The sequence below is a fragment of the Pelodiscus sinensis genome, chromosome 6 (genome assembly GCF_052426305.1).
Source record: "Pelodiscus sinensis isolate ZL-2025 chromosome 6, ASM5242630v1, whole genome shotgun sequence".
Classification (NCBI taxonomy): Eukaryota; Metazoa; Chordata; order Testudines; family Trionychidae; genus Pelodiscus; species Pelodiscus sinensis.
Window position 1 is genome coordinate 67,464,589 of NC_143057.1, and position 72,089 is coordinate 67,536,677.

A 72,089-nucleotide genomic window follows, 5' to 3' on the forward strand; every position below is an offset into this window, starting at 1 on the left:
TTTTTTAAGTTAACTAAATTGTCTCCACAGGAAGCAGAGCCATAGAAATGGGATAGGAAGAGACAGGTGTGAGGTGCTCCAAATTTTCCGGTGTCCTATGTTATTACATATTCTACATATGGGTAAGGATGGCCTGTGAGCCGCACACCACAACCATGCAGGATAGACATGCCCATTGTTTTTGAGGTTTGAGGCTTGGTTGGATAATCTCTCTCTTTATCTTTTATTGGCTCATTTTAGCCTGCAGCTGAAACTGGCTGTTTTCAGAAGCTCTTCCTCTAATGAAGAGATGTTTCAAAGTATACATGATACTCTATCCAAGCAAGGGCATCATAGTTAGTGAAGCCCCGAAGCACGCCAAATTCAAACTAAGTTCCACAGTATGCTACTATTAAAAGATAAACCCCACAATGAAAAAAAATTATTCTACTGCACTGAACTGTGTAATCGGTGAATTACAGTGGTATTTGTACATGAGCATAGTTTCAAGAAAAGCCACAAAAAAGACCTCCTTGTTTTAAAAAGTTAAATTTGACTTTCAGAATAAGATTAATGTACATGGTCTACCCAAATTAGTCCTGTCTCAGTCATGGACTTGTTCTTTCCCATGTAAAAGAAACAATATTGGTATTGGCAGATATGCAAACACACTTTCACATACGCAGGCTGCGGGTTCAGTTTGAATTTTTAATCCAAATTAGGACCTGCATTAATTGTGTTTCCCTAATTAAGATTAATGATGGTGGCTCACAGAGTCTAAACCAACACAATGGCATTAATGCAGATCATATTTTGGTGCAAATTTCTCCATACAATTCCAAATGCTATTTTTAGGGAGGGATGGGTGTGTGTGTGTGTGTGTGTGTGTGTGTGTGTGTGTGTGTGTGTGTGTGTGCAAGAATGCTGTAAACCATGGATTGTACATTTTACAGTTATCAAGCTTACAACCAGAACTCTGCTCCACGAAGCATATTATACCAGACTCATGTAATTGTCCTTAAAAAAAATTCACTGGTTTCCATTTAAGGAAGTCTATTTCTGTGAATGAGGGTCTATTAAACTGTTATAAATTACTGCGAACAAATCAATTAGAATGTACTTGGATGTAAGCTGGTCCTTACTGAAATGATTTAAACATAGAGCACATTCTGAGCATAAACACACCATCTGGAATTACTAACCATGAAACCCATAAAATTATCAATGTCTTACATGTCTTACTGTCAGGTCTTTGCAGAATAAGAATCTTCATATTCTAAAGCTTGGGTTTTAGGCCTCTTCAATTCTCCTGCACTGAACATTTTTCATTTTTTAAAAAAGTGCCACTTTTAATTGTGTTGTGGATGCAGTTAAAAAGAATTCCTCTGAGGGTGATGAAAGAAAAAGGAAAGAAATAAAAACAAGACTGCTATTACATTTTTCCTCCCACAGCTGCTTTGTCAGTTTTAGACAACTGGAGAAATTATCTGGCAGATTTTGTTCCATACTTGGTAACATGTGTCATGCTTGAAAATATACACCATTTGGGGTAAAATGATTACCTGGTTCCCATGGGTTTCCTTTTTTTCTTTTAACAATCACATGAACACAAAAGATTCCTTTATATTCCAAGACATACATGTTCCTCATACAAACAGAAGTGGAAAATTTAGCACAGTCTGTTAATAGAACTAGAATTTAATTTACCTATGAGTTCTATTTATGAACAGTATTATTTATACAGCTGTGAATTATATTAAAACACCATAATGATTATAAAAACAAAATTACAGACTAACCCAACTGAGCTAATTGTTATTTGAACAGCAAGTCTCAGCTATTTCTTGCTTTTGCACTGAATTCCTTTTAGGAAACTAATACTGAAAATAAATATCTGTTTTTAAATTGCTGCTTTTCAAAATTCATACTAATTGGCTTGTGACGTGTAGAAATTAAATCTAGTTAAAAATCTGGATTTCATTTGTTAATACATTCTCTGTTAAAAAAGCACCAAAATGCAGGATCTAAGGTCCATACAATGTAACTTATGCCATAGTGTTAAAAATGGTATTTTTAAAAGTACATGTGCCAATTTCATCATTATCTGCCTGAAGTATTAATATTTCCAAATAAATCTAACACCTACGCTTGATTTTTCATGCTGATGTTGCGACAAGGTGTGGTTATTGAAAACGTGGTGTGCTGATTATGCCACTGACACCTGCCTTCTTGCTCTCTGGGGTTCCCCCACCAACTTGTGCTGCTGAGCCAAAACTTCTGGTCTCTCCCCAGACAAGGCACAGAGTTGGAGTTACCATCCTCCTTAAGAGCAATGCAGTCACTGAACCACTTCAGCTCTAGGAGAATTCACTTCCAGGGCTCTGCACCCAGGAAACCTACCCCAAAGGGGATCAAAAAACCCCAATTAAATCTGTCTTTGTGTAAAAGTTTTATGTGGTAAAAGTTCATTTAGGTAAGCTCCCTTAACAACAAAAGAAAAAATTCACAATGGTTGCACCCCCCCCCCCCCCCCCCACACACACACACACACCCGCCCCAGGTAAGAGTGATTTACTGGGACTGAGAGTAAACAAAATTGGTTTTATTAAGTACAAACAGTAGACTGTAAGTGGTTGCAAGTGAAAATAGAAAGACCAAAGTAAGTTTCAAATTTAAAATGAAAAGAAAATGAATAGCTAATTCTAATTCACGAAAACTTATTGTAAACAGACAAGCTGTTCTTGTCTTAGCCATAATCTTCAGGTCAGAGACTCTTTTATTCTGACATGGGTCCTCTGTTCTTTTTTTGGATGTGCCACATCAGCCAAAGACAAAAACCTGATAACTTCTCATTGCTTAAATAGTCCTTCCTGTGGGGCAGCAATCCTCTGTTCTCCATTTCCCTTTCATAGACAACTACCTGGTCAAAATGAAATTCCAGTACCAAGTGATATGGCTACACGTTTTACTAGTCAAAACACTTTTGGACATACAGGACAAAGCAGGCTCTTTACAAGTCATTAATTTGATCACCCATACGTTAAGGCTGGGCGTGGAAGAGGCATACACTACTAATGGCTCTCATTAGCATATTTAAAACTATAAACAGTGCCATAATTCATATTTTTCACTTTACACGCAAAAATGATACATGCAAGAAAATAGAATACACAGATCCAGCAGACTGTAACATAAACATTGATAGGTTACATGAGGTGTTTTGTCCAAATCACTTTCAAGTTATGCATATTTATATATATAACATATATGCCAAATTTCATAACTTATGGAGAAGACTGTTGCAGATATAACAAGAAGTCTTCTTCACTGCTTATGTAGCCCTTTTGCCAGGTAACGCCAACAACAGCCAGTGTTGTGTTCAATATCTAGGGGTTCCTTTGCATCCATCCAACAAAGAATAGGCTTGAGCCCCCACCCAGTAAGCTGGAAAATTCACAGAATGCCCCTGGAAAGCAATGCTTCCCTACTCACAAGCACAGAGTTTGGGTATGTCTAGATTATATGGCTCCATCAATGGAGCCAAGTAGATGAGTTTACTAGACATAGGAAATGAAGTGGTGACTTAAATAATCGTTGTGAAATTAGGTTTACCGGAGCGGTTGACAAAGGCTTCCCTTGTCAACCATGGCACATCCAGACTGCCCCGCTGTGCCGCCAAACAGTTGATCGGCACAGTGCGGCGGCCATTTTGATGTAAATGAAGCGGCAATTATTTAAATCACTGCTTCCTTTTCCTATATCTAGTAAACTCATCTACATGGCTCCATCGACAGAGCTATGTAGTTTAGAAAAGCGACGAGGAGTCCTGTGGCACCTTATACACTAACCGAAGTGTTGACGCATAAGCTTTCTTGGGCAAAGACCCACTTCGTCAGATGCATGTAGTGCAAATTTCCAGAGGCAGGTATAAATATGCAGGCCAGAATCAGGCTAGAGATGACGAGGTGGAATCAAACAGGGAGGATTAGGCCCACTTCTAGTAGCTGATCTGGAGGTGTGACTACCAAGAGAGGAGAAGCTGCTTTTGTAGTTAGCTAGCCACTTACAGTCTTCGTTTAATCCTGAGTTGATTGTGTCAAACTTGAAGATGAAATGTAGCTCAGCAGTTTCTCTTTGAATTCTGGTCCTGAAGTTTTTTTGCTACAGGATGGCTACCTTTAGATCTGAAATTGTATGTCCAGAGAGATTGAAGTGTTCCCCTACAGGTTTTTGTATGTTGCCATTCCTAATATCTGATTTGTGTCCATTTATTCTTTTAAGTAGGGACTGTCCAGTTTGGCCGATGTATATAGCAGAGGGGCATTGTTGGCACATGATGGCATATATTACGTTAGTAGATGAGCAGGTGAATGAACCAGTGATGGTATGGCTGATCTGGTTAGGTCCTGTGATGGTGTTGCTGGTGTATATATGTGGGCAGAATTGGCACCAAGGTTTGTTGCATGGATTGGTTCCTGAATTAGAGTTATTATGGTGTGGTGTATAGTTGCTGGTGGGAATATGCTTCAGGTTGGAGGGTTGTCTATGGGCGACAACTGGCCTGCCTCCCAAGGCCTGTGAAAGTGAGGGATCATTGTCCAGGATGGTTTGTAGATCACTAATGCTGCATTGGAGAGGTTTTAGCTGAGGACTGTAGGTGATGGCCAGTGGTGTTCTGTTGGTTTCTTTCTTGGGCTTGTCCTGTAGCAGGAGGCTTCTGGGTACATGTCTGGCTCTGTCAATTTGTCTCCTCACTTCTTTGTGTGGGTATCGTAGTTTACAGAATGTTTGTTGAAGGTCTTGTAGGTGTAGGTCTCTGTCTGAGGAGTTGGAGAATATGCGGTTGTACCTCAGTGCTTGGCTGTAAACAATGGATCGTGTGGTGTGTCCAGGATGGAAGCTGCAGGCATGCAGATAAGCATAGTGGTCAGTAGGCTTTCGGTATAGGATGATGTTTATGTGACCGTCACTTATTTGCACCATGGAAATGGACCTCCCGTGTAGACTGGTCCATGCTGAGGTTGATGGTGGGATGGAAGCTGTTGAAATCATGGAGAAATTCTTCCAGTCTCCTTCCCATGGGTCCAGATGATGAAGATGTCACCGATGTAGTCTAGGTAGAGAAGGGGCGTAAGTGGATGGGAGTTGAGGAAGTGTTGTTCCAGGTCAGCCATAAAAATGTTGGCGTATTGTGGGGCCATGTGGGAGCCCATAGCAGTGCCACTGGTCTGGAGGTATATAGTGTCACCAAATCTGAAATAGTTGTGTGTGAGGATAGTCACAGAGCTCAGACACCAGTTGTGCTGTGGCATCATCAGGGATACTGTTCCTGACAGCTTATATTCCATCTACATGTAGGATGTTAGTGTAGAGAGCCTCTACATCCATGGTAGCTAGGATGGGTTTTATGGAAGATCACCAATGCATTGTAGTTTTCTCAGGAAATCAGTAGTGTCACAGAGGTAACTGGGAGTGCTGGTGGCGTAGGGTCTGAGTAAAGAGTCCACATATCCAGACAGTCCTTCAGTGAGAGTGCCAATGCCCGAGATGATGGGACGTCCGGGATTTTCAGGTTTGTGGATCTTGGGTAATAGATAGAACAGCCCTGGTTGGGGCTCTAAGGGTGTGTTGATTTGTTCCTGTGCTTGTGTGGGGCGTGTCCTGAGCAGATGGTGCAGTTTCTTAGTGTATTCCTTAGTGGGATCTGAGGAAAGTGGTCTGTAGAATTTGGTATTGGAGAGTTGTCTGGCAGCCTCCTTTAGGTAGTCAGGCCTGTTCATGATGACAACAGCACCTCCTTTGTCAGCCTCTTTGATTATAATGTCAGAGTTGTTCTGGAGGCTGTGGATGGCAATGCGTTTTGCATGACTGAGGTTACAAGGCAAGTGATGCTGTTTTTCCACAATTTCTGCCTGTGCATGTTGGCGGAAGCAGGGGCGGCCCGTGAGCCTAGGCGAGCTAGGCAGCTGCCTAGGGCACTGCTGGCCTGGGCACCCGATGATGACATCACGGAGCACTGGGATGCCCTGTGATGATGTCATGGCCATTGATGGCCGTGCAGGCAGGGGCGCCAATTGCGCCACCCCGCTTAGGGCGCCAGCTGCTGCAGCCGGCCTCGGGCCGCTTCTGGGTAGAAGCATTCTATGTAGAGGTCCAGACTGTCATTTTGACCCTCAGGAGGACTCCATGTGGAGTTCTTCTTCTTGTGCTGTTGGTGGGAAGGTATCTGTGTGTCAGTGCACTGTTCAATGTCGTGTTGGAAGTATTCCTTGAGATGGAGACGGTGAAAGTAGGCTTCCAGATCACCACAGAACTGTATCATGTTAGTGGGGGTTGTGGGGCAAAAAGAGAGTCCCTGAGATAGAACAGACTCTTCTGCCCGGCTGAGTGTGCAGTTGGAAAAATTGACGATATTTCTGAGTGAGTTAGGGGTACCACTGTTGTGGCCCCATGTGGCAGGTAGGATTTTAGACAGCTTACAGTCCTTTTTCCTCTGTAGAGAAGTGAAGTGTGTAATGTAGATCTCCTGTCTTATTTTAGTAAAGTCCATTTATGGGGAAGTCCATAGACAACCCACCAACCTGAAGCATATTCTCACCGGCAACTATGGGTAGAGATATTTTATTTCATGTGCTTTACCACTAATGAGAAATACAGCCATTCCATACTCATGATACATAAACTTTATATCACATCAGCAACATCATGAATATGACAGATACAGATAGATCTGGATAGATGTATTTAAAGAGTGACTCAACTGATAAGGAATTATTTTATATAAATTACAGGCTGTACAGATAGCAAACCTATAGTTAAAGCTGCCTGACATTGTTCTTTATAAGATCCTGTTTTCAGTTCCTTATAACTTTTTCAAAAGTAAACTATTTGAGCTGAAAATTTTCATAGTGGTTGTTTGTGTCTGACAGACTTTTAAAGAGAGATAAAGTGGTTCCGCTGTTTCCAAGAACCCAAATACATTGTTTTGGCCATGTGAAAAAAATAATTATAATTGTTTCATTGAATAGCTCTACCACCCAAAAGTTTTGAAGAATCTGAAATTAGGCACAGGAGTGGTCACCCCGTTGTCAGAAATGTTCCTTTTGCTGTTTCCGTGAACACACACATTTGATCCAGTTATAAGCCTCTGAAAAACTGGAGACTTCATGGGTTAGACACAGGCTACCTTACTCCAGGTATTACCTAACTCCATAAAGGTTGATTTTGCAACCTTCATCTTTTGGGATGTGTTGAGAGAAAGAGAGAGAGATTGAATTACTTGATGCACCATTGAAATGCAACAACTTCTGAAGTGAACTTGCATCTAACCTTTGTGTCATGTTTGCCAGCTGCATTCTACAGCTATTCATCATTTTCACAGTTCGAGTGAACCTTAATTCCTTTGTTTTAACACTCTAAAATGTGAAGTAGAACAGCTGGTCAGACTGTTCTCTATGTTTACACAGAGGTCAAAAGAAATGTGAACATTTTCAAATATTGTTAATATGCCTAAAAGGTAAGACAATTTCTGCTCTAGTTAAGTGCAGTATTGGCTTCTCACTCTTTCCCAACATTCTATTCCTTCTCCAAAATGTGTTCAATATTCTTTCTTATGACCTCTGACCTTGGTGCTCAAGTATCTCCCTTACCTTTTCCCCCCTCATTTTTTCCCTTTCCCTCTTAGTGCCATCAATTCAACCTCTAGTTCCGTCTGTTCTCAGCAACTCATGTATCCAACAATCTATCCATACTCTCCCTTGATCCATTCTCTTCTTCCCCCAGTTCGACACAAGCACACTTCAATCAAATCTCTGCTAGCAATCCATCCTGCGCTTTCCGCCTGGTTTCCCAATCAGTTTTCTGGTCCCTGAATATTTCTCTGCCTAAGTCAATCTCCTGTATCCTACTACCCTAAATAAATTCTCTTCACAGACCCCCTAATCAATTCTCTACTCCATCGTCAGTTCAGCCTTCAGTGTATCCTCCAGTTCAGTCAGTCCCATTAGCTCACCCTCTCCTCAGATAAACATTTGCATAATTATTGTTAGTGATAAAAAAATCCAAATAACATTTGGCAACATTTTCCAAATGGTTGAAAAAAACCCCACTCCCTATTCAAGCTAGAGAAAATGCAGTGCAACACCACACAGTATTTTAAATTCATTTAGCAGCTATCAAAGCACTAAATAAATAATAAAGAAGGCATTCGATAAATTCTCAGATACTTTGACATGGGGGCAATACATCATCTGGCCTCAGGTATATGCTGACAGGGACTTGTGGGTCCTGCAATCCTGGGAGTCATTTGCTGCTCTCTAGGCCTATAAAACAAGAGGTATCTTATTCCAAAGGACAGTGATAATAACTCACTTGCTGTTTGTTATAGTTCTCGAGGTACCAAGGACTGTGAATCACTTTGTTACTTCCTGCTTTTAGATAGAGGAAATTTGGTCTATGGTAGTTGGGTTCCTTACATCACCATCCTGCTAGCTAGCCACACACTCTCCTCAGGGCTATGCCAGACTTTTGCATACCTTGCAGGTTAATAAAAGGTGAGCCCCACTCCACAGGTCCCTTTGAAGTGTTCCTCTGTGATATTCAGCCCCAGGCTACATACAGAAATCCAAGATCCTCTGCCTGCATAGATGTAGTGCACATGAGTTTACCAGTTTTTCCTTAATTCACTGCTCCTATGTAACACACGGCACTTACATTGAAACAGAAGTTCATTCAAGAAAGATAAGAGTTTCCACTAGAAACAACAGAGAGTGATGGAAACAGATTTTTTGTAATACAAAACAAAATCCTAAAATAAACTAGACCCTACACTTTTACTTTCCAATCTAAGGGTACGTCTACACTTGCTCCCTAGTTCAAGCTAGGGATGCAAATGTAGCTGATTGAAATTGCTAATGAAGCGGGGATTTTTTGAGGAGTAACATTAGTTCGAACCAAGGGGTTTGATTCGAACTAACGCGTCACAGAGCACACTTTCTGGTTCGAATCAGCTGTTGAGAGGAATAATGTGTGGGTGAGATTATGCTAATGAAGTGCAGGATATTTAAATCCCCGCTTCATTAGCAATTTCAGTTGACTACATTTGCATCCCTAGCTCGAACTAGGAAGCAAGTATAGACTTACCCTAATTTATTAGATTCTCTACCCAATCTCCAGCCCTGATTCAGTCTGTTGCAGCCTGGATTCTGAGGAACTAGGACCAAACCTTTATGAAACACCCCTGATCAGCAAGGTGTCTCCTTGGTGAATGGATTCAGAGTGTCTTCACCCTGTGATGCACTGAGTCATTCTTTGTCTTTATTCACAATCCCTTCACTGTCATATTATTCCTTCTTACATCCAAGTGTTTCCAATGTTTCACGTTTATCCTTGATGTTTTTCCATTGACTTTTCTAGATTGTTAAAAGATAGACAATTGAGCAATACATTACATAATTAGCTAGCCAGTGAAGGGTGACAGCTCCCTCCCATTTGAATGGGTCATCACCAAGACATATGATTCCCTGGTGACTCACTTTCACTTCAAGACCATAAGGCATAGTTTTCAATATAGTTACATTATTCCTCAGATATTACCCATACAGACATCTCACAATGACGATGAGTACTGATCAGTTACAAACTTTCAGTAGAGCCCTACACACTACCCTTCATGGACAAATATCATTAGGTGTAATGAGTTTATTTGGTCCAGCAAACCCCTTTGCCACTGGCACTAGGGACTCTCTGTGTCACACTGTTTTGTTTATTGTTTAGGCTAAAGAAAGATCATCCATCTTGTAACATTATTTGTCCATTTATATTCGGACAACAGCAGACAAGAGGTCTGACTAATAGAAATACCTTTTAAAGAGATCCTTTCTAAAAAAAAATTGTGGCAGATTTGATAATTTGGGCAGCTATAAAAAGTACAGTACAAATATCTGTCCATGAAGGCAAAGGTCACCATTAAATTGTACAGATTTTTTTCTTATGGCCAGTGGCCATTACTGTACTGTATTCAGTGTTCCCTTTGCTTTTATACACTGAGTTTAGGGAATACCTGAGGTAGCAGTTGTCAATCTGTGATCTAGCAATCACTGGAGGCCCAGAAAACTGGCTGGTCACATATTGCTGGTTCTTCGCTTTACTATCAGCAGCCAAATCACATTAAAGGAGTTAAAAATTAATTCTTAATACAGTATTGCTTTCCATATAAGCAAGTGTTGTGATTCCCACAGAGATGGTCACTAATGGGATAGGAGGTGATCTGCACAATTGTGAATAGAAGGAGAGAGAGGTCAATAACACTACCTCTCTATTAAAATATGCCTATAACTTACATTTGAAAAATCCTGACATAGGAATACTGCAAATACTAGATGATGATGTCTAGTTAAAAGGTGAATGAGATATTTTAAGGGCAACCATAATACAAACTATATTCATTTTTTATTTTTGGAATATATGTTCCCCACTATTCTTAGGCAAGCAATCTTATGGTGTATAGCGATGAAATCCATGGAGCTATGACAATTAATACCAGCTGAGGTAATATCAGCCTTATGTGATCTGTTATAATCTATGATTTGTTTAAAAAAAAAACCTCTTGATTAAAGCAAAGTTAAAATGAAATATTAACATGATACATTACTTAGAGCAGAGGTGGGAAACCTAGGACCCTGGGGTTGAATCCATCCCCTGGCTTGCCTGGCTCTGACCCCTGAGGCTCAGGGCTCCCCCTCAGCATTGGGGAGCCTAGACTGGAGCACACAAAATCTACCAGCTTGAGTCCCCCAGGCTCTGGTGTGCAAGGGACATGTGGGGAGTGTTTTTCTCCTTCTCAGTAAGGGGCCACTTCAGGGAGAGGTTTTTTGGTTGGTTTGTGTGTTTGTTTTTGTTTTGTATCTTGTTTTCTTCTCACTTATGTGAAGCTTGTGACTGATTTTTTGTGGGTTAGTAACCCCCCGATCCAAAAATGGTTCCCCACCCCTGACTTTGCGTATCTTATCACAAATCTATTTTGATATAGCTTATTTTGAAATTTGGCGAATCTACACAGCACCACATTTTGAAATAACACACTATTTCGAGCCATTCCTTATCCCTCATGAAAAAAGACTTACCAGGATGACAAAATAGCGAGCCCGTTATTTCAAAAAATATTTCAAAATAACGGGTGACTTGTGTAGATGTGGGGTAGCTATTTTGGAATACCAGATGCAGTGTAGACGTACCCCTACAGTCTGGGGAGCCCTTCTCTTCTTAAAAGCACCAAATACCAGCCATCTTTCTAGTGTTTCTCTTGTGTAAATATCTGGTGTGAAAGCTTTTTCATTACAAGAACCATCCATATTTTGCAGTTTGCTTAAAATATCTTTTTGTAAAGAATATACAGACATCACAACAGAAGTTCTCTACATCATGCATTGAAATCTACAGATGTGTACATATAGATTTACATAAGAAGATTCCATTTATAAGCAGTTAATTAGGAGTCAGTGAGCTGTAAACTAGCAAGAGGACTAGCTTTGCAACATCAGCTTGAAAAAAGTATTTTTGAAGTAGTCAAGAATATTTTGTTTTCTTCGTATATTTGAAAAATCAAATCCCACTTGAAGCTATTTTCCCAGTAAAGCCCTTAGTGACTTCTGTATTCATCTGGAGTTCTAAAGGGAGCCAGGCAGTCAATCAAAGGTATGAAAGAAAAAAGAGTGATTTTTAAAGTAGATTTAAAACAATTGACCTAGACAAAACTATATACTCTAGACTACAGTATTATTGTGTATGCTTCTTGTAGATACTAGCACTTTTAAAAGAACCATTTATACAAGTATTTACAAAATAATGATAGGATGCCAATCATTCTGAATGTTATTTAGTTTTAGGAGTCCCAGAACAAAAGTAAAGGTCAATTTTGGCACATCATCTGAAAGCCATAGAGGTTTTACATTCAATTTTGTTTCTAAAGTTATTAATTACTATTCATTTTAAAGCATAAAAGATCACTCTATTCATTTCCAGAAATTGAAAATGTATTCAAATTAACCTTGCAACTGTTATCTATATCTATTTATCTAGCAAAAAAAAGCCCAATTCTCTGAGGCTACCTGATTTTCATGTTGGTGGGTAGATTTATATTGCTGACCCAAAACCCATTTGACACATAGTTCAACACTACACTATCATGGCACCATATATAGGGCATCTGAAGCCATTTTAGAACTTCTTTTCTCCATCTGTTCCTGCTATGCACCCCCGTACATTTCTAATTTCACTTCTGAGCTGGCTATTGGAATATTCAGGTAAACATATTTCTGATACAGACAGGTTGGGAACTTATTGAGAAAGGACATTACTGGTATTATGGATTTCTTCAATATCAGCGAGTATCCATATATACATGTTTCTTTCAGCAGCGGAAATCCCAGAAGTATGATTTCATCTTAATAATTTGTACTGTGGTAGTATGTGTACATACAGTAGGACCTGATTCTGTTGTGAGACCAGAATCAAGAACTTCATGTAATGAATGCTCCCTGACAATAGTAGTTCTAATTGTAATATAGGAAATGCCTGTTGGACTACACTAGTCAGAATCTAAGATCGATGATTAGTTGCAGTATAACTCAAGGTCTCTGTCTTATCTTACCAAAATTATTCCCACATGTATGCCATATCCTATGCTTGTTTCAATACTCTGCTTCCCCGCTTGCTCTTTTTCAACTCATCCAAAAAAGCTGCTGTCAAAGTTTTATTCTTCTTCTGCCACTGACTGAATTAATCCCTCCTTTAAATCCATTCTCTGGTTTCCATTAGCCTGTTTGCATTACAATTTTAGGTCCTTGGTCTCACTTTCAAGGCCCATAACAACTCTGCTTCTTCCCATTTCAGTTCTCATCTTCTCCTATAATTCTTTAAGATGACAGCCCCTTTTCCAAGCTACCTGGCTTAATGCCTCTTTTGTTTTCTTCTCTCATCCTGTTCTCCAAACTTTTTTCCATGCAGCCCTTATGTTTGTAAGGTGAAACTCTCTTCATCTCCTTCTTCATTCAGAAATGCTGCGCTCTTTAACTCTATTTCTTCCTATAATTTCCTTTGAGTAGGGAAAGTACTTGGTACATTCTCAGTGGCATTGTGCACTCCCATGGCACTTAACAATTAATAATGTAGGTGTGTATAACATTTGATGTGCCTTGTATGTCAATACACCCTTCGGGCTAACAGCTATATTTTCAGCTGGTATGACCATTTCACTGAATCTAATGGGCTTCACACCAGGCACTACAACTCTGGGGAAACCTACAGAGTAGTGCTTTAAAAGTTCAGACCAACAGTCAGTATAACACTTGAAATTGATTTACCCATTGAGAATATTGAACTTCATTGCTATGGTGATTAAAGCTTAATTTACATTTTTAAAAGCATTTAAAACATTTTTAAGTGTGACTTCAAGCTGATTGTCCAGCTCTTCTAAGTTTACTTTAATAGGAATGGAATTTTTCTGCTGTGTTGCAAGTGATTATGTAGACAAAGGAATCGTTAAAATGCTTTTTGCTGTGATAAAATTGATTGAGCAAGTACAGAGGTTCTAACTCTCCCCTGTTACGCTCTGAAATTGTTTTTTTCATTCTTTTTGAAACCAAAGGGAATTCCTCTTGAAATGAACAAATATTTCACATGGTTAAGTATTCATAAAATGAACAAGAGGGAGAAAGTACAGTATCCAATATTTGGATGAAAACTATAGAACAAAAAGGATAAGTAAATAAGAGAGAGAGAGAGGTTTTTCTTTGGTTTTGGCAGCCTGGATGAATATTCACCTGTTGCTCTTGTAATTATGGGAGTTAGTCAAGTTGCTGTTTATTTTATTCACAGGCATTTGAATAAAAATGGTCATGCATATTCTTTCACATGAGAGGCATTCAGGGATGGAGTTTTTTTGATGTAAAAATGTAAACAAAAAGTAATCTAATCTGTTTATCTAACACAGTCATTTTGAATATGTTTGCCAAATATATATAAATATATATATATCCTTCTCCCATTACAGACAATGGGAGGTCAGGCATTGATTTCAAGGGGATAAAAACTGGGATCTAAATGATCTTGTTTGAACTCAAGTGTGCATTGTAGAAAATTTTCCAGGCAAGATAAACTACACTCTCTTTCTCTTTCTAATTAGACAGGTTAAAAGTAGAATAGCAGGGAAAAAACCCAACAAAATTAAAAAAACAGAAAACAGCATTTCTGCAGGGAGCTGTAAGTGAAAAATAATTTTACATTTTGCATAGAAATTCTGTACATAGCTACAATTTATTTTCCATTAGCTTTATATTTATGAAGTAATAAAAATATAATAAATATGTTTATCCACATTTTCTCCTGCATTCTTGCATATTTAGGAAAAACTACAATTAGTATGGGATACCAACTAGCAGTTTTTAATTGTTTAATTCTCAAGTGGAGGACTATTATATGCAGTATAAGAAGAAAATACATTATTACTATAGAGTATGATTACATTACATTGCTATATAACTAATTAAGTTTACTGTTAAAGTTAGAGGCTGTCACAATTGTTATTCAACTTGCTAGAGCAATGATCTAGAAAACCTGATATTCCTTCCATCTTGAGAAGAACAGTACAACTCAGAGTTTATCTTTTCTGATACTTTTTAATAATCAGTGCTCCATATACTCTTTGACAGTTTCTCCTCCTTAGAGCTATATGCATTGATCACAATACTCACATTTTATTACTTTTGCCTTTGCTGAAATTGACAAGAGCCAAGACATCTGATTTCTATGAATAACTTTGTGATGGAAAAACTATCAAGATTCACACGCCACAGCTCTTTGCTCTACCCCTGAAACAGGTTGCACTTTGGGGCAGCTAAAAAAAGAATCAATCCCATCTCTAGTAATTATTTTCTATTCATACAGTTGGTCTGAGCTGATTACAGTGCCTCACTGTACAAAATAAGTATGTTCAGCACCCCACTGACTCACTCAGTTCCAGGATGCTACATGAGTGCATATTGTGAAGACACAATGGTTTTTTATTCTCAAAATTCTCTTAATATAAAACTTACTTTTCATAATTTTTTTGTTGTTGTTTTCATTTAATTGGTACTTTCTTCACTTCCTTTCCCATATTGGTTCCCATGAGTTTGTTTGGCTAGAGACTGGTAGAAAGAGACAGCTGTAAAATGCTAACCCTGAAACTCAAAGAGCAGGTGGCTGGGACTAAGGGACTTATTCTTGGGGGGTTTAAATAGTGGAGGATGGTGGGAAAAAGGAAGCGAATATTAGCAGCTGTGTCCCACACCAAAAAAAGAACAACTGCTAGGCGTTTGTGCCATAACACCTGTTGAAGGCTGGCAAACTAATGTCTACTGTGCTCTCTTTATTATTTATTATACAGAAGAAAAAAACAACTGCTGATGGAAAAGAGAAAAAAAGAACATGTTTCTCCAGAGGGCAAACCTCTGACTCCTAAAATGATGTTTCTTTACATTCTGATTTTTCTTTAAAGACCAGCTTCATCTCCTCTTAAATTACTATTACTCAGTTTATTATGGCACGATTTAACGCTGCATATCATCCTAAGGACTCCCATTCTTTGATGTCTGTTTTGAATTACAGCAGATGAAATGACAGTTTTAAAAGGGAAGGAAAATATAAAAATAGTTTCTCTGATACCCTCTTAGCCCTATGTAAAGACATATGATATGAATGAGGTTGGTGCTGTTAATGAATTTGAATTATTGTGAATGTTTGGATTTCATATGAGTTTGTGTTGAGTGTTGGGTCACTTCATAATTCCTTTCCCAAATCTCTATCTCTTATTTAATAGCTTTTATAGAATTTGATATGATTGAATACTGGAATTTGAAGGATTTGAATTGACCAACAGCTTGAATTGCTTTTTATGCAGGTGTAGGAGAGGCAGAAAGCTCTTAAAGAAAAGTAGGAGAAATAATCAGCCCATGATAACCAAGTAAGTGATTATATGTCATATATGTGTTCGAGTTCTAAGATCAAGAGTTTATTAAGCTGTTTTCACTCATTATTTGCGTTTCAGAAAGACCCTCATTCTTTTGCAGTGGCAGTGAGACCAATTCCAGAGGTCATTTGGAACCCCTCAATTAAAGTGAGAAGCAGGTGAGATTGAGTACAGTTCTGAGATAATAGTTTTATAGATAATACAGTACTATCGGAGCAGTCCCATTGAAATGAATGAGTCTAGGAGTAGGATCAGGAAGGATATCAGAATCCTCCCATTGAAAATGCAGTGGGGATAATGAGAGATGTAACAGTAATTCTGTATGCCATCTTACATCTAAAATAGCAATGTTGTTTAATTCAAACATTTCACATGAAAAACACCAACAGTTTACAGTAGAATTGTTCATGTCTCAGGATGTGGAAGAAAACTTTTCTTTTCTTACAAATATAACACTTTTACTCATATATTTCAATGAGCTCCATAATAAACTATATCTAAGGGTATGGCTACACTACAGCACTAATTCGAACTAACTTAATTCAAATTAGTTAATTCGAACTAAGCTAATTCGAATTAGTGCATCCAGACCTAAAAACTAATTCGAATTAGTGTTTTGCTAATTCGAACTAGCATGTCCACATTGAGTGAACCCTGAACCCAAGTTGAGGCTGGCCGGAACCAGGACTTAGAGGGTACGTCTAGACTACCGGGTTTTGTCGACAGAAGTTTTGTCGACAGATACTGTCGACAAAACTTCTGTCGACATAGAGCGTCCAGACACATTGAGTTCTGTCGACAAAGCAAGCTGCTTTGTCGACAGAACCCTGTAGTCTAGACGCAACCTTACAGGCAATAACACCTTCTGTCGACAGAACTCTGTCGACAGAAGGTGTTATGCCTCATAAAATGAGGTATACCAGCGTCGACAAAACTGCTGAGTTCAGTAGTCCAGACACACCCAGAGTGTGGAGCTAGCTGAGGGCTGTTCCTAAAGTGACCCGAACCCTACCCCAGACAGACAGTTCTCAGGGTTCCCCGCTTGCTTGTCTACCTCAATGAGGGACAGCTAAGCAGTCCTGACTTGGAGTGCCCTGCATGCCCACACTCGGCACATCACAGCACTCGGCCATCAGCCCGGCTGCACTTGCCGCACGCTGCCATCCGGAGGGGGGGTCAATCGGGGAGCTGCAGGAGAGCTTCCACCCCGAGGAGCCCGCAGAGCCACCCCAGTCTTCCCCATCGGGGGTCGGGGGCTTTTGCCGCATTCCTTCCTCACCTCCTTCCACTTACCCCTCCCTAGCCCTCCTTCCTGATGTAAAAAATAAAGGACACGGGTGGTCAAAAATAGAAACTCTCTTTATTTAACAAAACTGGGAGTGGGAGGGGATGAATCTCTGGGGAGTATGGGAAAAGGAGGTGGGAGAGGGGAAGAGAGAGGGTGGGAGAGGGGAGGGGGAAACCTGGGAGGAGGGAGCTGGAAGGGGAAAGCCACGGGAAGAAGGAGGAGGGGAAGTATAAAACTATGGTACGCCATATCTTCAGTACTGTGTACAGATGTGGTCTCCTCACCTCAAAAAAGATGTTTTGGCCTTGGAAAGGGTTCAGAAAAGGGCAACTAAAATGATTAGGGGTTTGGAACAGGTCCCATATGAAGAGAGGCTAAAGAGACTGGGATTTTTCAGCTTAGAAAAGAGGAGACTGAGGGGGGATATGATAGAGGTCAATAAAATCATGAGTGGTGTGGACAGGGTGAATAAAGAAAAGTTCTTCATTAGTGCCCATAATAGAAGGACTAGAGGACTCTAGATGAAATGAATGGGTAGCAGGCTTCAAACTAATAAAAGAAAGTTCTTCTTCACAAAGCAAATAGTCAACCTGTGGAACTCCTTGCCACAGGAGGCTGTGAAGGCTAGAACTATAAAAGAGTTTAAAGAGAAGCTAGATAAAATCATGGAAGTTGGGTCCATGGAGAGCCAGATGGTAGGAATGGTGTCCCTGGCCTCTGTGGAAAGCTGGAGATGGATGGCACGAGACAAATCACTTGGTCATTGTCTTTTGTCCATCCCTTCCGGGGTACCTGGTGTTGGCCACTGTCGGCAGACAGGCTACTGGGCTAGATGGACCTTTAGTCTAACCTAGTATGGACATTCTTATGTTCTAAGCTCAGGGCTCATGGTCGGGGGTCTCACTGGACCAATTTGATTTTCGTGCAAACCTGCTCCTGGGTTCACATGTAGCCTTTGGTGGCCAGGCTGGCAGCTATCCTGTGCTAGATGGACACTTTCCTGTGCCTAGTGCGGAGATTGTGGATGTTGGAGGCCTCCCCCCAAATCTGGATAAGGTCCACGATCTCCGCACTAGACCAGGCGGGTGCCTGCCTCTTGTGGCCCCGGGCAGGCTCCTGGGAGCCGCCAGCCTGGTCCTGGGAAGAGGGGGAGGGCTGGGTGGCAGCAGGTGGCTGGCTCATGCCATGCCAGGTGCTGGGTCTGCTGGCTGGGTGCTGGCAGGCTTGCACCTGGCATGGGCACTCTAGCCAGACTATGCCCCTTTAAGGGCTCCGGGGCCGGAAGCGGGGCAGAAGAGTTTCCCTGGTTGTACCCAGAGTGGCCACCAGGGCAAGCTGGGGAGGGCTAGCCTCCACTAGTTCGAATTAAGTGGCTACACAGCCCTTAATTCGAACTGCTTAATTCAAACTAGGCATTAGTCCTTGTAGAATGAGGTTTACCTAGTTCGAATTAATTGCTCCACTAGTTCGAATTAAGTTCAAACTAGCGGTTTGCATGTGTAGCGCCTATTAAAGTTAATTCGAACTAATGGCTGTTAGTTCAAATTAACTTTGTAGTGAGACATACCCTAAGAGATTTGTTAGAGTGTTACAAGTGTCAAATGATAAAATAATAAAATGTTTAATGGAAAGAGAGGGTTTAAGTTTTATTGTTATTCTTGTGATTACATGTCTATATAGGTCTCAGGTTTTGTTAAAGACTGATGGTGCAATATTAGGGTATGTCTACACTACCCCGCTAGTTCGAACTAGCGGGGTAATGTAGGCATACCGCACTTGCAAATGAAGCCCGGGATTTGAATTTCCCGGGCTTCATTTGCATAAGCGGGGCTCCGCCATTTTTAAATCCCCGCTCGTTCGAACCCTGTGCCGTGCGGCTACATGCGGCACGAACTAGGTAGTTCGAACTAGGCTTCCTAGTTCGAACTACCGTTACTCCTCATTCCACGAGTGCGGTATGCCTACATTACCCTACTAGTTCGAACTAGGAGGATAGTGCAGACATGCCCTCAGAGATTCGCCTTTTTCCTATTTATGAAGTCTTCCATAAACAAGCTGTTAATATATTTTGTAACACATAAAATTAATATATGCCATAAAGGTTATGTACAAATGTTAATGACAGTGAGCAGGATTTTTATTGTGCAGTTCATCTTGAGAGTGTTCCTACCACAATAGCTTTAATTTCCATCCTGTGCCTCAGACTCAGAAGATAGGACTGCTTATAAAAAGGAGCTAAAAGATCAGATATCATTCTAAAATAAAAAAATAAAATGTATGATGTTAAAATCCAATCTGAGAGATTAAAAATTCCATTGGCTTTCATTTCAAGGGCATGATCTAGTTTGTGATCTCTTCTTTCTGATCCTAAGAGAAGATGCTGTGGTGCAATCTTATAACATCCATCATCCTCCCAAAGCCCCACACTCAACTTTGCCCATGCATGTAGATGGAACCAGAACTATAAAATAGCTTCTTCTGTTTTAATATTTGAACTCAATCATCTCATTTGTGGCTGTCACTTCTGTGTACTTGTCATATATTCCCTGAGGGGATCACGTTATATACCTCACTTACCTCTGATCAGCAGAAATGGCCATCCTAATCAGACACATAAGGACATTGGCACTGTGAAATATGAAAGCAATAGGCCTCTTGGAAATAAAATCTCAGGCTCACATCCTACTTTATTATCAATCTTACAATCTGAAAGTCACATTCAGAAAATTATTTATTACACCTTTCTGTGGACTTTAACAATCTAAGCAGAAGGTGAACTGTAGTGCTCTCTTGCTCTCCAAGGTGGGGACGGGAGGCTGCTTTGCCTCCTTGCTTTGGGGTTTAGTCTTCGGCCTTGGGTCGCACCCATGGGACTGAGCCATAAGCAGTCTAGAGCTCTGGGCCGCTCTGACAGATGCAAACACAGAAGAGGCCCTTGTCCCTGCCCCTGGGAAGGGCAGCACCCTGTGGAGTCTCCAGCTTGTGGCTCTACAATAGGGCTGACAGCTATGAACAGTTTAGAGCCCTACCCTATGGGCAGGACTGGACTAGTAGCAGTCAGCAGCCTAAGTGTCCCAGCAGAGAACTTATGGGCTTATGGGCTCAGGAGGACAGCAAATATACACACTCTCAAGTTTCAGACTCACACTCTCTATAGGGCTCCAGAGAGTTTGAGCACCCAGCAGGTAGTCTAGGGTGCTAGCAGGGCTATTCAAATGTCACAGGTCTCCTGGCCTTAGGTTGAGAGATTCAGCCTTTCCCATTGCAAAATCCACCTACAATCTAGAAGTGATTGGCCCTGTAGCTGCCCAGATGTCAGCTGCCCCTTGGCTACTTCCTACCTCCCCTGGGGTTTGGTACCTTGGGCTCCTCTGCTTAGAGGCTGATGATAATCTCGGCAACTCTCTGTCTGTGTCTGTCTACTCCAGGAGTAGGGTGTGGCAAAGCATAGATTCTGCTCCTGGGCACTGCGGTAGAGCAGAGGTGTCTGTTGCCTCTGCTTGCTTCACCCCTACCCAAACGGAGCTGCATGACCATCTCTTTATACTTCCTGCCCCATATCACCCCAGTACTTCCAGCAAGCAGGGCAGGGTGGATTCAGCTCTATCCACTCATGAGGGACGTAGTGCTCCCTTATTCTCCATTCTGGATGGAGGCCACTCTGCTTTGGTGCAAGAAGTGAAAGACTTTTAATCTTTTAAATCCTCAGTTCACTGTTGTTTTACCTTATAGCCATTAAAGAACATTATCAGAACAGAGACTCCTAAACCACTAATATTTGCAAGAAAAACAACTCATTGCTAATTGTGTCCCCTCTGAAAGAAACTATTTTACCTTGTCAGCAGTAACAGCTAATCCATTTTCAAACACTGGCATTCACTCACTTTCTCTCATGCACACACATACACAGAGAAAGAAAGTAAAGTATCTTTTCGCCTGTCTACATTATGAAAATGATTTGGTTCATGTTGGCAACCAGTCCTTACTGGCTTTCTATAAACTGTGGTTTAAAATTATTTAACTGATCGTGTAAATGGAACAAAACTGTTTTCCACATAGATACCAAGACCTACTAGATCTGTTACAATTTCTATATTGGTGTTGAAAATAACCTTATCCTAACTCCTTTACTAACTAAGCTGATTTCAGCAGCAGTTGAGGCAGTCTGGGGATGGGAATGTGTCACTAAAAACAGCAAATGGTCATTTCGGCAGCATAGCCATCATAGCCATCACCGTAGGGACAACTTCAGATCTTGATGGGTGGTACTAGGCAGAAAGGAATAGAGAATGGACGGACCATGGAGAAATGAGAGGAGCCATTAATTCCTTAGTTTATAGAGGAGTCAATGATCTGAAGAAGCCTCCATTAATTGGCAACAGACAAATATGGGATGAAGACTTCTTTAGTTAGCAAAGGACAGAGAATTTGGTCATATTTCAGAAACTGGGTCCACACTTCAGCAACTATGAAATGGCTTCATGGGTGAGGGAGTATGCCACAAAACAAAATATACAACGTGCATATAATAGAGCAACTCCAGTATGTGCATTATTTAACTATTGGGGCAATTCTTGGGAATTTGAAGGCACTCGCGTTTCAATAACAATGAACTCCCAGTATATACTAATAGCTGACTAAAGTATACCCTGTGATGTCTATTAGAGCATGACTTATTAATTTATATTTTAAAACAACTTTTTAAAGGGCAGTTTAGAAAAGGTTGTGCAATCTATCCCTCTACAGTGAAAAGTAACTCTTACTAAGAGACTTAGAGACAGTTCAAAGTTTTATACACATTTTCTCTACTACGTTTATTATATTTATGGTTATGTTTTTGTTTTCCCTAAAGCTTTCTCACCTTTTTAGAAAATATTTATAACCTTGATTTCCCTCCATAACTCTGAGAAACTTAGCTGCCCTTTCAGTAGAGGTTTATGGCATAAGAGCTGCTTTCAATTCACTTTCTTTTATTAAATATAATTTGGAATATCAAACAAGCTCACAGCATGGTTTTCACATTAGGAAGCCAGCTGAAAGTGGCTGAAAGGGCTACAAAACTCTGCTAAAAGGTCGGGTTGCACTTTAGGAGAGGAAGCAGATTAAACTGTCAGTTTTACCTTCAGCCTCTTGCTCCTTCCTCTCTTATCTTCCTGTCCACTTCTTATCCCATCTGGTAACTTTGTACTCTCTGGTAATGTTGCTCTTTAGTCATAATAACTATAGAGATATTTTTGTGAGTGTTTAATGGAGTTCCCTTGTATGTATTATTTGGAATTGATGCATCAAATCAGATGGAGAATGAAGAGTCCTGGATGTATGCACTCTGGTCCTTTCATCAGAAATAAAAAGGGAACTTGTACTGGATCCTGCATTCACCAGCAGAAGTGACGTGTTACCTCAAACTTCAATTTTGAACAGATGTTTTTAAACTAATTAATCTAGTGACTGGCAGCACAACAACTTTTTTAGGGTATATCAGCAGATAAGTCATCAGGTTTCCCGTTAGGATCCCACCAGTGTACTCACACTATAGGCAGTGTTCTGCCCAGCATAAGTGGGAGAGATATTGCTTGAGAACACAGCCGTGGCTTTGAGATACCAGTGCACAAGGACGCCATGAATCCAGAAGCAGGGGTAGTAAACACCCCAAAGTGAACAGGGAGAGAAAGAGACCAAGACCATCTCTGACTTAAACATGCACAGCTGACCCTAAGTAGTATGTGAAAGGCAGGTGTCATGATGTGACTGGGGCCCCAGGGGAGCCACTCAACTACCAATGTATCCACCAATCTTAATCTTAATGTATCGTAATTGCCTGGCCAATCTTACTTGATGTTCTCTTCTTGTAGGGAAGGGCCAGTGGCCTACTATGCTCCCTTTAGCATCTTTCATAGAATAATAGGACTGGAAGGGACCTCAAGAGGTCATCGAGTCCAGCCCCCCGCCCTCAAGGCAGGACCAAGCTCCACCTACACCATCCCTGTCAGATGTCTAGCTAACCTGTTCTTAAATATCTCCAGAGAGGGAGATTCCACCACCTCCCTTGGCAATTTATTCCAATATTTGACCACCCTGACAGTTAGGAATTTTTTCCTAATGTCCAATCTAAACCTCCCCTGCTGCACTTTAAGCCCATTACTCCTTGTCCTGTCCTCAGAAACCAAGAGGAACAAATTTTCTCCTTCCTCCTTGTGACACCCTTTTAGATATTTGAAAACCGCTATCATGTCCCCCCTTAATCTTCTTTTTTCCAAACTAAACAAGCCCAGTTCATGAAGCCTGGCTTCATAGGTCATGTTCTCTAGACCTTTAATCATTCTTGTCGCTCTTCTCTGTACCCTTTCCAATTTCTCCACATCTTTCTTGAAATGTGGCGCCCAGAACTGGACACAGTACTCCAGCTGAGGCCTAACTAGTGCAGAGTAGAGCGGCAGAATGACTTCACGAGTTTTGCTTACAACACACCTGTTGATACAACCTAGAATCATATTTGCTTTTTTTGCAACTGTTGACTCATATTCAACTCGTGGTCCACTATGACCCCTAGATCCCTTTCTGCCATGCTCCTTCCTAGACAGTCGCTTCCCATCTTGTATGTATGGAACTGATTGTCCCTTCCTAATTGGAGCACTTTTCATTTCTCTTTATTAAACCTCATCCTGTTTACCTCTGACCATTTCTCTAACTTGCTAAGGTCATTTTGAATTATGTCCCTATCCTCCAAAGAAGTTGCAACCCCACCCAGTTTGGTATCATCTGCAAACTTAATAAGCGTACTCTCTATCCCAATATCTACATCATTGATGAAGATATTGAACAGTACGGGTCCCAAAACAGATCCTTGAGGAACTCCACTTGTTATCCCTTTCCAGCAGGATTTAGAACCGTTAACAACTCTCTGACTACGGTTATCCAGCCAATTATGCACCCACCTTATCGTGGCCCTATCTAAGTTATATTTGCCTAGTTTATCAATAAGAATATCATGCGAGACCGTATCAAATGGCTTACTAAAGTCTAGGTATATGACATCCACCGCTTCTCCCTTATCCACAAGGCTCGTTATCTTATCAAAGAAAGCTATCAGATTAGTTTGGCATGACTTGTTCTTCACAAACCCATGCTGGCTATTCCCTATCACTTTATTACCTTCCAAGTGTTTGCATATGATTTCCTTAATTACCTGCTCCATTATCTTCCCTGGGACAGACGTTAAACTGACCGGTCTATAGTTTCCTGGGTTGTTCTTATTCCCCTTTTTATAGATGGGCACAATATTTGCCCTTTTCCAGGCTTCTGGAATCTCCCCTGTCTGCCATGATTTTTCAAAGATCATAGCTAAAGGCTCAGATACCTCCTCTATCAGCATCTTGAGTATCCTGGGATGCATTTCATCAGGACCTGGTGACTTGCTGACATCTAACTTTCCTAAGTGATTTTTAACTTTTTCTTTGTGTATCCTATCTTCTAAACTTACCCTCTCTCTGCTTGTATTCACTACGTTAGGCATACCTCCAGACTTCTCGGTGAAGACCGAAACAAAGAAGTCATTGAGCATCTCCACCATTTCCAAGTTTCCTGTTACTGCTTCTCCCTCCTCACTAAGCAGTGGGCCTACCCTGTCCTTGGTCTTCCTCTTGCTTTTAATGTATTTATAAAAGGTCTTCTTGTTTCCCTTTATGCCTGTAGCTAGTTTGATCTCATTTTGTGCCTTTGCCTTTCTAATCTTGCCCCTGCATTCCCGTGTTGCTTGCCTATATTCATCCTTTGTTAGTTGTCCTAGTTTCCATTTTTTATATGACTCCTTTTTTATTTTGAGATCGTGCAAGATCTCCTTGTTAAGCCAAGCTGGTCTTTTGCCATATTTTCTATCTTTCCTACACAGCGGAATTGTTTGCTTTTGGGCCCTTAACAATGTCCCTTTGAAATACTTCCAACTCTCCTCAGTTGTTTTTTCCCTTCAGTCTTGCTTCCCATGGGACCTTACCTACAAGTTCTCTGAGCTTATCAAAATCTGCCTTCCTGAAATCCATTACCTCAATTGTGCTGGTCTCCCTTCTACCTTTCCTTAAGATCATGAACTCTATTATTTCGTGATCACTGTCCCCTCTACTGTCTTCCACTTTCAAGTTCTCAACTAGTTCCTCCCTATTTGTTAAAACCAAATCCAGAACAGCTTCTCCTCTGGTAGCTTTTTCAACCTTCTGAAACAGAAAGTTGTCTCCAATGCAGTCCAGAAACTTATTGGATAGCCTGTGCCTCACTGTGTTAGTTTCTTTGATGGATAGATTGCTCTCCTGTGATTTTGGGGCTTCCCAGTAAGCCCACTATCCCTCTAAAAGTCAATAAGGTATTTGGGGGCCCTCCTACACACAGCTACAACAGAGAGCAGCCCTTAGAGAACTGCCACCCTTTGTGAACAAGTGAGTCAATATGTCCATATGGAGTCAGCTCAGTTAATTGAATACCAAAACCAACTCTGGCCATACTAGGCAGATCAATGGTACATCAAGCCCAGTATCTTGTCTTCATATACTGGACAATACCAGGTGCTTCAGAGGGAATGAACAGAACTAGGTAAATCATCAAGTGATACATCCCCTGTCACCCATTCCCAGCCCTGACAAACAGAGGCTAGAGTCCCCATTCTGGTCTCCCCATTCTGGCTAATAGCCATTGATAAACTTCTCCTCCTGAATTTATCTAGTTCTTTTTTCAGCCCTGTTAAAGTTCTGGCCCTCACAACATCATCTTGCAGGGAGTTCCACAGGCTGCCTGTGCATTCTGTGAAGAAAAACTTCATTTTCTTTGCTTTAAGCCTGTTGCCTATTAATTTCATTTGGTGACTCCTAGTTCTTGTGTTAGGGGAAAGAATAAACAACTTCTCCTTATTTACTTTCTCCTCACCAGTCATGATTTTATAGATCCCTATCATATCCCCCGTTAGTCATCTCTTCTCCAAGCTTAAAAATCTATTTTATTAATTTCATTTCATATTGAAGCCGTTCTATACCCCTTATAATTTTGTTGCCCTTTTCCGAATCTTTTCCATATCCAATGTATCTTTTTTCAAATGAGATGATCACATCTGCACACAGTTTCAAGATGCTGGCGTACCATGGATTTATATAGAGGAAATATATTTTCTGTCTTATTATGCATCACTTTTTTAATGATTCCCAACATACTGTTTACTTGTTTGACTGACACTGCCCATTGTATGGATGTTTTCATAGTACTATCCACTATGAAAGGTTTCTCTCTAATTTAGATCCCATCATTTTATTTGCACAGTTGGGACTCTGTTTTCCAATATGCATTATTTTGCATTTATCAACATTGAATTTCATCTGCCATATTGCTTACTCACCAAGTTTTGTGAGATCCTTTTGAAGTCTGTTGTAGACTTCACTATCTTGAGCAATTGGGCATCATCGGCAAATTTTGCCACCTCAGTGATTACCCCTTTCTCCAGACCATTTCTGAATATATTGAATAGAATTGGTCCAAGGAAAAAACCTTAAGAGACACCACTAGGTACCTCTTTCCATTCTGAAAACAGACCATTTGTTCCTACCCTTTGTTTTCTATCTTTTAACCGGTAGGCAGTCCATGAGAGAACCTTCCCTCTTATCCCATCTCTTATCTTTACTTAAGAGCTTTTGGTAAGGGATCTTGTCAAAGCCTTTCTAGAAATCTAAGTACTTCAGAATTTCTTCTCTTTTGCAAAAATGTTTGCAAATGTAAGTCAAGCTATTTAGTTGGGAAAACTCCCACCCTTGTCTGAAGTGAATATCAGCCAGTGATAGAATCATTTCACATCATTATTAGACAGTCTGATAAAATTCTGCACAACACATTTTTAGAAAATATTTTTCATTAAATTATCCATATCTGATTTCCATTTTCTCCCTGAAAATTCTGTGAAAGTGAGTAATATTATTTTTTCATATATACTCTGAATCAACAGGTGGCTCAGTATTCACACATCTCTCAGTTTCTCCACTTATTACCAGTTGAGATAATTTGTGATAATGATTTCTAGAGGAAAAGTAACACCCAATCTAAAATGAAGGTTTTGAAGTACTCTGCTTAATTATATTCAGATGAATTAAATGTAACCTTAATCTAGCAGATGATGTGATTCTCACAAATATAGTATATATTTCTTTCTGGATGTCCAAAGGCATCATATAAATTTCAGGTAGATTATATATTTAGGAACTCTTAGCTTTGAATAACTAATTTAGAGAGCGGAATTGTCATTTCTGTGAGAAAATATTTCTTAATCAATACAGCATAGTTCAAAAAATGTATTTTATTCTCTTGTCAGAAGTCATTGATGCATGACCAATGTAAAGTGAGTCTTCTTTCCTTTGTATTGTATGGTTTCCTTGGTTACAGCAGTAATAGAATACTTAAGATCAATGAGTCTTTATTCTTTTGTCTCATCAGCAGCTCTTTACATGGTGGTTTAACTTGTTCTTTGGGGCATTTAAATTCAAACTTGAAATATTTTTTCTGAAAACATATGAGTAATGCTGAGCTAGGAAGTAACCGTGAATAATACTTGATTTATACTTAATCCTTTTTCTCTTCACAAACTAATTCTGATTTCTTCACATATTTCATTATTAGTAAGAAGTCATAGAATCATAGAATCATAGGACTGGAAGGGACCTCGAGAGATCATCGAGTCCAGCCCCCCGCCCTCAAGGCAGGATCAAGCTCTGTCTACACCATCCCTGACAGATGTCTATCTAAGTCACTGAATATTTCTTTGTGCCTAAATTTTAAGTTAGAGATCGTCCACAAAATTTTGACTTCAGCTATTTTATATCTGCTAATAGTTATTAGAGGTATGTGACTTATGACTAAATCACTTGGTATAATTTCTGCTCCCTGATTGGATGGCTGAAACTTTTCAAGGAAAATAACAAAATGAATAACACACATCAGATGTGGATTATCAAGCGAATAATCATTTCTACTAACACTCATGAAGCTTTTGGGATTCAGCCATTTTCACAAATATTTAGTAGCTGTCTGAATGCTGAGGAACAACAAATAATATGATCTCGCAAAAATTATATTTTTCTTCCTAATTTTTTATAATTATTAAACAATCTCTAAATGAAAGCAGTGTCTTAATATATGTAGGTATTGAGAGGCATTCTAGCTCTAAATACTTCACTCCTTAATAATGTTTCGTTAACTAAACAATGAAAGGCTATGAATTGCAACTTATTACCATTTACTTAATGGAAATATAAAAATGCAAGGTGATATAAATAGTATGTATGCAAGAAAAACTTAAGAAGGACAAGGCCTGACTTAGGCAATGCTTCTATATTACCCAAACATTTGCCATTCTAACTGTTTAAGTGGGCACTTCATGCTATCTCCATGCTATAATTTAACTGTTTTTAATAAGTATGTACTTACTTACAGTAAATACAATCCTACTGTGCTCAGCATGATTACTGTTCTGTTTAGATTTGCTGCTAGGCCCCCTTTTAAAAATAAATTATACTCTGTCAGCTAATTTTTAAAGGTACCTTGATATTGAACAGGTTTCCTCTTTGAGGAATGTAAACTCCAGGGACAGACATCACCATGCTAAATATGAAGACATGGGCTGCCTAAACTTTCTGAATATGCTCCAGCTCAGTATTCACTAATTACCTAGTTATATCATTACAAAAGTCTCTAAATTATTTGTTGGCTGAAATTCTTATGGATTCAGAGTGGTATTTATGCTCATTACACAGAGTTCTGTCATAAGTATGAAACCTTGGTCTGTGCTGGGTATGCCCCAGGATGCAGAAGCAATGTGATAAATATATTCTCCCACCTCCATGTTAGTTCCATGGGTGCAGAGGGAGTGTTGGAGCCATACTCACAACTGGCAGTGCACTTTATGGCAATGTATACTCAGGTAGTACCCAGAATGAGCAGAATCTGGCAGTCAGGAATTTTTACAGACCCTTTTGCAGAGCATATATGTGATTCATATAATGTGTGCTACACAAGAAGACTCCAGGTTTCTAAAGCTAAACAGGCTCTTATTCAGAAAACTATTTAGAGAGAGCAGCTAGTATTCCAGCCATGTGCACACAGACTGATTTCTTTTGCCATCTCCAAACTCTTCCCGCTTGCAACTTGTGTTTCTCCCTCTGAGTTTGATGAAGGGTTGCCAGAATACAGGTAGAGGATTGACCCATATATTACTATACATTTGTAATTATCTAATCTATTTGGATGATTGATGAGATTTAATTTTGAAATTGTTTTAGTATTCAGAGTGGAAACCATGAAGGGTTAGAAGAATGTTTGGAGACTAGTTTTTTGGACTGCAATGTAATTAAATTAATGCATTTTAAAACTGTAAGCAAAGTTGTTATTGAGGTATTATTACCTAAATATTAACCACATTCCAATGTCATAATAGCAGAAATATGATTTGTATAATAGAAGCAAACCCTCCTGTGCACTTCATGTCAAGTCTTCCTGTGTACTCACATGAGGGGGCTCTTAGAATCTATCCCACAGTGATTCTGGTTGCATAATACTTTCATGATAGCAACATACTAACCCCAGATAAAAAGTTTGACATGAAAAATGTTAATGAAAATCATGAGAATGTGGTGGCTTAGTTTTTAAAGTAATCACAGGCAGTGGAGAAAGACACATGGGAGGGAGGGACATATCCAAAACAGCCTTAAATTGGCATATTTAATTTACACCAGCTGAGGATATGGCCTGGTTTATTTTGTTTTTCTTCAAGGTAGCAATAAAATCTCAATTTGTGCATAGAGCACATCTTCATATTCTACTTCATACCAATAACAGGATAAATTATGATTCTGAAATATTTCCTGCAAATATTACCAACCAGATTATAGTATGGTAGCTGTAACACAAACGGCATTTAGGAAATAGTACTGCATTCTCTTGCCTCGATCATATGCATCATATATCTGCTATTATGAAATCAAAATCTAGTTCATATTTTGTAACACTTCAATAACAACATTACTTACAGTTTCAAAATTCATTAATTCAGTTACTTTGCAATCCAATAAACTAGTCTCCAAATGTTCTTCTAGCCTTTTGTGTTTTCTGCTCTTAATATTGAAACAATTACAAGATTAAATTGCACCACTCTTCCAAATACATTGGTGACTCACAAATTTATAGTAAAATAAATCTACTTATGTTTAATACATATTTTTGGTTTGCATCAAATGTGCATTTTCACTCCTTTATGAGACAATTTTGCATTGAAACAACTCACTTGAAATTACACCATTGTTCTAAAAACTGTATTCAAAGAACTGCTTCAAATGCTCTCTCTTCTGCAGTGTCCAGCCCCTTTAAATGTATGGGGGGGGGGAGCTGTTTGCACTTGCTCTGCTCTAAAGAAGTACAAAGTCTTACTTTTGTGTAAGTTTCAGTTTTGCAGCCAAAAGAAAAATAAAGCTGCCACAATCCACACCTATATGTCCCTCAGCTCTGTCTGTGTCTGTCTCTGCTGGGTTCCAGAAATATAACACCTTCAATAGGATATTAGCCAGCACAAAATGTCTCTGTCAAGTTGATGAGTTGGGCTTGATGATATGCTTGCTGTTCCCTTGCACTGCTCAAAAAATGTTTTTGATGTTTTACAGTCTGTCCACTTAGCCTTTCATTTTCTTCTATTTAACATTTACTCATTTGTGTTCAAATGCCTGGAACAACTTAGGTTCCAAATCACCAACAAAAAAGGACATTTGGAACCAATCAGCAGTCTTACTGGAATTTGCATTATGCTCTAGGATTACTGTACATGGAATGAATATTAATCTGTCTCAAGCCTCTTGATGCTGTTCTCCTTAAGTCATAGTTAAGGCACTTAGGCAGATTTTGAAGGAATATTGTACCTCTCATGCCCTTGTTATGTGGGTAGATTATTGCATCCTACCCAAGTCCAGAAATCAGTAAGATGTATAACCAGTCCCACCACCAGCTCTTGTCCTTTCTCTTTCAGCTTCTCCTGATGGGTACGTCTACACTATAGAGTTTTTTCAGAAAAACGGCAGTTTTTCCAAAAAAACTTGAATTACGTCACAATTAAATTCTTCCAAAAGAAAATCAAAAGAATAGAGGAGTTTTTCTGACATTGGTGATCGTCATTCTACGAGGAAGAAGCCTTTTTCCGAAAGAGCTCTTTCGGAAAAAGGCGTGTGTGGACGGGGAAGAGGAAGTTCGAAATAAGAGTAAAGAGGTAAAAGCACAAGTGCCCTGGTGGCCACTCCATCCATAGTAATCACAGCTGAAATGTGAGATAGCATCCATTCAGTGTGGACACTATCTTTCAAAAAAGCAGATTACTTTTTTGATGCACTTTTGCAGTTGGATGCTCTGTTTTGGAAGAGGTTTTTCCAGAAAATCTCTTCCAAGAAAGCTTCTTCCGGAAAAGCTTCTTCTGAAAGAAGCCTGCAGTCTACACATAGCCTGTGGCTGTCTACATTGGCATCCCTTTCCGGAAAAGGGATGCTAATGAGACACTTCGGAATTGCAAATCCGCGGGGAATTTAAATATCCCCCGCAGCATTTCCATTTACATGGCTGCCGCTTTTTTCCGGCTCGGGGTTTTTGCCGGAGAAAAGTGCCAGTGTAGTCGCGATTCTCTGGAAAATAAGCCCTTTTCCGGAGGATCCCTTATTCCTACTTAAGGGATCCTCCGGAAAAGGGCTTATTTTCCAGATAATCGCAACTACACTGGCGCTTTTCTCCGGCAAAAACCCCGAGCCGGAAAAAAGCGGAAGCCATGTAAATGCAAATGCCACAGGGGATATTTAAATCCCCCGCGGATTTGCAATTCCGAAGTGTCTCATTAGCATCCCTTTTCCGGAAAGGGATGCCAATATATACACAGCCTTTGTGTTTGCCTGCCACAGTCAAATGGCAACACAACACACTGGGCCAGATCACTTTTGCTCATACTTCATAACCACAACTGAGTGGTGGTTCCAGAAACTTGCTTCTGCTCCTCTTCTGAGCAGTTATAGGATTTTCTTTTCTTTGAGGGAGGACTGCATGAAGTCATCCATAGAACAGTGATCATAACAAAAAATATTTAAAAAAGAAGAATTGGATGTGAAAATAAGAGTTTGCTTAACTTTTCTAGATATACACTTCTCATAAGCTCATTAAGATGAAGCACTTCACATTATATAGAGGAAAAATAAAGATCTTTAACCTCTAAAAAGTATGTCCCTTCTCCAATGACATATGCTGCCTGACACCCAACTAACCAATTAAACTGTGTGTCTTGGTCAGTTTGTATGTCTTAGTGACCCAGGGCAGTTATCCACTGCTTTGCAAACCAGTTTTCTCCTGTAACCTGCACAAAAAATGGGTCTGGGGATCAAGCTCCATTCACTAAGGGATGAGCATTACAATGATTAATAGCTACCTTTCAAAGCCGTAATGACCTATTTTAGGTACCATAGCTCACCAGTCAGTCTACATGTCTCCACACCAGCCAATTTCTGGGTTTATCTTTCAAATAGGCAGATAGGCATTTTCTTCAGGTCAATACTTAGTTTTCCTTGGCCCATGAGCATTTTCTATTATGAACTAGGGACAGAGACTCAGAACCTCTGACACAAGCAGCTTGACTAAAGTCCAGTGATTATATCTGTAACATCAATTGCCCTGACTGGAATGTCAGTAGAAGGGATCACACCTGAGACTTATCGTTCTTAATGCATGATCCTCCACAGGCTGAGCAAAAATATCAGTTTTTGTTGACCAAGGCTGTAGCAGGTTCATCAGTCTGTACTTGACCTAGCTTTCAGTGGAGGATGACAGAGCATCACTCAGGACAGAAATGACTTACACTTCTATAAAGGTATGTCTACACTACCACCCTAGTTCGAACTAGGGTGGTTAATGTAGGCAACCGAATTTTCAAATGAAGCCTGGGATTTAAATATCCTGGGCTTCATTTGCATCTTACTGGGCACCGACATTTTTAAAGCCCTGGTAGTTCGGACTCCGTGCCCGCGGCTACACGCGGCATGGAGTAGGTAGTTCGGATTAGTCTCTCTAATCTGAACTACCATTACTCCTTGTGGCTGTGTCCAGACTCCATGCCTCCGTCGACGGAGGCATGTAGATTAGCCAGATCGGAAGAGGGAAATGAAGCCGCGATTAAAATAATCGCGGCTTCATTTAAATTTAAATGGCTGCCCCGATCTGCCGATCAGCTGTTTGTCGGCAGATCGGGAGAGTCTGGACGCGATGCCCCGACAAAGAAGCCTTTCTTCATCGACACAGGTAAACCTGGTTTCACGAGGCTTACCTGTGTCGATGAAGAAAGGCTTCTTTGTCGGGGCATCGCGTCCAGACTCTCCCGATCTGCCGACAAACAGCTGGTCGGCAGATCGGGGCAGCCATTTAAATTTAAATGAAGCCGCGATTATTTTAATCGCGGCTTCATTTCCCTCTTCCGATCTGGCTAATCTACATGCCTCCGTCGACGGAGGCATGGAGTCTGGACACAGCCTGTGTCTGTCCGGGGTGGGGGTCTGGTCCCTTTAAGCACAGCCCTCGGCTAGCCTGAAACAGCAGCTCCACACTTTAAGTCCTAATCTGATGCCCTGATGGCACTGCTTCCGGCCATTCTTAACCCCGGTTCAGGGTGCACTCAATGTGGACATGGTAGGTCGAATTAGCAAAATGCTAATTCGAACTAGTTTTTAGGTCTAGATGCACTAGTTCGAATTAGCTTAGTTCGAATTAACTAGTTCGAATTAAGTTAGTTCGAATTAGTGCTATAGTGTAGACATACCCTGAACTCCGTGCTTAAAGGAATCCTACCCCCACCTTGGACAGGCAGTTCTCACGGTTCTCCACTTGCTTTTCTACCTCGATGAGGGACAGCAAAGCAGTCCTGTCTTGGAGTGCCCTGAGTGCCCGAACGTGGGACACCACAGCACTCGGCCACATGGAGCCAGAGATGCCCCGGGCACGCCGTGGGGTCGTTGCCATCAGCCCGGCTGCACTTGCTGCAGGCTGCCATCTGGGGGGGTCTATCGGGGGGCTGTCAGGATCCAGGAGGCCCTGAGGGACAGCGTCCACCTCTCAGAGCCCTCAGAGCCTCCACGGTCATCCCCACCGGGGGCTCGTGCCCCATTCCTCCCTCACGTCCTTCCACTTACCCCTCCCTAGCCCCCCTTCCTGATGTCAAATAAAAGACACGTATGTTCAAAAATAGAAACCGGGTTAATGAACAAAACAGGGGGGATGGACCTCTGGGGAGACTGGGAAAAGGAGGTGGGAGAGGGGAAGAGAAAGGGTGGAAGAGGGTAAACCTGGGAGGAGGGAGCTGGAAGGGGGAAGCAAAGGGAAGAAGAGGGGAGGGGAAGCTTGGGGGTCTCACCGGACCAACCTGACTTTCATGCAAACCTGCTCCTGGGTTTGCATGTGGCCTTTGGTGGCCAGGCTGACAGCTATTCTGCCATAGACGGATGTGTTCCTCCATCTAGGGCTGAGATCATGGAAGTTGGGGGCATCCCCCCAAATCTGAATAAGGTCCATGATCTCCATACTAGACCAGGAAGGCACCTGCCTTCTTCAGCCCCTGTCAGGCTCCTGGGAGCTGGCACACTGCTCCTGGGGAGCGGTGGAGGGCTGGCTGACAGTGGCTTGCTGGATCATGTTTTGGGGCCACTGGGTCAGGGGCCACTGCTGGCTCTGGGCTGGCAGGCTTGGAGCTGGCACAGGCACTGTGGCCCGGGTCTACCCCTTTAATGTCTCTGGGTCTGGGGGAGAGGAGAGTAAACTTTCCTGGTTGTGCCCAGAGTGGCCACCAGGGCTCTCTGGGAAGGGCTGGAGGCCCCCTATTTCGAATTAAGTGTCTACACAGCACTTAATTCAAAATAGCTATTTTGAATTTGGCATTACTCCTTGTAGAATGAGGTTTACCAAATTCAAAATAAGGGCTCCACTATTTTGAATTTATTTTGAAATAGCGGTTTGCCTGTGTAGATGCTATTAAAGTTAATTCAAAATAACTGCTGTTATTTTGAATTAATTTTGTAGTGTAGACTTACCCTCTGATTGTTCCAAACTTTGCCTCTGGCAGTGGAAATCGAATGTCATGCAGGTTCCGATTCCCTTTCTGGGGGAAGAATTGCATCCATAACCTGAGTTGCTCTCTGAGGCTCCACAAATTGCAAATGTGGCCAGGAGATACCTGTATGGATTTACAGCTCCATGTCCTAGATCTCCTTTCCCTGCTCACCAGCAACAGAGACAGGATTTTGAGGAATATTTTATTTTCACTCTTTCTTCTTATTTCTTCCTATCGCTGTCATCGGATAGATTTTATTTATTTTGTCGTGCTTATGCATCGATTTTAATATCTTACTTCCACACTGAATTCATTTTCACTCTCATTCTCTAACACCCTCATGCTTGTTTCTCTGAATTGTACATTCAGCCAAACACTTTCCCTACGTGAATAAAGCATTTCAGCCACAAAAGGCAACAATTTTAGAACTCCCTCTGACTCAAAGAGGCCTCTACATGAGATTAACAGGTGAAGCAAGACGTGGCCTGGCATTTTTTAAAGAGTACCAGGTGGGACCCATTCACCAAAGTCTGAATTTAGTTTCAGTAACTGCTTTCTTTCAGCTAGTGGGGCTTCAATGAAATGTTTTGAGTCAGATCATAAATTAGCTGCATATAAACCACACATACCAGATATGGTCTGGAAATTTTTTTCTGCAGAAATATCCATATTACTGTAGATTTACCCAATTCTCAGTGGGCAATGCTCCATTTTCAGACCCATACAAGAGAAGAATAATATCAATATGGAAAACTGGACTGAAGTCAGTAGTTAAAGTTGGATTATAATCTTTTAACTTTAGAGGTAGTAATGCAGCCCTTGTATTTTATTTCCATTGCCAGATCAACACCCCAGAGTCATTTTGGCATTTTTTTCAATTCCCAGTTACATACTCTACTCTAGATTGGCAAAGCAAAAGCAACCTGTGATTTTTTAAGAGACAGTTTGCACTTGGGATAGATTTTTGAAAGACGTATCAGCCTTCTGTTTAAGTACTAATAACCGTAAATTTTCACGTTCGGTTTAGACCAGGCAGAGTACGGCACTTCAGCATGAACCATATTGCTTTTTAAAATGCATGAATAACCTATACAGCTAACAGGAATGTGAAAAGCACTGTTTGGAGTTATGGGCTGGCAGCACACAATTTTAACTGCCAAAGGAAAATAACTGTGAGGAAAAGAAATACATTTTCCATGCACAAAAGGTGTAAACTTAACAGTGAAAGAGTAAATTGAGTATCCCTTCTTTTACTGCTTACTAACTTTTCTTTGTTTTTCTTTTCATGCAGAAGGTTAACAGCTCAACCTAATTCCCCATGCAGAAGGGACTTTATAGCCTTTCCTTTGGTTAAGATCTAAGGGGCCATCAGGGAGTTGCTAGCTGAATGACTCTGAATATTGCAGGAAGCTGCTCAGTTGGGACCGGAAAGGAATGTTTGAATTGGAGAAAAAAGTACTGTTGCTGACTTGCCTCTCCATGTGCAAAAACGGAGCTTATAGGAACAGTAGCCATGTTGCCTTCGTAGCCTTGTTTACAATAAGTATTTTGATCTAAGACCTTCCACCATTGCTATAATTGGTGCAGCTTCACAGATGGTAGTAACATGGAGAACACTGGTATAAACAAGGTGCCATCCAGCATTTTACCACTTTGCCATCCTAACTTGTTCTGGGGAGGAATACACATATGGATGAAATTTTGGCCCCAGTGAAGTAGGTAGAGCCCAGATTTCATACCTGGTGGTTAAAAGAACTTTGCCTACACTAGCACTCTCATTGCTTCTACCCACCAGATGGGCAGATGCTCCCTATGAATTCAAAGGCCGTGTCCAGACTCAGGGTTTTTTTTGGGAAAAATAGCCTTTTCCCGAAAAAACTTCCCCTGCGTCCAGACTCAAGCCGCGTTCATTCGAAATTATTTCGAAAGAACGCGGCTTTTCTTTCGATGGCGGTAAACCTCAATTTACGAGGAAGAACGCCTTCTTTCGAAAGTTCCTCTTTCGAAAGAAGGCGTTCTTCAATGTAAAGAGGCCGTCTTCGAAAGAGAGCATCCAGACTCGCTGGGTGCTCTCTTTCGAAAAAGCGGATTTCTCTTTCGAAAGATCCGCCTGCAGTCTAGACATAGCCAAGGAGTGGAGAACAGAGGAATAGTAAGGAGAAAGACAAGAGCTACCGAGACTTTTGGGGGTCAGCCAGTTCCAGGGTGGGAAAGGATATCCTGGTAGTTCCTAGTGCTGTTCCTACTTCAGATCCTCAGAGCACAGCAACCTGCGTGGCCTGCCCCATCCCCAAACCCATCCTATTCTGCAACTGGTACTCATGTTTATGCCCCTCCTCAGAGCCAACTGTTTCCTCAGGGACTTTCAGTAACTGGAAGGCAAGACTAAGCTGGGCCAAAGAATTCTACATGCAAGGATTCTGAGTACCTACCATAGCCAGATTCGTCTCTCACCTCCATGTAATTTTTTAGAGAAAAAACATAATTCTGCTTCCCCCCTCCCTATATATCTATGGCAAGGTCACTAGCACCTCCCACCCTACCCCACTCTGTTTCTGCTCTCCCTGGTTATCAAGGGCAAAGCTACAAAGACGAAGAAAAGTCTCATAGGCGTCATAGATTTCACACAACCATAGATTTTAAAGCAAGAATGGATAATTATGAGGATAGCTCAGTGGCTTGAGCATTGGCCTGCTAAACCTAAGGTTGGGAGCTCCTTCCTTGAGGGTGTGGGCCAGCTGGGGCAAATCTGTCAGGAATGGTACTTGGTCTTGCTGTGAGGGCAGGGGACTAGACTCAATGATCTCTCAAGGTCCTGTCCAGCCCTGAGATAAGTATATCTCCATATATTAACCATGTTATAGTAATCAACTTTATTGATTGTAAAGTACTTTTCTGGTATCTTACTATTTCTGACCAGATTAATTTTGGCTTCACTTTCTTCTGTGCACGCTATTCCTCTTCTTCATCAATGGTTTTCAGTGTATGAGTGACTCTTTTGAAATATCAGAAAACACTGGAGCTAAGTGAATGCTGGAAAATAATTTACTTCCTTTTTTTCCTTCAAATTCCAAATACATTCTCTGACGCTATGACCTTTTGGATGTGTGACTATTTGTATGAGCATATTTTTGTTTGCATAAAAGTTCTTGGAAGGTCAAAGTCTCACAGACACATATTTATGCTTTATTCACTTAGACCCACTTATGCGGCCCTTCTGAAAGATCGCTGTGAGTTTGGGATAGAAGAGAAGTTCAGATGTTTTAGGAGAGGAACAAGAGATAGACATTTCAGTAATAAATAATTAAAGGACCACATGGCGAGAGGGATTTTGGTTGGGTGAACACATAACGTGGTAGCAGGAGGGAAACATGGAAGGAACCTCTCTATGTAACCTTATGTGGCCCATATAAGGGTCTATCATACCTGAAGCCCTTGTATTCAGAAGTATACAGGAGGTGCAGCTTCAGTGTATATCTGCTGTACCCCTCCTCTCATACCCCAATGCTAATGCAAGTGCTAATGCAATCTTTAGATATACAAACAAGGGAGTAATGAGTAGAAGGGGGGAGGTGATTTCACTGCTACATTTGGCATTGTGAGATCAATACTGGAATATTGCATTCAGCTCTGCTGTCCACATTCTAAGAAAGCATATTGAAAAATTGAAAATATGAGATAACAACAGGAAACACCCAGCAGCATCTCAGACTGCTGAATCTCATCTCTCTCTCTCTCTCTGTCTCTACAGTGTTTATATAGCTACCATTACCATGTATCTGAGCACTTCGCAAGTTTTATTGTATTTATCCTCACAACACTCCTGTGAGAAAAGGAAGTACTAGTCTCCCCAGATGGGAGATTATAGATGGGAGTTCAGTGATTTAACACCATTAGGAATCTGGCCCTAAGTGATTTTCCAAGCATCACACAGACAGTCTACGGTGAAGCAGAAAATTGAACCTGTTTTTCTTATATCCTTAACCACTGGTCATCCTTCCCCTCTCTGGATTAGGGAACATTACTGCCCTCTTTATGGAAGGCTCTGATCTATATGAGGGCGAGGGAACAAGGACAAGATAAAAGTTATTCACTGTGGCATGGGCAGGTGCCAAAGACAGCCTGCAATAATCAGGGATTCCATCTGTAGAGAACTCTATTTAAAACTGCACCGTCCACAAGAAATCAGCCAATTCACAGAGAGATTTGGACATTGAAATAATGATAAGAAAGAATGTCATCCTCAGTTATACTAGTAAGGATAAAAATGTGCAAGGGGTATCAGCTTTCATGTGTCAGGCACAAGCCAACTATATACTGCCCCAAGTTAAAGAGAAAAAATTCTTCCATGGGCATGTTGTTATATAATTGTCAATTATGGAAGATTTACATCTTCCTCTGAAACTTCTGGTATTAGCCACTTTTGGAGACAGGAAACTAGATTAACTAAATCACTCATCTGGTCTATAATGGCAATTCCTACCTCTTCTATAAGCTTATGTCCCTAGTGATTTAGCAGTTGATTTCAGAGATGTTGAACACACAGCTTCCACTGATTTAAGTTTGAACATTTTGGCCTTACCAGCTTGTACTGGGTTATACAATGAACACAGGTCTCCTGATAATCATTCCCTTGCGTTGACATGAGAACCTAGTCTGTTTTACATCATATTTTTTTAAATGTAATTTCCATTGTCTAAGGTAGATTATAGTTCCATGTTAGAAAAAGAGCCTCATGTGTTTTAATCCTGTTGATATTAATGGAAGATTTGAAGTGCCAATTTAAGATAACCTCAACAATATGTACTAATGCGCTGATGTGAGAGGACACCTAGTATTAAGATGAAATTTACAGTTTTGGATACTCTCTTTGTAAGGAATGCTAATTTTAAGGAGTATAGCTGCTGCTTATTATGTAATGGACTAGCCTTGCTTTCACTTTCTCCGGATTACCTACAGTGCTAATCCATTGACTGAAATGGCATTATTCCAATTTACATCAGGGTAAGTGAGATTGGAATTAGAGTTTAAGAAATCTGTATAAAACATGTAATATATACTGCAGGTTCTAGTCTTTGGCCCAGCTGCTTTGTGGTGCTCTGTCTTTGTATTGTGGCAATACAAAGCAACCAGACAAAAGGATACTGGAGGGTTCTCATATACAGAATGATCACTGGTGAAAACCTCCCACACTGCTCTTCTCCTGGCCCCTGGTGTAGAGAATGAGATTGTGGAAAGGGGGGAATGACTGGAGAGCTGCCTGAATGTAGTTGTGACCTCTGACTACTGAAATGGCTTCTTGGAGTCAGAGGCAACTGAGAAGCAATAATTATGCCGGGCTTGACTCATTCATCAGCCATGCCCAAGAATAAGGGGCTTTAAGGCTGTCTTTACTCCCCTGAAACCTAACTCTGAATTTGTGTGCAATTTTCTCTACACCAGAGAACCTGGCTCAATGATTGCAAGTGCAACTGCCATACTCTATGTACAGTTATACTTCACTCACTCCATGTATCCCTCCTACCACATGAGCCAGTGAGAGGAAAGTACATGCCTATGTCAGTAAATAAAACAGTCTCTCTGCATATATTTAGATAACTATAGACAGAGAAAATACATTATGGTGTGTTCATGAAGGTTTTATCTAAACAAGTTTGGTTTGGGTGCATTACTCACAAGTGAGCCAGGCAGGTCATCCTAAATGACTGCCAATAAACTCTGATGCCTCATTACATCATCATGCATTTTATACATGCCAAATCACCTGCAGAAAAATGGTTTGAGACATGATTCAGAGAATTGTAATGGTACTGTCTTCCATATCTTTCCAGACCTAGGAAGGTAGGCTGCCTTGGTTACCATGGGCTATTGCTCATGCTAGAAAGCATTCACTGACTGAAGTAATACTATTGAAATCAGACTGCTTCTCTGAGTCTAGCTGTACAAATCTCAGAAACAGAGAAAAGTATAAATTAAAACATTCTAGAACTCTCCATAGCCATAGTGCTCTCTCTCCTTCCCCCACCCCCCACGTGTCAATGTTCTAGAGTCCAATATCATTTGAGAAAGACAGAAACTTCCCCTGTCAGATGTTATAAAGTTTCTGTTTCTGATGACTCACAAAACAGTCAGTCTTAAACCTGTCACTGAACACTGCCCATCTTACTCTTCAGAAAAGGGTAATTTCTTTTGGAAGAGGAGACAGAATTCTATATGTGGGAGAAAGGAAAAAATACATTTTTTGGAGAGACTTTCTGTCCATACTCAAATGGCAGCTACTTGAGCTGCTCAGCACTTTGAAATTTTTAACTAGTTTTTCAGGAGATGGACTAGTCGGGACAATGTAGATGAGCTAGTCAAATGTGCCTGAGCAAAGCAATTTATTACAAGAGTCTGCCTTTTATCAAATGGCTCTCTCCTCTTGGCCTCTGAATGCAAACACACCACAGAGTGGTTGCAAAAATCAACTTTTACCATGAGTTACAATATTGTGATATTTAAATTACTACAGTATTTCAGTATGTATCTATATTTAGCACTTCAGCATGTCGACTACAATGGAGCGATGTCTGTTGGTAGTTATTGCCTGCTGCCACACTGTGGCTGTGTCTACACTGGCATGAATTTCTGGAACTGCTTAAAACGGAATACTATTCCGTTTTCAATTTTTCCGGAAAAGGAGCATCTACATTGGCAGGCTGCTTTTCCAGAAAAGCCCTTTTTCCGGAAAAGCATCTGTGGCCAATGTAGATGCGCTTTTCCATTTTCGCGATCAGAGCTTTTTTCCGGAAAAGACTACTGGGCTGTCTACACTGGCCCTTTTCCGGAACAGTGTTCCAGAATAAGGACTTATGCCTGAGCGGGAGCAGAATAGCTTTTCTGGAATAGCGGCTGATTTTGTACAGTAGAGCGTCGTTGCTTTTCCGGAAATTCAAGGGCCAGTGTAGACAGCTCGCAGCTTATTCCGGAAAAGTGGCTGATTTTCCGGAATAAGTGGCCCAGTGTAGACACAGCCTGTATGTTTATGTGCACATATGAATGATTGCCTATTATTTTTAACATGTGATATGAAAGAACAATTAATCTGACAGAGTGGGGAAGCACTGTGTTTTCTTGATTTTTCATTCACAGACACACACAGATGTTTCTTTCAGCATCAGAGAAAAGTGTCCACAATCTTTCTCTAAACAATGAATTACTATTTTAAACACGTCATGAACAGACTCATGATTTACATGCTTCTACTAAAAGTGTTCTTAAAAAAGTCATAGGGCTTTTAAAATTTAGTTTAAAAGATTTTCCTGATTTCCCTGTGGAGCTTTTATGCAGGATTCAGGCTGTGCTCGATACAGCTACAGTTATCTTACAGGAAGAAATATTTCTGGAGGTGTGGAGCACAGAATGGAGAACAAATATGAGCTAAAATTATAGGTGGATACCACATAATGGGCACCCAGAGAAGTAACACACAGGCATGTTTTTAAATGCTGTGCAGAAAATGATGCTTTAGCACACAAGTTTCAACTGCTTAATTGTAGCAGTCAGATTGCAGCTGGGCTTTCTTCATTTTCTGAATTCAAATTTGTGCTTTACTCAACTTCAGGAGTGCTTGAATACAGAAGTAGAGATCGGGACCATCTCCAATTCAAACCTAAATCCAAAGAGCTTTAGGGATATATATGTTTCCATACAGTTCACAGCTTTAAAGAACAGCCTTGTCACAGTTGGAATTTTAAATACTGTGTAGTGTATTATTATAATTTTATAATATTAGTATAATAATTGTTAAAACCACAAGTACAGTTTATAGATTGTTTGTCAAACTGCATAATGAAATAATTGTGTTTAATTGCCTAAATGCAGCCATATTGACACATGGCTTGGGGATTTCTCACATAACAGTCTGCATATAAACTCATACAAAGCTTTTCCTCTGAAAGAAGTTGCCAGTATGTTTTTGTACTTTCTACTTCCTCTCTTTGATTTGTTTCCCAAACAAACCTTCAACAACTTAGAAAGCCTTATGTTTGGAAAGGGATTTGGGGCAGCTTTTTTTCCCCCAGTAGGTGAGACCTAGAAACACATCAGTCATTCATGTCATTTTCTGACAGGTCAAGTCACCAAAGGCATTTGGTAAACTTTAATTGCTGTCACAACTGTAAAGGTTATGCAGGAGGTTGGAGCACAGGCCACTACAGCACTGGAATGTGTGTGTATACCAGAGAGAGAGACAGAGAGAGAGAGAGAGAGAGAGAGAGAGAGAGAATGCATTTGCACAAAAGTCTTATAGAAAATGTTGCTTCAGTTTAAAAAGATGAAAGAATGAATCTTTGTAAGAATGTGTTCTAGAAACATTTTGTATAGATCTTAGCTTCCAATTTGCCTTAAGAAAGTGAAAGGTTTAAACCCATATGTGTTTTCAAATGTTATTTGAAAGGAGGATTGCAATTATGTTCAGAAAGGTAGAATTAGCACCATTTTTTACTCTACTGCACATATGAATAGTACATTTCTGATAGCTGTTTGTTCATCCTACCACATTTGAGAATTATTGACTGGAAAAGACTTTTGAAACTATCCCTGTTATTTAATAGTCCTAAACAGTTTATTAAAAGATCAGCAATTTCTCCCCAGGCGTTCAAGGCATTTCAATTTGTTTAAATACTAAACTACTTTGCAATAGTAGTCTCTCAAATTTTCCAAAGTCCATAAAGTTAGGTTATATCTTTTTTGCAAAAACTGTAAAATATTTTAGTTGACTTTAGTTTACAGGGTGTGCCACAGGCCTCAGAAGAGGAAGTTCACTCCTTTGCATAATGTCCAGGTGAGAACGGGCACACTAGGAAATCGGTGTGTTGCTCCCTAAAGATATGGCTGCTTTCTATATACATGGACATAAAATCAAAAGGACCAAAGACTCCTATAAGATTGCAAGAGAAGAGAACTCATAATCTAATAGGTCATTTTCATCTCTAATACAGTAAAAGCTTTGTTATCTGGCACTCATAGGAAATGGCAGTTACTGGTTAATTGAATGTGCCAGATAACAAAGCTTATTGCTCTGGCCCCACTCGCTACTGACAGATAGGGCTCCTGGAAGCTTGAGAAGATACCTGCTGATAATGTCAGCCAGTGGTGCTGGCTGCAGAAGCCCTGCAACAGCTGTCTGGACAGGTAGGAGTCAGGCACATGCACCTGTCGACTCAGTGGTATTGTGGCTGGGGGCAATGCTGATTAACAAAGTTTTCCAGTTATGAGAGTTCCAGATAACAAAGCTTTCACTGTATTTATGATTTGATGAGTCTACACTTGAACATAAAACATTTTATATTATATTTTTAGATGTTTTAGTTATTTAAAAGTGTGGTGATATTTGCCGTGTTAGGGAACAAGGGGTTTGCTATAGGCCCTTTGAGCCCAAGTCAGGATTATGGTAGGTGCTGTACAAACACAGAACAGAAAGATGATCCCTGACCCAATGTGCAAACAAGCTGAACACAAGACAAGAGACAACAGACAGATAAAGAGAAGTGAGAGAGTACAAGAAAATACTGAGATAGTGTGGGTCAGCATGATGAGCAAGTGATCTTAGAAATCAACAACTTTGCTACCATCAAATGTTTCGTAGGCATCTCCCTTAGCATTGGAATCCATGGCTAGCATGGAAAATAACATAGTATCATGAAGACCAAATTTTAAAATATCCAGCTGCTGAAGTTTCCACCCTCTCCCTTGGAGGTTGTTTCTTCCTATTTCTTCTGTGACCTAATACCATTAATCTCAAAAGGAAAGATACTGCAAATCCAAATTACTATTTCTTTTACTCACAATAAGACTTTTTTAATCATCTATAAAAATAAGGGCCAAATAAAACTATCATCTTATATTCTTTAATTAACCTGCTAAGCCAGACCTTTCTTGTGGGCTACAATCATCTGAAACAAAACACTTTGTTTGATATTCAGTCCAATTTCTCTTTATTAACTGGTCTTAATTATTTTTATTTTGGTAATTTGTGGATGATTAGGACTTAATTGTGCAAAATACTAGACAAACACTGTGCCCAGCAATCCTTCAGATCTAGTCCAGGCCTTAACTGCAATACTATCCTTAGTTGTCCTGATTTTTGAATTGCAGATAGAGTTGGGTTTAAAAGTCTTGGTTATGTGCATTCATGACATGCAAATATGACAAGTTAAGGATGTATTTTACAGAGGTGCACATCACTCATCACTATGAGGGAGTCCTATAGGGTATCCAGTATGGGAGAAACTAGTCATTATGGTTTTCTTTATATACTGTGCAAGAGAAGTACATTCTGAGAAGCAAGTTCAGGTTCCTCATGAGTGGGTCAATACTAACAACACTCCTGACTTCTCATTTCCCTGATTTAAAAAAAATGTTAGCAAGATTATTAATGACTAATAGCATATATACATTGTGCAAAAGTCCTGGCATGCTTAAATACAGCAGTGAACACAGAACAAAGAACATTTTCTATGGTATAGTCTACAAATTTTCAATGGACTCAAAGGGCTGACATTGGATATAAGGCACTGTTTTTTTCATTTGCCTATAAGTAGCAACAAATTTCACTTGGTATAGATGTAAGTATGACTAACTTGTCCCAAAACATAAATGAGTCCCCAAGTCCACATTAAACATATGAGAAATATGTAACACTTCAGGAAACTAGTCCACTATATTATTTAAAAGTACTCTATAAATTAGTGCTTCTCTGAAGCAGTTCCTGGTTTTCTAAGTAAAAAATGGCTTTGAGATTTGCCCAGGTCTTGCCTTCTCTCCTAAAAGTTCCCCCATCATTGGCTCAGCTTACATAAAGGAACTTAGTTGGATACTGTCTGAAAATTGACAACCCCACCATTACTATTAACATGACCAAAAAAGGACACATTTGAATAAATAGTTATATGTTTTCATTAGTTGGAAAAGGTCAAGATAGAGTAAAAATATATCTGCCCTGCATTCAGGACCCCTCTCTTGAGATTTTCATTCAGCATACATTTGGGTTTAATGTCAGTAGCTCAGAGAGCTTAAAGATATTTATACTTAAAGTTCCTCAAAGTAACTTTATCCTTCATGCTTTAAAATAAAAAAGAGAAAAACTGGCCCAATCCCGATTTAGATTTTTTCAAATAAGATATAACACTTCTTCAGGGTCATGAGGGAAAAAACATGTAAATATTACTTTCTGAGTTCATCAGACAATTCACTCTGCATTGATTTAACCTGAGAATTGTTTTTCAAAGTTTGTTCTAAATTGTTTTTGGGTGATCTTCATTGTGTGGCGTATCACTTGGAAGGTTTTAACTTGAGACAAAACTACTGCTTTTTTTTATAGAAAAATGTGAATAAACCAGAATGAGTTCAAAATATCAATCAATGTGAATGCCCCATATTAATACCACAACAACTGTTAAAAGCTGCTGGCTCATTTCCTGAACCATATCATCTGACGCTTCAACTCTGTCATTCCAATTGCAAATATTATGTATAACCATTACTATTTATTCAAACGTTTAACAATATAATACACTGAAATATAATAGTAAACTCTGTTTAATGATAATGCAGTATTATAAGTTAGATTTTATAGATGACATTGTGAAAATCTATTATTAGCGATTAGGTCATTTAATATTTTACATTTTGAAGTGTTGTGTTAGTTTTATATGTTCAATAATACTACATGTGCACACATGAGCTAAGATTAATGTGCTGTGTGTACAGAAGCCATCATGATACTGTTTAAACAAACAGAGGAAGTTATCATTAGTGTAAGCTAAAGAGAAAGAAAAGAATAGATGATCAAGGCACAATATTGTCAGCCAAAATCTTCTGAGTTCTCATCCCAGCTCAGACACTGGCTATATGTATATCCAACATATAATTTACACAGCTATTTAGCTTGTGACTCAGAAATCCTATGTGCTACCAGGCTTCTTCCTCAAATGATTCTAAACTTCATTCTTCATTCATTGCCAGTAAATCCCGTTCCCCTCAGATCCTACCCCTAAAGAGTAGCCTTGGATGCCCATCTTCTTTCCCCTCATGCTCAGACATTTAAAAAAATGTTGCTTAATACCCTTCCTCCCCACAACATCACCACCTTTATAAACTCTTCAGGGATTCAACATAGTATTATATGTGCCTTTTCACCAACCATCGTACCAGCAGAATATCCAAAAAGTTTAATATAACTTTTGCAAGATAACAGTTCACAGAAAGACTGGGACTGAAGAACTCCTCAGGCTTCTCAGTACTAGTATTTCCAACTGTAGGAATACACAGGAAGTAAACACCAGGCATGAGCAAGAAACCAGAACCAGACAGCTAATCCATATTCCTGGAACAGACAGATGTTAAGAACTGCAAACAAAGGTGGCAACACAAAAGCTGAGTTCATTCAAATTAATAGGTGAGTGGTAAATGAAATCAGCACCTGATCTCAGACAAAGTACGAGATCTCTTATGTATCACAAAGGAATGGACTACTAGAATTACCATACCCATAGACAAGGTAATCCAGGGAGTGTACTAATTATATCTTGTGTAAGGTAAAAACCTGCTCTTTAAATAGCAAATGCTGGTGTCTGTCCCACAGCAAATCTAAAGCATGAATGCTGGGTGTCTGCATACCACTAACTAATTCCTATGGCTTCCTATTTGAGCATATTGTGCCCCTATTGAAACTCATCCGGACCTCTGACAGCCTTATTGTGATTAATTACTTCAGTATCTTCCTTGTTGACTCCTCTAATGTAATTGCCTTGGATGCCATATGCATGATGGGAATCACTGAATTCATGTTGGTGATTTCTAAATACATCCAAACAGCCAGTCACAGAATGGGCCTGATCCTTAGCTCCGAAGCAGACATCAGAAATGTATTAACTCTGTTTTTATCCTGAGCTGATGACTGCATTTTTCCCTTCCTTTACAACTGGAGACATGAAACACCAGCATGAATCTGCCCCTTTGGAAAACTCCACAGTGAAGAGAATTCTTCTCCTCAAGGCCATCTGTTATTATTTTATTTTTTATTATTATTAAAAACATTCTACACAACTACAGATATATTTCCCTAAATGAGACGTGGTTCTCTGATGAACAAAAAACAACTGAAACACACAAGGAGAAATTAAGAATTCCAGTAGTGCAAGACCACACAGAATCTAACCATCTGCAGCAGAAGGAACTCAAACAATCTTGTCATGGCCCTGAAGAAGAGCAAAAGATACTTCCTTTCCAAGACTATAGCATCTATCTAATCCAAACCAAAGGAAATGACCTCAGCTCTGACCCTCACCTTCAGTTTCTGGCTCTTACTCTGGCTTGAGCCCTGGCTCTGCTGACTGTTTAGCTTTGTTACCCTACCTGGATGTCTGCTCTGCCCAATAGAGTGGGCTCCTTCTCTGATTACAAGGCAGGACAACCCATGTCCCTATACATAGCATTCTCTTAGGCTATGTCTAGAATCCGGGGTTTTTACAGGATTCCGGAGGTCCAAGGAATGTGTTTGCTCTTCCGCTTTTTTTCGTGAAAGAGCAAATGTGCTCTTTCAGGGAGCCCTGTCTACCTCGTTTCATGAGGCATAAGGGCTCTGCCAAAAGAGGAGGCTTTTCCGCCATTTGGCCCCGTCTAGACTGGACCTTAATCAAGAAAATTTAATCAGAACAGAATGCAGTGGCCATGCTACTAACCTTGGTGAGACGTGATGCCTTCATTCAGACAGATATGTGATAACCACAAGAGAAGTCAATACACATTACCACTATCCATGAAAGGAGCACTTCATCTCCCCTCCAATATTTCTGCCTCTCTGCAGTGCTAAGGTACTGGGTGTTGGTGCCCCAGTACACCAGTACCTCTGCTTATGACAGGCAAGGCATTGCACAGAGTCTGCTCAGACCAGCAGTCTAGACTGTCTGCCCTTCATGTCTGTGTCTCTGTAGTCCTATTCTGGAGGCAATGATTTTGATTTCACTCCCCTTGGGTGTACAGAATCCCCCATATGTCTGACAGAATTTGTGTGGTCCTTGTCCTTGAAGTGTCTGGAACCCCTTTTGGTTTTTAAGCCTGTGTTAAGGTGTAGGCAAAGGAACCCAGGCCCACCCACTCCACTGGTTCCAGCTCAAGGAATTTAACCCAGGCAGGCAGAATCAGTTCTCAACAATTTCCCTGCTGTACCCTGTACTACTTCCTATTTACCTTAGTTCTGTAGATACCTGCAGGCTGTATCTTGAAGCAGCTTATTGCCAAGTTGCTGGCAGGACCTTCTTTCTCTGGCCTGCTTCTTGTCTGTCAGCTGCCTTGCTCTTCTGCTTCTCAGCTCTTCTATTTTGCCATTTGCTGTGAGGCTGCCAACCAGTGTTGGCTGTTACTTCCTAAATTAACTCCTTGAATCCTAGATCCTTCTAGGATTTATATGCTCCATGAGAGATATCCATCACGTTAGCTTATAAACACTGCTGCTTAATTAAAAATCACACTGACAAGCAAAATCCTCTGCTCTCTCCTCATTCTAGATGTTTGTCATTGTCCTAGAGACAAATGCTGCTTCTTCAGCTTCATCATCCGAGGAATGCCTCCATGTCAACTGTTATTGTGCATTGAGCTCTGACCATGATAATATCTGAAGTACGTGTTTTTAAGAAAATGTAATTATTTGCTATTATTATTTGCTGTTAATATTTGCTCAGCTGAACCAAAAATGCAACATAAGTAGAGGGGAAAAAGGAAGAAAATAGCCTGAAAGAAAAGAGATAAACTAGCTGCTGATGTACTTTAAATAGTCCCAATATTATCATCCATGTTTCATATATATATGGCCTTCTTGGGCATACTCTGACTTCCTCATCTCTACCATTTTCTAGATTTTAACCCATCAATATGTTTAAAGTGTTAAGATGCACTTTGTCATTTCTAACAAATAGACCTATGGCTCCTTAGAGACTAACAAGGTATGGGAATCATGAGCTTTTGTGGGTAAAACCTACTTCATCAGATGAGTTGGAGTAGATTTTACCTTTTTTAGTCTCTAACATGACACAGGACCACTCATTCTTTTTAAAGTTACAAACTAACACGGCTACCCAGTGATAATTTTTTATCAATTCTGTATTGGGTCACCGGACTTCTTGGGAAAGATAAATAGGGCAAGTAGTTTCCATTTTGATTGTTTTTTGATAGCAGCTCATTTGGTTTATGATACTCATGGATACCATTTTAATTACTTACATTTCCTCTGTAGTGCTTAGCATGTTGTACTGTCTTGTTCAGGCTTTCATTGCCATCTACTCTATAGTCTTTAATGCTACTTAACCAATACTCAGCAATCAAAAATACCTAAGCAATTTAGGTCATGTGGATGTTTTGGGGGCTTTAATTTCTTTAGAGCTTAGTGTCTTCTCCTCCTAGATGCTGCGATCTAGCTATTTTTTAACTGCAGTAGGTGGGAGGCTACGCCTTCTTGTCCTCCTTTTCCTCCTCCATTTATATCACTGGTGGGGGAAAAGACTCTTAAAAACCATTATTAAGAAAGAAGATAGCAATTTCAATTAGTAATGCACTTTTCATGTAATACAGTGTCCCTAGGCATTGCACAATAATATATAGTAGAGGACTTTTTTATATAGAAAATCATTTTAACAATCTCCTACTTTACCAAGTCATTTTCTTTATGCTCCACTTGACTTAAAGCAGGGATCAACATAACTCTCTGCAATAAAATAAAGTCATAACAAGAGGAGAGACACTGCACTCATTCTTAATTCATTAGCTTTTCACCTTTGTAGATGTGTATTTGATGCTTACTTACATCATGTCTGTCTGCCGAAGGCTTAAGTTAAAATTAACAGTTTATCCTTCATGAGCATGTCAAATTGTCAAATGTAATTTCCTAACCATGCTAAACAAAGAAAAGAAGTCCCACAAAAATATAGATTGTTCAGTGGCATGCAATGTTCACACCATTTCAACATGCTGGTAAAGGTCAATTGCAATTCAGTTGTTACTAACATCGGTAAAAACCAACAAGCATTCTGCAACATTGCCTTTCTTGATCATGCAACGTATTATAGTAGAAAACTATCTACTCAATATCAATATTGAGTGCTTCCTCAATTTCATTGGCAGTAGCATTAAGTTGGACATTACTTACTGTTTAATGAGGTTTGATATTCCAGGGGAAAAAAACAGTAGAGTTTTCCAAATGCTATTTGAGAGAAGGACTGAACTCACTAATTCTAAGGTTTCTGCCTAATTGGCCAATTCAGACTGTCATCTGATTTGATATGCCTATGAAATGCCAGCTCTTTTTTCCCCAGGATGACTTAAAACATGCATTAATCTTTGCAAAATAGCCCAGTTCTGACTAACTTTTTCATTGTGTTGTCTCATAGCAATTCTCCACATCTCTGTTGGCTGGGCCCTAGGAAACATTCATTTATATCTCAGTCACTCTGGCTATGTCTACACTACAGGGGTTTTGTGCAAAACCAGACATTTTTGCACAAAAGCCTGCAGCACATCCACACCTCAAGCACATTTTTGCACAAGAAATTGTACAGTAAAATGGCAGAACAGAGGGCTTTTTGCAGTGTAGGTATACCTCTTTCTGTGAGGAATAACTCCTTTTTGCGCAAGACTTCTTTTGCAAAAAGGTGTGTGTGGATGCTCAACAGGGGTTTCTTGTGCAAAAAGAGCCTATCACAAAAAGCACAGGGGCTCTGATGGCCATTCTGTGAATGGCTATCAGAACTTTCTTGTGCAAGAGTGTCCATGCAGTGTGGATTCTCTCTTGCACAAAAGTTCATCACTTTTGAGATGAACTTTTGAGGTGTGGACGTGCTTTTGTGCAAGAAGTTTTTTGTGGAAGATCTCTTCAGCAAAAAAGCTTCTTGTGCAAAAACCCTGTAGTGTAGACAAAGCCTCTGAGCCTGGAGCAAAAATCTCACTCTGCTTGAATAGATTTTCAATATACTATACTTTTTGTCTTCTCTATACTTTTTTATTTTGTTTTTCAGTTTATTTTGGAGAGAAGGAATTTGGGGAAAAGGAGTTGTTTTGTACATTCTCATCGAATTTTCCTCCTTTCAGCTGTCACAATATGCCGTGAGGCATTTATTCTAAATCAGTTCAGAATGATTTCGGATTCTGTTTTCACTATGCCAATCAGTCATGATCACAATCACTTTCTACACTTGTGGCATCACCATCATTTGCTCAGACCAAGTATAAAATACCAAGAAATTTAAGTCAAGAGGCAGTACACGAATATAACAAAGTGTGATGTAAAGCAGATTTCTTGTTAGATCATGTACCCCCCCATTTCATGGCTCAAACTGAGAGAACTACTGCTCTTTTCAACATTCCAAAATTCATGTTCACAATATCTGCAAAAAACTTCAAGCATATCATAAGCATGGCCCTACTGGGACAGACCAAAGCTCCATCTAGCCCAATATCCTGTCTTCTGACAGTGGCCAATGTCAGGTGCTACAGAGGGAAAGAAAAGAACAGAGCAACCCTTGTCATTGCTTCCCAGCTTCTGGCAAACAGATGCTAGGGACATTTCAGAACATGGGATTGCATCCCTATCCATCTGGGTTAATAATCATTGAAGGACCTACCCTCCATGAATTTATCTTTTTTCTACCTGTTATAGTCTTGATTTTCACAGTATCCATAGGTTCACTAAGATACTTCTGTGTGTTTTTTTTTAAACCTGCCACCTATTAATGGCATATGATGATTCCTAGCTCTTATGTTATATGAAGGAGTAAATAACACTTTTTTATTTACTTTTGCTACACCAGTCATGATTTTATAAATCTCTATCATTAGTCATTTCTTTTTCAAGCTAAAAAGTCACAGTTTTATTAATCTCTCCTGGCATGGAAGCTGTGCCATACCGTAATTCCTTTTCTAATTTCAATATATCTTTTTTGTGATGGGGTGATCAGATTTGCATCTAGTATTCAATATGTTGGTGTACTATGGATTTATACAGGGACAATATATTTTTTGTGTTATCATTTTCTTATGTGAATGATACCTCAAAATTCTGGTTGGGAGCTAGATTCATATCTCCATATAGTTAATGATGTAAGAAACGGTGGCTAATGCAATTAGCTAGTGCCTAAATTGGCACATATTTTGCAAACTTCCCCACTATGGCCTTGCTAATGCATCTGAGTCCAGACTTGCCACACCCAGTGCTTTTTCACATCTAAGGTTCTCTTGAGTGCATGGCAACTTAATATGAATACGCTAATAACAGAATTCAGACCCTCAAATTCATTTTCACTTTGCACATATGGGATTACAAACCATCTCTGGAAGTGGAAAATTAGCACTGAGATTTCTGGTTCCCCCTGTTGCATTTCCTAGTGAATAACACCCCCGCCTGCCCCCCCCCCCCCCCCACACACACACACATTTTTCTTCATTTAATTGTGCTCATTACACTGAACAAACTGAACCATCCTAGCCTGCCAGGCTCAGCAACCCACTGTGCCATTCAAGGAATATCAGAAACACCTTTATTCTGCTGTTAATATGGAAATGAGGGACTGAGAAAAGTCACATTTACTGTGTAGGACAAAAAAAATGAAAAATCCAACCTCTCTCCTATTTTAACTTTGCACATTTAGGATACACATTTTGAAAAATAGGCACCTGTTTTATACACACAAAAAAAAGCATAAGAGAGCAAATAGATAGTTGTGAAGGCAAACAATACCCTCACTATAAAAATTACTCATTTTGTTTAGGCAACCAAATTTTGAACACACCTAAAACCTCAGAAGCATCTACCTAGCTAGGTATTTATAAGGCCCTAATTATTCTAATTCTAGTTCTTGAGCACCTCACAATCATTAATGGATTTTAACTCATCTCACAGGGTATGGCTACACTTGCACCCTAGTTCGAACTTTGTGGTTCAAACTAACGTTACTCCTCATCTTTTGAGGAGTAACATTAGTTCAAACCAAGGGATTTGGTTCTAACTAACACATCACGGTGCGCACTTTCTCTTTCAAAACAGCTCTTGATAAGAATAACGCACCGGCAAGATCATGCTAATGAAGCGCGGGATATTTAAATCCCCGCTTCATTGACTATTTCGAATGCCTACATTTGCATCCCTAGTTTGAACTAGGGTGCAAGTGTAGACATACCCAAAGTAGTACCATCCTCACTTTACAGGCTGCTAACTGACATATATATATAGATCATGTGAGTTGCCCCAGGGCACATAGAAAATGTCTGCCCAAGCCAGGAACTGAATCCAGATCTATTCTGTATGGGTATGGAGGTGTACAGATAGTTCGGAATGGCTTGCTAGTCCGAACTATCTAGCCCGTGCCGCGTGTAGCCGCGTGGCACGGGGTTCGAACAAGCCGGCATTTAAAAATGGCGCCGGCCGGCTTATGCAAATAAAGCCCGGGAAATTCAAATCCCGGGCTTCATTTGCACGTTTGGTATGCATACATTACCCCGCTAGTGCGCACTAGCGGGGTAGTGTAGACATACCCTATCAGTCCACCATTATGTCTCTCTGCTGTTCTTACTCCCTGCAGGTGTACATTGAAAACAACATGTAAATACTTGTTTTGAAAATGTGGCCCTTACTCTGAAAAAATTAGAAGACCAGAGGCACCTTTGTTGAGTTATGCGTGTAGTCCATACCTCCATGCGATGTTTAAAGTACCCAGGGCAACTAACAAAATGCAGGCTTTTAAACAGGACTGTGTGCAAGCGCCTTTACCCTTTTGGAGACTTTAAGGGTACAAATTCATAGCTATGATGGGGAGTGAATGTTCTCCAAGTTCTATGAAGTGTTTAATGATTTTAAAGAAAGAAAGAAAGGATCTTTCATCTTGAAAGCTTGTATTTTATAAATTATTTGTTGGTCCCATTGGGATTCTACAAAGATTACCTCTGCAGCTGGAATTGATATGAAATGTGGAGCGCACTGTTGTTCTAACATTCTGAATATCTCTGTGTCTTTTTAGGACATAATTCCTTGGAGCTTTCTTTTTTTCCCCCGCATTGTTATTTGATTCAATGGCATCACTAGAGATGAGTTTCCATTAACATTTTCATTTGGTCAGGATGGGGAACAAGTTTTCTTCAATAGTTGTATTTATAAAATACAACTATTGATGGCCAAATAAAAAAAAAAGATTGATGTAAATAAATAAATATTGTCACCTATGACTAACAGAGCTCTTGCAGTCCAGAAAAAAGGTTATACGCCGTATGTTCCCCTTTGTGGTTGGAGACAAATCTCACAAATGGTGCCATGCAAAATGACCTTTGTGTCTGTATGAATCCCCATTATGTGGATGAAAGAGTCCATCCTGGTGCAGAAGGTCGCAGAACAGGGGCCATGCTGAACAAAGGCTGCAGATTTACTGTTCAGTTGAAAACCGCCTGAGAGATATGCTCTTCTCTGTATTTATACAAAAGTAAAGTAACATAAAAGATCAAAACAGCCACATGATTCACAGAGATGAATTTGAGTGAGGGAGGAATGCATGTGAGAAGAATTATGGAAATTATGATAAATGCAGATTATATTCTCAGACCTGAAATTATTGTCATTTATAAAACTGGTTAAAGTTTCCCAAATTATGGTTTTTCAGCAACAAATGCCATTATTTCAAATTAAATTGAAAATTAATTAAAAAAATAGTTTTTCTCCCATCTGTCAGCCAGCTCGTTATTTAGAAAGCCTATAGCTGTGCACAAAGTGATTGCAAGTTATTGCTGTCATGAACACTAATAACATGTCCACACCATGGTCTCTCTCAACTTTTCGCAATTTCTAGAGCCATATGGCGGACATCCATGTGTGCATGTAACCCACATACCTCGGGTACATCTACATTTGCACACTTACTTTGAAATAAGCTATTCCGGAATATTTATTCTGAAATACCTTATTTTGAAATAGCACATCTACACTGAAGGGAAGCCTCAAAATTAGTCCGAGGCAGGCTTTTCTAATGTAGACGTGCTATCCCCATTTAGAGCCCCCAGGAGGCACTAGGGAGGAATAACTTAGAATGGCTCTGGTGAGGAGCTATTTCAAAATAGCAGCAGAGGAGCGTCTACACACCCTTATTTCAAAACAGCTATTTAGGAATAGGCATTATTCCTCATAGAATGAGGTTTACAGATTTCAGAATAAGCCGTCTGTTATTTTGAAATTATTTCAAAATAATGAAATGGCTGTGTGGACGCTCACAATGTTATTTCAAAATAACGCTATTTATCTTGAAATAATGATGCAGTGGAGATGCATCTCTAGTGTGGTTCACTGCCCCATGCAGTGGCATTTAGACCATTTACAGTGAGCGACAAAAACAAGGGAGCTCTACAGCCTAAGTTGAGAGCCAGCTGGCTTTATAGCTCAAGCTGTAAAGGCTCCTACGCTAAGCTCCAGAGGTCATGTGGCAGTTACATGTAGGCATGAACAACAGAGTTCAGTGAAGGTCCCCGGATACCTTTCTCTTAAAAATAAAAAAATATAAAGCTGTTGTCTCTACCGTATATCACCATATTCCCCATTGAACATCCTTGTGGCTATCATATTGCACAGCTAACTCTTTCTTGTGTGTCTTTGGAGCATCTCTGTTCCCTCCTGAAGTTTTCTGTAGTGGGGGAGCATACGGCCCTGTAGGACAACAGTTTTCCATGTTCTCTTTTCTTCATTTTTTAAAGTATCACTGAAAGAGAATTTGCACTTAAAACGCAACACATGTGCAATGTATTTATCGTCTGCTGCAGATGGTCATCCAGAACAGTGCTCACAGGGATGCTACTTAATGTATTATCTCAGTTCACAATTCTCATCTGGTAAGAGTTAGCATTAGAACACGGCATTAATTTTCTCACATACTGCCATAGGACACCTTCCCAGAGGCTCCAGATTTCAGTCACTAGCTAAGTATTTAAATCCAATTTAACAAACTCTGTAACTCCACTTAGTTTTATTTTAGCCATTTTGTATTCCTTTCCCTTCACCTAGTGGCCACATAACAATTCAATTACTGAAGTTCCTCATCCAGAAAGTGCACTTGATTTCCCATAATTCTAATTCTGTTTGATTTTTTTTTCCTGGGTAACACATGCCATTTGGAGTTGACTGAGTTAAAATCCTGAAATAAAGCTGGCACTGTGTAAGTGCATCAGCTACAAAAGAAAAAAGAAAAAAGAGGTTAATAAAATACACACTAGAAATGGCAAATAAGATTAGAGGAGACATTTCTGGTCATGAGGGCATTTTCAGGCTGTGCCAAAAAAATAACAAGGTCAGCCTAAGAAAAGAAGAACCAGGGAGACAATATAAATTGAAAGATGAAAGGAGGGGTGAGAACGAGAGTGTAAAAAGATGTGTGTTTGGAGAAAATAGAGTCAGGTGGCACAGAAAAGGAAGCACACAAGGGATCAGAAGGTAAAACACCAATTAGTAGATCAAAAGGTTAAGAAGCATGTTTTAAAATAAAAGGGTGATAATATAAGCAGCTTGAAAGGAGATTAAAATAGAGAGGTGATAAAAGTATGCAGTAGAGAATAAAGACTGTCAAGAATCTTATGGAGTAAAAAGAATCAGTGGCAGGGAATGAAAGAAAACTGATTTTATCAAAAATCTGTTTGCATGGTTTTGGATAGAAATTATTTGTAACTTCTGAACCTATTTTGACTTTTATTCTTATCCTCAGAGCTTACTGGTTTTAGTTCACACATTTCTTTTCCTCCCATTCCCCTTTAGTCTTTCACTGTATGAATTGATAAAGGATGAATTTGTGGTTAAAGTACAAAACTGGCAGTCATGAAGTGTTGGGTTTTTCCCCTTTTCTACAGCTTTGTTCCCAGACCCCGAGAAAGAATTATCTGTAGTAACTCAAAGCCCTCCCTATCTAGTATTCCATCACCAGACATTGGGGATATTTGCTCCCATCAGTTGCAAACCTGTTACATGTCATTGTAGGAAATCTCATCCTACCATGCCCTTCATAAACTTAACAAGCTCATTCTTGAGACCAGTTAAGTTCCCCACCCACCCTTGCTTCCTTTGGAATGCCATTCCAGAACTTCACTTCTCTAATTGTTAGAAACCTTAATCTAATGGCAAGCCTAAACTCTCTCAATTCTATTGCAATTCTATTGATATTTTGTGTTTTCTTAAAGGCTCGGTTCCTGGAGTCAAAATTACATCAGAATCTCAGCTTTTAAACTATATTTGAAGACAAATGCTTTAAAAATGGGACCAACGTTCATGTTATAGATAGGGAACTGAGGCACAGAGAGACTAAGGGTGCATCTAGACAGCCCTCTAAACTAAAAATAAGTTATGCAATTTGCACTACACAAATTGTCTCTCTTACTTCAAATCTACTTCAAAATAGGCTATTTTGAAATATGTTACATCTACACAGCATCAAATTTGGAAATAATGCACTACTGTATTTTGAGTCATTTTTTATCCCTCGTGCAACAAGGTTTACCGGGATGGCAAAATAGCATGCCCGTTATTTTAAAAAAAATTCAAAATAATGGGCAGCTTATGTAGACGCAGGGTAGCTATTTCAGGGTATATCTGCTATCCCAAAATAACTGCACAGTGTAGACGTACCCTTAGTAACTTGCCCAAAGTAGCACAGGGCTTCTGTGGCAAAACAGATGTCATGGGGCTCAGATGTCCTGTGTCCCAGATCATGTCCTAACCACAGGATCCAATGATGTCCTGCTGATGAATAGTCCCCCAGTTAATGTTCATCAATAAGCAATCAAAAGGGATTGTGAATATCAGCAAAGTAATTTGGCAGGTTTAGAGTTTCTCCAATTATTATAGTCAAGTGACAGCGTGCTAGTGTACTTTGGGGAGTCCTACAGGCCATGCAAAGGTCATACTGAGGAAATCAGGAGACAGTGATTTAATACACTCAGGAGGAGAAGAAGGTAAAAAGGTCAAATCCAGAGTGTACAACTTAGCTTGAGTAGCTGAACTAGGCAACAGGCTGAGAAACAAGAGAGAGGAAGAAATCATCCCCCACCCCGTAGGTCACAGAGCAGCACTGGAGCTACTCCTTGGAGAAGATGATTCCAGTGTATGGTGGCAGTAACGTCCGCTGGTCATTATGGGACCCAGACCTCTTTGGGGAAAGGAAGGGAAAATCCACATAACAGTGGCTCTTTCAGACTTGATCTGTCCCGTCTGACATAGAGGTTGCTAGCACAGAGAGGGACCTCATGTTGAGTGGGGGCATACACCCTAAATATCCCTCATCTCCTACATAAGCCCCTTAGGCAGCTGAACTCCATTTCTTCTGCTGCCAGGAAGCTCTTCACACAGAACTGAGGATGAGTTACCAAGACTTGACCAACAACATTCTGTAAAATTCCCCTTCCATTGGTTTCACCCAGAAGCAAATTCGATATTTCCCAGATAATCATCTTAACAATGAACTACCATGTGTCTCCTGAACTAATATGGGAGAATAGAGCATTGATGATAGAATTTGAAATGTTTACTTCAGGAAATGTACATTATATCACACAAAGGAGTCAGGGGAGGAGAAATGATATTACAGTGAAATGATTTAGACAGAAGCTTACAGCAGCTCTGGAAATAAAGCAAACGGAGAATTCAAGAGTACATATGCTTTCAACACATCACTGAAATAACTCCATGTAAAGATGTTTGAGTTGCTGTTGAAGATAACACAGTCAAGCAAAATACATTCACATAAGAGTAGAAAGAAGCTCTCAGATACTTTTCTGCTAGCAGATATAAGACAGTCTTTCAGCTGATTTACATCAAACAGAAGCAAGATTACTGAGGACTATAGAAATGACAACAAGCTGCTTTTCCTGTATTTGATTGCACAGCCTAGCAATGATGAAAAAAAAGTACATTGAACCATCAAGTTACCCTGATGCAGCTTTCTCAGTGTGCTGAAAACACTCATTCCAAATCTTATTTATAGATAGATAGATAGATAGATAGATAGATAGATAGATAGATAGATAGATAGATAGATAGATAGATAGATAGATAGATAGATAGATAGATAGATAGATAGAAAGGCTTTAAGTCAATCCCCAATATGTGTAAAGTTCTCTCTATTGAGGATTTTTAATGAAAGAAAGTAACAAAAGTTAATGGTCTGCCAGGTGTTCACCACAGGGAGTTTGTTTCACGGAAATTGAAGAAGGAACTTAATTTTGAATTTATGGGAACTTTCTGCCCCTTTTTTTTCTTGTTTGTCCCACATTGCTCTTTGTTTGGTTTCTCTGTGTTGTTGACATGTGCCAGAACTGCCACACTGGGACCATATCAATGTTGTTCATCTCTGCAAGAGTGCAGGATGTTTAGCTTTCTCTTCATGCTTTTCTTTTTTCACAGCCAGAAGGAGTAATAAAATGATTCAGAGACTGACTGATAATTGCTCTGGCAATTCTTGATCTGATCAAGAGAAAGTGAATCAAATTGGGAGTTCTCAAGCAGAGCCAAAAGAGGAGGAAAACCAATAGAACAGCAGTGTTTTAAGCGCTGTGAAATAAAATACTGCACCGTTTGCACACACAACCAAGCTATTTTCATCTCGCAAACACACATATGTAGGTTGCTTGCTGTCTATCTAAAAGGGAAAAATAAACTGAAATTGGGGCATCCTACTGGGCTTGAGTATGAGGTAACAAAATACAGTGTGAGAAATCTGAATTTCAGAGCAGGAAGATGCAAAGGACTGAGATGGGCAAGTTTGGTTGAGATTTAAAAAAAATCACCCACCAATTTATTTTTTTCACTTTGCTTTTTAAGAATTGTTTTCCACTTTCACATAGGTCTCAGATTCTGGACTCCATGCAGGATCAGACATGGAAGTGCTAAAATCACCTGCTTCTCGTAGCCTTTCTGCCCTGACCAGAAATGGGATATAAATTACAGAAAACAACTGTTCTTGCAAGATTTCCAGGCTATTTTCCCATTCTGTGGGCTTGAGTATAATCAGCATAAATCAGAAGAATCCACTGATATTGTACTAGTATAAAACGTCTATAAGTAAGAGAGGGTATGTCCACACTACCCTCCTAGTTCGAACTAGGAGGGTAATGTAGGCATACCGCACTTGCAAATGAAGCCCGGGATTTGAATTTCCCGGGCTTCATTTGCATAAGCGGGGAGCCACCATTTTTAAATCCCCGCTGCTTCGAACCCCGTGCAGCGCGGCTACATGGGGCTCGAACTAGGTAGTTCGGACTAGGTTCCTATTCCGAACTACCGTTACTCCTCGTGAAATGAGGTGTACCGGTAGTTCGGAATAGGCACCCTAGTCCGAACTACCTAGTTCGAGTCCCGTGTAGCCACGCTGCACGGGGTTCGAAGCAGCGGGGATTTAAAAATGGCGGCTCCCCACTTATGCAAATGAAGCCCGGGAAATTCAAATCCTGGGCTTCATTTGCAAGTGCGGTATGCCTACATTACCCCGCTAGTTCGAACTAGCGGGGTAGTGTAGACATACCCAGAAAGATTAAGGTGAAGTTTAAAAAACAAGTGGTCCTGTAACCTCTTAGCAACTAACAACAATATAGATAGTATCATGAGCTTTCGTGGGCATAACCCACTTCTTCAGATGACAAATATGGAGCAAGAGGCATGGTGCAGTGTAGTGTAGTGTGCAATGACATGTAGACGTACCCATATTAGTTCTGGTTAGTGATATTCTATCTCTCTAACTTTGCCTGCAGGACTGGGAAAGCTAGTAGCACAGCCAGGGTTGGGGCTAGAAAAAAAGTGTAGGAATAAGGATCCAAGGATAACAAGAGTCTAGCCTCATAGTTTTTGACTAATTACAAAAAGGACTCTCCCTCAGTGCTCTCCTCCAGCAGCATGGAAGCAATTTTTGGTAAAACCTGCAGATATCCACTTTATATCCATAGGTATCTGGATATAATTTTGTATTTGCATAGGGCTCTAGTTATTGCCTAACTAATGGCTATGTTCTTTGCCTCAAGAAGGGGCTGAGGGCACACACTGGAATCAGAGCTGCTTTAAGCAGCATTAATTTTCCATAAATTTTACTAAGGCTACTCTTACCTGTTGTCCACATTCCCATTTTCTTAGATACACAGATCTTTTTGGACAATGTACAAGAAGCTATCCGGTGGGGAGCGACATTACCGCATAACAACATTTTCTCTTCTACAACCCCACTGCTGTCTTTACAAACACACATACACACATCTATTTTATTTTCTCTTCATTGTGCCATATGGGCCATTACCAAGAAAGTAAAGCATTTTGAGATCCTCCAGGATGAAAGCTCCTCTACAAATGGAAAAAATTACATTGTTATTTTATAAATTGTTACTTGGTCATGGGCTTTTTTCTTTTCTGATACCATTTCACTTACTATGAAATCATTCAAAGATTTGATAAGCATGAAAATCGGAATTATGCAAAATGCCTTTTGAATATATGTAAAATTATGTTGATGAAGCAAACTACCTTAACAATGACCTTTCTTCTATTTCAAAGTAAGTACAATTATTCTCCAATTCAAATGATGCTAAGAGGTATGTCTCTTCATATGATCAAGTGCTTTCATCCCAGACACAAACAGCTGAATAGTTAAGTACAAAGGAATAGTTAAGTACTCATGTTAGCATTTATTTTTCATTTTGTCTGTACCAAATGTGTGAAATTTAATAAAATTTTAATCCATAATGTAAGCATTCTAGAAATATCTTCAGATGATTTAAATCCGCACAGCTTCATTGAAGTAACTGGACCTACATCAGTTTATACCAGCTGAGAATCTGGTACCATTTCTATATCCATGCAGGGTAAGGTTCACTGCAACTGGGCAAGGAGAAATTTCAAGCTTCTTTCAATTGTGATGGTGTAAAAGAATTAATAATATGGAGCTGATGAATTGTTTAATGTGTATTCATTTGTATTCTTCAGAAGACATGTATAATCTCTGACACTCATTTGTTTAAGCAACCCAAACAATTGCAATTTTAATATGGTTTTTCTTTTAATGTGTGCTTACCCATAAAATCTGCCACTTTGACCATGACCAAGCCATGAAATTCGCCTGTGTTTTTTTTTCTTTTGCTAATTAACATGGGTTTCTAAGAGAATATGTTTTCTGTCATTTCTAGATTTCTTCTGAAGGTCTGAAAGACACAAAGCCAACCTCAAAGTGTTTTTGTCCTTTTGACACTGGCACTTCTCATTACAAACATCACAGCCTAGAGACATTCATTCAGATGTGGTAGGTCTTCTCAAATCTCAGAGACCACAGGTCACACATTTTCTGTCTCCCTCCCATGCTTTCAATCATCTTATAATTTGTGAAGTGTTCACTCATTTTCTTAATTGAAAACACATAAATAATTTAATGTTTCATGGTAACTTTTCATCTCTGCCCTTACTTACACTAATGTACTTTACAGGGCAACTATCAGATCTGCAGGTTATCTAGAAGAGGAAAACCAGAGCAGTACATAAATTAGCATGGTTATTATCTATGCTAAATGAAAGTGAATTCTCTTTGAATACACAGAGCAAAACATGTACTTTCAGACTAAAATGACATTTTAAAATTAAGAAAAACAGCAACAAGAAAGAACAAAAGTAAAATCTCTGTATGAACAGCATGTTAAAGGAACATAGGTATTGTTATTAAATCTAACCAGGGACCCATCAGGTCCAGTTTCCTGTGTCCAACAGTGATCGCTAGCAGATATCTTGGAGAATGGAGCAAAAACCCTTCATTAGGTAGATGTGGTTTATTCTCCCCACATACACATACACATAGGACTCGTTCTGGTCTCTGACAATTAGAAATTGGCTTTAGTATAAGGTTTAATATCCCTTCCAAAATATTCATTGTTTGCTGTGAAATATTTTAAGATACATTTTTATCTCTTTATTTCAATTGTAATATCTTGATAGCCCTCTGCTTAGGGGGTCAACAGCTGAGGGGCCAAGGGTGAGGGGAGCTTCCCCACTGCACTGTTTTGGGATAGAATGACCATTTACCTGCTCATTGCAGAGCTCTTTTTCTTACTGGTGTGTGGCCCCTAGTGGTCTCTCTGCAGTATAGCTCTCTCCTGCAGACGCTGTCCCCAGTGGCCGCTCTCTGGATATGTCTACACTGCAGAGTTTTTCCAGAAAAACAACCATATTTTTGGAAAAACTACACTTACATCCACACTGCTATTGCGTTCTTTCGACAGAAAGTTGAAAAAATGGAAGGGTTTTTCCAATAGCAGTAAACCTCTTTCTACAAGGAAGAAGTTTTTTCCAAAAAAGCTTTTTTGGGAAAAGGCATGTGTGGACGTGAAAGAGTGATTTTTCAAAAGAAGAGGCCTCCAGGTAAAAGCACAGGTGCCACTCCATCCTCAGTAATCACAATTTAAATGCGAGAGAGCCTCCAATAAGTGCAGACGCTATCTTTTGAAAAAGCAGATTGCTTTTTCGTTGCACTTTTGCCATGTAGATGCTCTCTTTCACAAAAAGTTTTTCCAGAAGATCTCTTCTGGAAAAGCTTCTTCCAAAAGAAGCTTATAGTCTAGACTTAGCCTCAGAATCATGTCCTTCCTCTCTCTGGCCCTTCCTTTCCATGTTCTAGAAAACAGTCCTATTCCTGGCCTAACCAAACCCTGACCTTGCTTTAAGTTAGGGTAAGAGGAAGCTGCATACCAAATTCAGTGGCCCTAGCTCTTGCTGTTTAGGTAGAGTTCTTGAACAAACAGACTCACAGACGAATAGACAGATTCACAGACAGACTCTACTATATCTCTATATAAATTTGGAGTGAAATACTGGAGCCACTGAAGTCAATAGAGCCAGGACTTCACCCCTTCTTTCTGTCCTCATTTTGGCCATAGGATTAAACACAAATCCCTTCAGATATTTTGAAGTTCAGAAAGAATGAACAAAAAATTGCTAACCATTTTTTTCCAGAAAGGGTGATAGCAGAAATGGCTGCAGTTAGTGGCAGAATAGAGAATAAGAGCCTATTCCAACCCCACTCTTGTCCTCATCCTGGCCTCCTTAGATAAGCACTGTGGAGCTGCTGCTTTCCCTCATGCCTGTAGGTTAGGAGTGATCAAGCTAATCTAGCATAGCAGGAGGGCAATAGTCTGCTACTGGTAATGAATGGTCTGTCTCTTTCCTGAGCTCCCCATGAGCCTCCAGATTTAGTATCTATCACACTTGTTCACTTTTGAAGTAAAAAAAAATATGTTTTTCTAACTCCAAACCTCCATATTTAATCTGAGACCTGAAAGTCAAATTTTTCTGACCCATGCATCATCACCAGGAACAAGAATTCTGCATTCTATCCTCAATTACACCTGTGCAGCTCTGTTATCTTTTAACTACTATTATTTTAAACATCATTAGTGTGCTCTCAGTTACTTTCTTTTGAACCCAGTGCCTTCCCTTTCTGCTTTCAGTAATACTTGTATAGCCCTAATGATTTCAACACAGCACAGAGCTGGGGAATTGTTTTTAAGATAAAACCATTAAGGAAATTTTCTCAAACATCTAAAAAGGTTTGGGGTTTCTTTATTTGGGCAAAGGTTCTGAACTATTCTTTCTGTAATGGATCTGACTCACTCTTCACTCACTTAGCAACTCACTAACAGAGAGCCAGACTGCTTGCCTGTATTTTATCTCAGTTAAAATTAACACATATTCTAAAGTAAAAGAAATGAAGCACTCTTACTGGCAGCTATGTCATCTATTTACCAGTCAAATGTTTTCTTTTTAATTTACTTTGTGGCATATGTAATTTCATAAGATGATGCTAATTTTACTGCCATGTATCGTGACGTATCCATGTGTTAGGTATGACATTGAACAGCACTATAAAATCAGTGACAGCTGATCACAAGAACACAGATTCTCATAACACCTGACATGTGGTGCTTACACTCGGGAATAATCCAATTGCAAACAATGACTCACTGTTAACAACTACAGGAAACAGGATTAACAATTCATGATTTCAGAGTAAACCCATTTCATTTTGTCCAGCAAAGAGAAGGATTAAGAATATATGTATCAGATTTTTATTACTTCCCAGAGCTGAAAATGCTGGAAGAGGTTTCAACAGTTTAAATCAGGGAGTATACAGCCAGGCAGGGGTTGAATTGATTTGGTAGAGCTGTTATAACCTACCAGTGCTTTTGTCAATACTGGTAATAATGGCTTCTCTATCTCAGATTTCCTAGGGCACCATTTCCTAAAGTCTGGGGTGCATTATCCCTGGAGGAAAGAAACATTAGGAACTACATGTGGGAGTCTTGGATAAGCTGTCCATTACTCTCCACAGTCCCAGATTTCACTTATTTAAAACAAAACATAGATGCTAAGGTTGTGAAGTGAGGATAACAATGCACAGACATCTGCTTGAATTTGAAGAGAACCTGAAACAATAGCTTTGAAACATTGACTCATTCATTTCTCAGATATCAAATGTGATACTTTAGATGTCACTAGTCTCAGAGAGGTAACCGTTGCTAGTCTCAGAGGGGTAGCCGTGTTAGTCTGTCTTACGAGTGCATAGTTTTATTTGGGTATTACACCGGATTATTACACGTTTGTCCCGCCCGGGTTGCTTCGGGTTATCCTCCCGGTCCGGGCCTATCCATAAAGTAGTCTCGCTCAATAAGGTCTCCGCTTCCGTCTGCGTGACTACAAGCGCAGCCGGGTGGCAGAGGGGGGACCCGGGCCCACCCACGCTCCTGGACCCCGGCCCTAATGCTAGGAGTGAAACTCCCAGAAGTAACAGGTGGGGGTTTTCCCCTAAACTCGCCTGTTCACGGGCTCCGTGTCCCAACCATGGGCCACTTTCAACTCTGCCTCCGGCGTGCCCTCCGGCCATCTCCCCAGAGGAACCTCCTCCCACGCCCCTTCACCCCAGCTCCCATTACCTGCTGCCCCTCCTTCACCCCTTGTCCGTGCTCCCTCTCCCGTTTTTATGCACACCACCTTTCCCTCCTCTGTGTGTGACGTCTCCCACCTCAGCCGCCCCACCGGCTCCCCTGCCCCGCCTCCTCTTGTCGCACCAATGACGTCAGGTGACGTCAAGGGTCGAGGCGGCTGTCCGCACGCCGCCTCGCTTCCCGGCTGCGGCTCTGCAATGCCACGTGATACCACCCCGGGAGCATCCGGCGGTGCCAGCTCGCTGCCGCTTCCCTCACCCCGTCACAGTCTGTAACTGAAAAAAGTTAAAAAACAATGAATAGTCCTTCAGCTCTTTAGAGACTAACATAAATTATAGATGATATCATGAGCTTTCATGGGCACAACCCACTTCTTCAGTCTGTAACTTTAAAAACAACTATTACCATTAACTACTCCTTAAAGGAGGTAAATATAAACATGAAGGCTATGTCTACATTGGCCCCTTTTCCGAAAGGGGCATGCTAATTTTCCAGGTCGTAATAGGGAAATCCGTGGGGGATTTAAATATCCCCCGCGGCATTTAAATAAAAATGTCCACCGCTTTTTTCCGGCTTGTAGAAAAGCCGGAAAAGAGCGTCTACACTGGCCCCGATCCCCCGGAAAAAAGCCCTTTTCCGGAGGATCTCTTATTCCTACTTCAAAGTAGGAAAAGGCTTCAAAGTAGGAATAAGAGATCCTCCGGAAAAGGGCTTTTTTCCGGAGGATCGGGGCCAGTGTAGATGCTCTTTTCCGGCTTTTCTACAAGCCAGAAAAAAGCGGCGGACATTTTTGTTTAAATGTCGCGGGGGATATTTAAATCCCCCGCGGATTTCCCTATTACGACCTGAAAAATTAGCATGCCCCTTTTGGAAAAGGGGCCAGTGTAGACGTAGCCGAAGAGTTATGTCAATGTTTCCCAAAATGGGAGGAGATATGAAGGATTAACTGGAAATACACAAAATACATTAAGATACATAGGCCACTAACAGCAGCCGATAGACTGTAGAGAAACATGATTGGTAAACTTTTTCTGAAAGAGAGCTCAACTTTCAAAAGCTTGTGAAATATTGCCCTAGAAGGCTCCAGAAAGTGACAGAGTAGAGATAAGCAACCTCTAAAAAGCTGGAGAGGGAATCTCACAGACAACTGAAAAGATCTCAGATCTAATCTTGGCACATCGACAGAAGAGAGGAGAATGAGGTAGTAGACAATAAAAACAAATTATGCTCAAGACCCTTTCTTGTATACATATACGGGCATTGGTGGGCATGAGTATTCCCAGTTCCAGAACCCCCTCCTTGTCAACAGACAGAAGAGGAATGATGGAACCAAGGTTGGTCTTGAAAGATCCTGTAACCAGGACTCGATCATAGTGATATGTAGGAGTGACAATAGGGGATCTGGGGGACCAAGCAAACCCTTTGCTCAAGGATACCTTAGTCTACACTGCGGGTTATTTTTGGAAAAAAGTACACATATTGCAGTGCTTTTTCCGATTCTTTTTTTGGAAGAGGCTTTTTGACATTTGGCCCGTCTACATGGGGCCAAGAGAGTGCCTGTTTTTTTTTTAAACTGATCCGAGAAAGTGGATGCGTTCCCTGGACACAGTAGTGTAGACATAACCTCAGACATGGACACGGGCAGGTAGAGGAGAAAAGGCTAGCTCCTCCTCTGCTCAGGAGCAGATATGGACGGTTTAGCATGCAAAGACCCTGAACTGCCTGCCGTGTTAGCTCACCCTGGGAGCATAGACCACTAGAGGAAGCTGCTCTAGCCAGCAGAAAGAGGACATCTGGAAAGTAGGGACAGAATAATGTGAAAACCAAGTTAGAGCAGGTTTGAAAGGGAATCATATGACAAATACCAGGGAAGGTGACATTGCCCTTAGTAGGGCTGATGGAATACAGAACAAGGAAGCTTGCACACTCCTCTCCAAGAATGGCAGAATTATAGGTCTGATGTGTGCACTCTCGGAGGGTGCCACTACAACACAGACCTTCCTCACCCCTCCAGTGAACAGGACACCATTCTGCCCTCTATTACCACTGGCCATTTTAGGCTCTAATTCTTAACCTCTCTTTTTAACACTGATGAGAAGACACTATTAAAGAAAGAACTGAAATCCAGCAAATAAAACTAACCTCCACTGGTTCAGTTAAGACATTGTATATCAGGTGTATTGCACATTTGGGCTCCAGAGGAAAAGGGATAATCAGAAGGTTCTCTTAAATGTCTATTCTCTGTAAAGATTTAATGCGTAATCTCTAATGCACACTGACAGCCCCTGAATAAAAATCCTACACAGGGAAAGATCAATGTATCAGGTTGCAAATAACAATAACAACAAACATTTAAAAATCTTTGGATGCAGTTAAAATAAATGAGACGAGGTAGCTTCATGTTCAGTGTCTTTTGGTGTTTGCTCTAAATTACTCACTTGTGAAGGTCAATGTACTAAAAGAAGGGTATTTTTTAAAGATTACAAAGATACAAGAAATGTGTCAGTTAATTGATAGGAGTTTGTGAGCCAGCCCAGTTATAGAATGAGCTAATTGCTACAGTTCAGGCAGAAACTATTGCTCATAGCTGTTCTTAGCCCTGTGCAGTACATAGGGTCACATAGGCTACCCCATCTGGCATAAATAAACTGCTTACTAGCTTCAGGGCTATCCCTAGGAGGATGCAGGGCTTGGATATAGGCACTAAGTTTCTAATCTGCTGTCAGAGGTGTTCTCCCCGCTGGATCCACCCAGTCCCTGCCCCCACTCCATGCATTCCCCCAACCCTGGCCCATCTCTTCCCACCTCTGCTCTGCCCTGTCTATTCCTGCCTCCACTTTGACCCTGCTCCACCTCTTCCCTGATTCTTTCTGTCCCTCTTCTCCACTTCCCCACTCAATTCTGCTCCCTTCCAAGCACGCTGCACCCTGACTCCTCTCCCCTTTCCCCAGCACCTCCTGATGGCTCAGAACATCTGATCCATGACAGGCAATAGGCACTGAGAGGAAGGGGAAGGCACTGATTGGTAGGCAGGAGATGCTGGGGGAATAGGGGACATTCTGACAGAGGGCTGCCTGTGGGTGCTCAGCACTCACCACGTTTTTCCCGTGGGTACTCCAAATAACTGTACCAAAGGAATGGCTCTGACTGGCTTCTTTGCCAGTACATTAGTGGCACCTCTCCACACTGACTACTAAGAAATCTTTTGTCATATCTGGGGAATTTGTAAAATTAAATCTTAATGCCATAACATCAGAAAAGCCTCCCACATTGCAGGAACATTGAAATGCAACTGAAAAAAATGGAAATTTAGTTACCTGTGCCCACAACCTAACTCATTTGTGCCTCTCTACCAAAGCAGAAGTTAAACTGATGTTAAAATGAATAATTTCAGGTGCAGTTAATTGGATCTGTAATATTGGATGCCAGGGCAAAGGTCATCTGAGATCAGAGTTTCAGTACTAACATATGTCTGAATGCTGTAATTTTGGAAAGAAGTGACTTGTGCTTACTGATTTTGTGTCTGGACCACTGGACTATTTTTGGGAATACTCTTACTGCTGATGATTTCATATGTATTGTCAAACATCAGGAATTTGTCTTCATTTCACAAATTTATAATTATTTTTCTCTAAAGCCATTTTCTAAATATAAAGTATTCTGTTTTTTCCAAAGTTAAAGAGCAATTTCCCATCTCGAACACTACCATTAGGTTTTGACAAGTCACCAAGAACAACAAGCATCAGCTTCTCAGCTAATACAAATTGCTGCACCTCCCTGGAGGTTGATACAGCACATCCATTCATGCCAGCTATAGATACTCCCTCTTTTCCTCCAAAAAGTCCCCAAAGCCTCAAGTAATAGTTTCATTTCAGGTACAAAAGTGTTTGTATGGGTCTGTAGGCAACCTTTCTTTTTAAGTTCCGTGAGGCCATCTGCAGCAGTTCCAGGTACGATCATGGAGACATTTTGTATGAACATATCTTTTCTGGAATAACCTATAGCCAGACTATTCTTTTTAAGATGGGGATTTTCAAATGCACCTAAGAGAGTTAAGCACTCTGCTCCTTACTGCAGCGGAATTTGAACCTGGCACCATTGAACAGAAGTCAGAGAAAGAGCTCCCACTGACTTCATTGCAGCAGGATGAAGAGTGGGGCCCCTGAAATCCTTAGCCACTTGAAAATCCCAGCCTAAATTTTAGCCCTGCTGGACTATCTCTGAAACAGAATAAAATATTTTGTTATATAAATACAAATATGGCTACTGCAAATTCTTGTCATAGAATAGAATGTAACAGGCTGAGAATGCCAGTGAGACCAATCAGCTGATATATACTGCACTGGAAGGACAGTGAACCAAAAGGGAATAATCAAGGAGAATAGTGATAGAAATGTAGCCGTGTTAGGGAATTATCAAGCACGATCCACAATCTTTGCCAGAGGTAAGAAAATAAAAATAGTATGAGACATAGACAAGAGAATGAAAAACAGAGGAATGATGGTCCTAAAATTACAAAGAGAATAAATGCAAAAGGGTTGCATCTAAAAGAATCTTTGGATTATAGCAAGGAATGGGAAGGAAAACCTATGCATACGTACCTGAGACATCTTTGTGGCCCTCACCTAAGAAAGTTAAATAACAAACAATATCTTCTCAATACCAGAGGACAGTTATTGAACACA